Here is a 58,263-nt window from a genome sequence, read left to right as displayed (position 1 = left end):
TCTTTCCTCTGACCAAGGTCCGATAGTCATAGAGAGCAGATCCAGATAGTCTTTGCTTGTCTGTTTGCCACATATTAGCATAGAACTCCTGGACCATATTCCTTCCCACTTTCGTTTCAAGATTAGCTAGGATCTCCCAGTTCCTGATTCGAATTTGCTCCTGGATCTCCGGATATTCGTCTTCTTTCAGATCGAATCTAACTTCCGGGATCACTGATCTTAGACCCATTATTTTGTAATAATGGTCTGAATGTTCTTTAGTTAAGAACTTTCCTTGATTCCAAAGTGGTTTTGGAACACTCTCTTTCTTGCCTCTTGGAGTGGGTTGTTTTCCTTTAGGAGCCATGATCTTAGTGGGTATGGTTTAGTGATCACGGATAAACACACCAAACTTAGAGGTTTGCTTGTCCTCAAGCAAAAGAAAAGAAAGGAGAGGGATAGAAGGAGAGCTAGTGTAGGATGGTGGATGAGAGGAAGGAGGCCGAATGGGTTTTTAAAAGGGAGGGGGGTTTTCGAAAATAGGGAGAAAGATAAGATAGAAGATATGATTTAAAAAAAAAATAAGTATGATAAGAAAAGATATAATTTAAAATTGAAAAGATATGAAAGATATTTGAAAAAGATAAAATTGGATTTTTGAAAAAGATAATATGGAGATTTGAAAAAGATATTGATTAGTTGAAAAGATTTTTGAATGAAAAGAGATAGATTTGTTTTGAAAAGTTTGAAAGAGAGTTGAATTGGATTGAAAAAAAAAAGGATTTGTGCTTATGGATTAAGATACATTTAATATTTTTAAAAAAGGGTTTTTAGAAATTAGGGATTTTAGAAATCAGGGTTTGTAACATGTTTATGCAAGAAATCATGAATTGAAACATGAAAATTAAGATTAAAATGAAAAATATGAAGAAAAAACGAATTTACCTCCTCCCCACCATCTTGGCGTTTGAACGCCCAAACGCTGCATGTTTTGGGCGTTCAACGCCCAATTGTTGCTTCTCCTGGGCGTTCAATGCCCAGCTGTTGCTTCTTTCTGGCGTTGAACGCCAGGAACTCCTTTGTCACTGGGCGTTTTTCTGAACGCCCAGGACGCTGTAAATCTGGCGTTAAACGCCCAGATGGCTATCCTTACTGGCGTTCAACGCCCAGTGGATGCTTCTTTTGGGCGTTGAACGCCCAAAACAGACTTTTACTGGCGTTTTCTTGCCAGTGAGCTCTTTTTCTCTGTTTTGTGTGCAGAATCCTTTTGTAACCCTGTAAACTTATACAATTGACTCTTTACCTTAGTATCAATGAACTTTATATAAACAAATAAAATCAAGAATAGGGCAAAATGCTTAGAGGAAGTGATTTCCCATGGCTGGGTTGCCTCCCAGCAAGCGCTTCTTTATTGTCTTTAGCTGGACCTTGCTGAGCTTTTAATTTAGCTTCAGTCTTGAGCACTCTTGCTCAATATTGCCTTCAAGATAGTGCTTGATTCTCTGTCCATTAACAATGAACTTCTTATCAGAATCAATATCTTGAAGTTCCACATAACCATATGGTGATACACTTGTAATCACATATGGTCCCCTCCACCGGGATTTCAGTTTCCCGGGGAATAGCCTGAGTCTAGAGTTAAACAACAGGACCTTCTGTCCTGGTTCAAAGATTCTAGATGACAGCTTTCTGTCATGCCACTTTTTTTATTTCTCTTTATAAAGCTTGGCATTTTCGAAAGCAGTGAATCTGAATTCCTCTAGCTCATTTAGCTGAAGCAATCTTTTTTCTCCAGCTAATTTGGCATCAAAGTTCAGGAATCTGGTTGCCCAGTAGGCTTTATGTTCCAGTTCCACGGGCAGGTGACATGCCTTACCATATACAAGTTGGTATGGAGAGGTCCCTATAGGAGTCTTGAATGCTGTTCTGTATGCCCACAGAGCATCATCCAAGCTTCTTGCCCAATCCTTTCTACGGGTATTTACAGTCCGTTCTAGGATTCTTTTTAGCTCTCTGTTAGAGACTTCAGCTTGCCCATTAGTTTGTGGATGATATGGAGTTGCCACCTTGTGGCGAATCCCATACCGGACCATGGCAGAGTAAAGCTGTTTGTTGTAGAAGTGAGTGCCCCCATTACTGATTAGTACTCTAGGGACCCCAAACCTACTGAAGATATATTTCTGGAGGAACTTCAGCACTGTTTTAGTATCATTGGTGGGTGTGGCAATGGCCTCTACCCATTTTGATACGTAGTCAAATGCCACCAGAATATAAGTGTTTGAGTATGATGGTGGGAAAGGTCCCATGAAGTCAATTCCCCATACGTCAAACAACTCAATCTCCAAGATTCCTTGTTGAGGCATGGCGTAACCATGAGGCAGATTACCAGCTCTTTGGCAACTATCACAGTTACGTACAAACTCTCGGGAATCTCTATAGAGTGTGGGCCAATAGAAGCCACATTGGAGGACCTTGGTGGCTGTTCGCTCACCTCCGAAATGGCCTCCATATTGTGATCCATGGCAATGCCATAGGATCCTCTGTGCTTCTTCTCTAGGCACACACCTACGGATTATTCCGTCTGCATATTTCTTGAAGAGATAGGGTTCATCCCACAAGTAGTACTTTGCATCAGTGATTAATTTTTTCTTTTGTTGCCTGTTGTACTCTTTGGGTATGAACCTTGCAGCTTTATAGTTTGCAATGTCTGCAAACCATGGTGTTTCTTGAATGGCAAATAATTGCTCATCCGGAAAAGTCTCAAATATCTCAAGAGAGGGTTGGGATGTCCCTTCTGCTGGCTCTATCTGGGACAGATGATCAGCCACTTGGTTCTCTGTCCCTTTTCTGTCTCTTATTTCTATATCAAACTCTTGCAGAAGCAACACCCATCTGATGAGCCTGGGTTTTGAATTCTGCTTTGTGAGTAGATATTTAAGAGCAGCATGGTCAGTATACACAATCACTTTTGATCCTACTAAGTATGATCTGAACTTGTCAATGGCATAAACCACTGCAAGCAATTCTTTTTCTGTGGTTGTGTAATTTTTCTGGGCGTCATTTAAAATGCGGCTAGCATAATAAATGACATGCAGAAGCTTGTCATGCCTCTGTCCCAATACTGCACCAATGGCGTGATCACTAGCATTACACATTAGCTCAAATGGTAATGTCCAGTCTGGTGCAGAAATAACTGGTGCTGTGACCAGCTTGGCTTTCAGCATTTCAAACGCCTGCAGACACTCTGTGTCAAACACAAATGGCGTGTCAGCAACTAGCAGATTGCTCAGAGGTTTTGCGATTTTTGAAAAATCCTTTATAAACCTCCTATAGAATCCTGCATGCCCCAGAAAGCTTCTGATTGCCTTAACATTGGCAAGTGGTGGTAATTTTTCAATTACCGCTATTTTTGCTTGATCCACCTCTATTCCCTTGTTTGAAATTTTATGCCCAAGGACAATCCCTTCAGTCACCATAAAGTGACATTTTTCCCAGTTTAAAACCAGGTTGGTCTCTTGGCATCTTTTCAGAACTAGTTTCAGGTGATCAAGACAGGAGCTGAATGAGTCTCCATATACTGAGAAGTCATCCATGAAGACTTCCAGAAATTTTTCCACCATATCAGAGAAAATAGAGAGCATGCATCTCTGGAAGGTTGCAGGTGCATTACACAGCCCAAACGACATCCTTCTATAAGCAAACACTCTAAATGGACATGTGAATGCTGTTTTCTCTTGATCTTGGGATCTACTGCAATCTGGTTATAGCCTGAATAGCCATCCAAAAAGCATTAATAATCATGACCTGCCAGTCTTTCTAGCATCTGGTCTATGAATGGTAAAGGAAAATGATCCTTTCTGGTGGCTGTATTGAGCCTTCTGTAGTCAATACACATGCGCCACCCTGTAACTGTTCTTGTAGGAACCAGTTCATTCTTTTCATTATGAACTACTGTCATGCCTCCCTTTTTGGGACAAATTGAACAGGGCTCACCCAGGGGCTATCAGAAATAGGATAAATAATCCCAGCCTCCAGTAATTTGGTGACCTCTTTCTGCACCACTTCCTTCATGGCTGGATTTAGCCGCCTCTGTGGTTGAACCACTGGTTTAGCATTGTCCTCCAATAAGATTTTGTGCATGCATCTAGCTGGGCTTATGCCCTTAAGGTCACCTATGGACCACCCAAGAGCTGTCTTGTGTGTCCTTAGCACTTGAATCAGTGCTTCCTCTTCCTGTGGATTTAAAGCAGAGCTTATGATCACTGGAAAAGTGTCACCTTCTCCCAGAAATGCATATTTCAGGGATGGTGGTAATGGTTTGAGCTCGGGTTTAGGAGGTTTTTCCTCTTCCAGAGGAAATTTCAGAGGCTCTTTCATTTCCTCTGAATCCTCCAAATCAGGCTGAACATCTTTAAAGATGTCTTCCAACTCTGATTCGAGACTCTCAGCCATGTTGATCTCTTCTACCAAAGAGTCAATAAGATCAACTTTCATGCAGTCTTTTGATGTGTCTGGATGCTGCATGGCTTTGACAGCATTCAACTTAAACTCATCCTCATTGACTCTCAGGGTTATTTTCCCCTGTTGGACATCAATGAGAGTTCGTCCAGTTGCTAGGAAGGGTCTTCCTAGAATGAGAGTAGCACTCTTGTGCTCCTCTATTTCTAGCACTACAAAGTCAGTGGGAAAGGCGAATGGCCCAACTCTGACAATCATGTCTTCAATCACGCCTGATGGGTATTTAATGGAGCCATCTTCAAGTTGGAGACATATCCGGGTTGGTTTAACTTCTTCAGTTAAACCAAGCTTTCTGATAGTGGATGCAGGTATTAGGTTGATGCTTGCCCCAAGATCACATAAAGCTGTCTTGGTGTAATTACCTTCTAATGTGCATGGTATCAGAAAACTCCCAGGGTCTTTAAGCTTTTCAGGAAAGATTTTCAGAATGACTGCACTGCATTCTTCAGTGAGGAGAACTCTTTCAGTTTCTCTCCAATCCTTCTTATGACTCAAGATCTCTTTCATGAACTTGGCATAAGAAGGTATTTGCTCAAGTGCCTCTGCAAATGGAATCTTTATTTCAAGAGTCCTGAGATAATCTGCAAAGCGAGCAAATTGCTTATCCTGCTCCTCTTGGCGGAGTTTTTGAGGATAAGGTATCTTGGCTTTATATTCCTCAACCTTAGTTGCTGTAGGTTTATTTCCTACAGAAGTGGTTGAAGAAGCCTTTTTAGATGGGTTGTCATCAGCACTTGTGTGTGTCTGATCCCTCACTGGCAATTGAGTGCCAGAGTTAGAAGCTGGAGTGACGTTAGACGCCAGCTCCTCATCTGTTCCTGGCGTCTGAACGCCAGATTTTTGCTTGTTTCTGGCGTTGAACGCCAGTCCTGAGCATGGTCTGGGCATTCAGCGCCAGCCTTTCACCCAATTTCTGGCGTTTTAGCGCCAGAATTATTTTTCCCTGGGCTCTTACTGTCCTTAGGTGAATTTTGGGTGGTTTGCTCATTTCTTGGCTTCTTGCTGCCTTGAGGTGGGGTATTTAATGTCTTCCCACTTCTTAATTGAACTGCTTGGTATTCTTCTGTTATTTGTTTTGACAGCTGCTGCTTTGTTTGCTTCAATTGTTCTTCCATATTTATATTAGCCATCCTTGTCTCTTGTAGTCTATCCTTGAATTCGGCTAACTGCTTTGTTAGAAAGTCCAATTGCTGATTGAATTTAGCAGCTTGTTTTACAGGACTGAGTTCAGCAGTTACTGTTTTAACCTCTTCTTTCATGGAAGGGTCACTGCTTAGGTACAGATGCTGATTTCTGGCAACTGTATCAATGAGCTCTTGAGCTTCTTCAATTGTCTTTCTCATGTGGATAGATCCACCAGCTGAGTAATCTAGAGACATCTGAGCTCTTTCTGCAAGCCCATAGTAGAAGATGTCTAACTGAACCCACTCTGAAAACATTTCAGAGGGGCATTTTCGTAGCATCTCTCTGTATCTCTCCTAGGCATCATAAAGAGATTCATTATCTCCTTATTTAAAGCCTTGGATGTCCAGCCTTAGCTGTGTCATCCGTTTTGGAGGAAAGTATTGATTCAGGAATTTTTCTGTCAGCTGTTTCCATGTCCTTATACTGGCCTTAGGTTGGTTATTTAACCACCTCTTAGCTTGGTCTTTTACAGCAAATGGAAACAGTAATAATCTGTAGACATCCTGATTTACTTCCTTATCATGTACTGTGTCAGCAATCTGTAAAAACTGTGCCAGAAACTCTGTAGGTTCTTCCTGTGGAAGACCGAAATACTGGCAACTTTGCTGCACCATGATAATGAGCTGAGGATTCAACTCAAAGCTACTGACTCCAATGGAGGGTATGCAGATACTGCTCCCATATGAAGCAGTAGAGGGGTTAGCATATGACCCCAGAGTCCTCCTGGACTGTTCATTTCCGCTTAGGTCCATGATGGAGAAAGGGAGATGATGTAAAAATAGAAGAAAAATATTTTTATTTATTTAATTATTTATTTATTTCGAAAATAAAATAAATTAAAATAAATAAAAATGGGTGAAGATTTTCGAAAAAATTGAGGAGAGAGAGAGTGTGGTTAGGAAATTTTGAAAAGGATATGATGATTTTTGAAAAAGGTTTTAAATTTTGAAATAAAAATCTGAATTTTAAAGGTAAATTTCGAAAATTTGCTTTAAAATAGAGAGAGAAGATATTTTTGAATTTAAAGAGGAGAGAGAAAAACAATAAGATAGCACAAGATTTAAAATTTTTTTTAGATCTAATGCTCCTTGTTTTCGAAAATTTTGGAGGGAAAACACCAAGGAACACCAAACTTAAAAATTTTAAGATCAAGACACAAGGAAAACTCAAGAACACTTTGAAGACTCACAAGAGCACAAGAACATGAAGAAAGAACACCAAACTTAAAATTTTTAGAAAACCAAACTAAAATTTTCGAAAAACAAAGAAAAATCAACAAGAAAACACCAAACTTAAAGTTTGGTACAAGATTTATTCAAAGAAAAAATTATTTTTGAAAAAGATTTTAAAAATAGGATAGCCAATTACTAAGAACATAAGCACCACGCTCTAGCTAATTGAGCTATAAATTTAAAGTGTTTTAACAAGGTATAAATAATAAAAGACTCTAAACCAAAAAGAAAAATTTTTCCTAATCTAAGCAACAAAATAAACCGTCAGTTGTCCAAACTCAAACAATCCCCGGCACCGGTGCCAAAAACTTGGTGCACAAAATTGGAAATCACAGTTCTTCATAAATTCACACAACTAACCAGCAAGTGCACTGGGTCATCCAAGTAATACCTTACGTGAGTAAGAGTCGATCCCACGGAGATTGTTGGCTTGAAGCAATCTATGGTTATCTTGTAACTCTTAGTTAGGAAAACAATAAAATAATTCACTTATCAAATTTGATTGCAAGGAATAAAAAAGGCAGAACACAAATTATACTTGTATGCAATGATGGAGAATATGTTGGAGTTTTGGAGATGCTTTGTCTTCTGAAATTCTGCTTTCCTCTGTTTCTGATTCACGCACGCATGTCCTCCTATGGCAAGCTATGTGTTGGTGGATCACCGTTGTCAATGGCTACCATCCATCCTTCCAGTGAAAAGGGTCCAGGTGCGCTGTCACCGCACGGCTAATCATTTGCAGGTTCTCAATCATACTGGAATAGGATTTACTATCCTTTTGCGTCTGTCACTACGCCCAGCACTCGCGAGTTTGAAGCTCGTCACAGTCATTCAATCCCTGAATCCTACTCGGAATACCACAGACAAGGTTTAGACTTTCCGGATTCTCTTGAATGCTGCCATCAATCTAGCTTATGCCACGAAGATTTCAATTAAGAGATCTAAGAGATATTCATTCATTCTACGGTGGAACGTAAGTGGTTGTCAGGCACGCGTTCGTGGAGGAATGATGATGATTGTCACGTTCATCACATTCATATTGAAGTGCAAATGGATATCTTAGATAGGAACACACATGTTTGAATGGAAAACAGAAATACTTGCATTAATTCATCGAGACACAGCAGAGCTCCTCACCCCCAACAATGGAGTTTAGAGACTCATGCCGTCAAAAGGTACAAAGTTTAGATCTAAAATGTCATGAGATACAAAATAAATCTCTAAAAGTTGTTTAAATACTAAACTAGTAACCTAGGTTTACAGAAAATGAGTAAACTATGATAGATGGTGCAGAAATCCACTTCTGGGGCCCACTTGGTGTGTGCTGGGGCTGAGACTTAAGCTTCTCACGTGCATGGGCTGTTTTGGGCGTTCAACGCCAGGTTGTAACCTGTTTCTGGCGTTGAACTCCAACTTGTAACTTGTTTCTGGCGCTGGACGCCAGACTGCAACATGGAACTGGCGTTAAACGCCATTTTACGTCATCTATCCTTGAGCAAATTATAGACTATTATATATTGCTGGAAAGCCCTGGATGTCTACTTTCTAACGCAATTGGAAGCGCGCCAGTTGGACTCCTGTAGCTCCAGAAATTTCATTCCGAGTACAGAGAGGTCAGAATCCAACAGCATCAGCAGTCATTTTTCAGCCGAATCAGATTTTTGGCTCAGCTCCCTCAATTTCAGCCAGAAAATACCTGAAATTACAGAAAAATACACAAACTCATAGTAAAGTCCAGAAATATGAATTTTGCCTAGAAATTAATGAAAATAAACTAAAAACTAACTAAAACATACTAAAAACTATATGAAAATAACCCCAAAAAGCGTATAAAATATCCGCTTATCACTAGCCAGCCAAGCATTTAGTGAAAGCTTTGGTCCAAAATACTAGACACGGCCAATGGCCAGCCAAGCTTTAGCAGATCATTACTTTCAACAGCAAAGTTGATAGAAATCAATAAGCTCTTGTGATGATAAGTTGAAACCTCGGTCCAAAAGTTTAGACATGGTTTCACAACCAGCCAGACTTCAACAAATCATCATGAAACTCTAGAATTTATTTTTAAAAACTCTGAAGAACAGAATAGAGATTTTTTTGTATTTTTGAAAATTTTTTCGAAAATAAAAAGTAAAAAGCTTAAACATAAAATAAAATTACCTAATCTAAGCAATAAGATGAACCGTCAGTTGTCCAAACTCGAACAATCCCCGGCAATGGTGCCAAAAACTTGGTGCACGAAATTGTGATCATCAATGGAGCCAACAACTTAGTACGCACAATTGTAATCTCAACTCTTTGTCACAACTCTGCACAACTAACCAGCAAGTGCACTGGGTCGTCCAAGTAATAAACCTTACGTGAGTAAGGGTCGATCCCACGGAGACTATCGGCTTGAAGTAAGCTATGGTCACCTTGTAAATCTCAGTCAGGCAGATTCAAATGGTTATGGAGAATTGATAATTAAAAGATGAATAAAACATAAAATAAAGATAGAGATACTTATATAATTCATTGGTAGGAATTTCAGATAAGCGTATAGAGATGCTTTGTTCCTCCTAAACTTCTGCTTTCCTATTGCCTTCATCCAATCATTCATACTCCTTTCTATGGCAAGCTGTATGTTGGGCATCACCGTTGTCAATGGCTACTTCCTGTCCTCTCAGTGAAAATGGTCCAAATGTGCTGTCACCGCACGGCTAATCAGTTGTTGGTTCTCGATCATGTTGGAATAGGATCCATTGATCCTTTTGCGTCTGTCACTACGCCCAACACTCGCGAGTTTGAAGCTCGTCACAGTCATCCCTTCCCAGATCCTACTCGGAATACCACAGACAAGGTTTAGACTTTCTGGATCTCAAGAATGACCGCCAATGATTCTAGCCTATACCACGAAGGTTCTAATCTTAGATTAGAAACCCAAGAGATACACATTCAAGCTTGATTGCATGTAGAACGGAAGTGGTTGTCAGGCACACGTTCATAGGTGAGAATGATGATGAGTGTCACAGATCATCACATTCATCAAGTTGAAGGACGAGTGTATATCTTGGAGAAGAAGTAGGCGTGAATTGAATAGAAAAACAGTAGTACTTTGCATTAATTCATGAAGAACAGCAGAGCTCCACACCTTAATCTATGGTGTGTAGAAACTCCACCGTTGAAAATACATAAGAACAAGAAGTCTAGGCATGGCCGTGAGGCTAGGCTCAAATGTGAACAGGTCTATGAAAGTATGTAAAGGTATAAAAAAGTCTTAAAATATAATAGCAAAAGGTCCTATTTGTAGAAAACTAGTAACCTAGGGTTTACAGGAATGAGTAAATGATGCAGAATCCACTTTCGGGCCCACTTGGTGTGTGCTTGGACTGAGTATTGAAGCTTCCACATGTAGAGACTTTTCTTGGAGTTAAACGCCAGCTTTTGTGCCAGTTTGGGCGTTTAACTCCAACTTTTATGCCAGTTCTGGCGTTTTGACGCCAGAATTTCTATGCTGACTTGGAACGCCAATTTGGGCCATCAAATCTCGGGCAAAGTATGGACTATTATATATTGCTGGAAAGCCCAGAATGTCTACTTTCCAATACAATTAAGATCGCGCCAATTGGGCTTCTGTAGCTCCAGAAAATCTACTTCGAGTGTAGGGAGGTCAGAATCTAACAGCATCTGCAGTCCTTTTTCAGTCTCTGAATCAGATTTTTGCTCAGGTTCCTCAATTTCAGCCAGAAAATATCTGAAATCACAGAAAAACATACAAACTCATAGTGAAGTCTAGAAATGTGATTTTTATTTAAAAACTAATAAAAATATAATAAAACTAACTAAAATATAATAAAAACATACTAAAAACAATGACAAAAAGCGTATAAATTATCCGCTCATCAGCGTACAACCCTTCACATCTTGTTACTATATACATAATCAACACTTCGGACCTTGGTCCATATAGGAAACTCCTAAACTGACATCCGAAAGCTAGCCTAGTCATCTATAAATATCCTACTCTCTTAGTAGGGTCGGGGGTAATCAATTAAGTTAGGATTGTCACAGTTCAATTAATTCACAGTCAAATATACAAGAATCACAGAGAGTTTGTGCATAAAATAATGATAAATGTTGATATGTTGAAGGTTGATGGAGAGTTTGTGAAATTGAATTGAACGGATTAGTTGAGAAATGTGTTGTTTGATTTTGAAATAATTTGATATTGAATATTTGAATCCCCGAGAGGTGTTTAGTTTGGTGGTTGGGACCCTTGAGGGGTGGTAAAAGTCTAAGTTTTAGAGGAGATGCTGCCGAAATTTTTAGGAAAATAGGAGGTTTCGTTTGAAGTGGTTATTTAGAAAGATTTAGATTTTTAAGGATTTTATAATTTGATTTTGAATTATTAAGAAGAGGATTACATTTTGAGTTTGCTTTATTTAGAAAAGAATGACTTGTGTTTTGAGTATGAATTGTTGATGAACAAAATAGAAGGTGTGATAATAAGGTTTGAAGGGGAAGATTGTTGAGTTTGAAAAATTTAAATTAAAATTAATATGATGAACAAACATTATTAAAAATATTATTGAATGTTTATTTAATTATATCCAATTGATTGTTTGATAAATTTGGTGAGTGCGCAGGAAAACAACTCATTCTTTATAATGGGCCAAAAACAAAACAAGCCCAATTTGATCATTAAATTAATTAAGCCTTGTGTAAAATTAATATTGGCTGAATCTTGAAGTAAAGGAAGAAAAGTCAAGCCCAAATCACAAGCCCAAAAGCCAAGTATGAGGAACCAAAGAAAGAAACCAAGTCCAATTAGTATAGAACTAAAGTTTCATTCGGTTACCTACCCCTTGGTTAAAATGACACATTTCCCAAGTTCCAACTCACATTGTAAAGTCTTCATTTCTTGGTTACTGGGACTTGGAATTCAATTGAGTTTAATTTCCTTGATAGCTTCCACCGAAAGCTTTTCCTCTCTTCTCTCTCCTCTCTCATGCTTCGGTCAAATCATGAAATTATCCAAGAAGAAGAAAAAAGGAAATAGAAAGATCAGAGACTAGATTTTGAAGAAAGGAAAAAAAGGTTTTTGCCAAATCAAAGTGAAGAAAGGAAGGCTACAAACTGTAGCTACTCTCTTGGTCAAAATACAACAAAAGTTTATTTCCTCATTTGTGCTTCACCAAGGTTCAACAAAAAAGGTTCAAGCTCTCATGCATGGAAGAGGCAACCATGGAGAACGTGAAGACTTCAAGGGTCAGAATGACTTAGAACCGCATCAACGTTCAGAATCAATTCTTGAGGCCAAAATCAGGCTCAATGGCCAAGATTGAAGAAGATGGATGAAAAAGGATGAGAGAGATGCATGCAACAGATTCGGGCTCTCTCTCTCTCCTCTGTTATAGCCACTACTACTCTGATGTTGGAGAAGAAGTTGGTGGGTTGGTTGAACTGGTTTCAACTTTGGAAGCTTCATCCTTCTATATTAAGGGTGAACGGCCAAGGGCTAAAAGCAAGGAGAGTAAGTGAAAAAGCACAGAGTTCTCATAGCTACCCGAAAGCTGCCTGAGTTCTTCTCCTTCAATGATGTTCATTTAGTTTTATTTTTCTTAGTTTTGTCTGTCTGAGTCTCATGGTAAAAGGCAAACATGGTGAGGTTTGTAAGAAAAAGCCAATGAGAGGTAAAAGGCAGTAACCAAAATTAGAGAAATTGCCATAGATGTCTCAGAGTTTCTTTGTACATCTTTCTATTGTGAGTCATGATCCTATGGGGATTCTCTTGCAAGTTGGGTTAGCACTTTGCAGTTGAAAGCTTGGTTTGAGTCCAAGTCAGATTCGGATTGGGGATAGAATTTGAATTCATCCTTGATAGGATTGGGTAGATCCTAGAGAAGAATTAGTGTTTGTAATCTTGAAAAAGATAGTGAAATTCTATCATTATTGTTATGGAGACTGGATGTAAGCTACATTTTACTTAGTAACTGAACCAGGATATATCTAGTGTCATTTCTTCTTCTCTGCCCTGTTTCTGTTTCTGTTACTCAGGAGACAAAATGAAAAATGTCTCTCAACTTGTTACGAGACAAAATTAAAAATGTCTCTCAACTTGTTACGAGACAAAAGTGAAATTATCTTCTGAAGTTTGTTGAAAAGGTAAAAGTAATATTCTGTGAACAAGGAAGCTAAGATTCAACTCCCCATTCTCTTAGCTACTGATTACCATCAATTGGTATCAGAGCGTAGTCTCAAAGAGATCAAGCTTTGCAGCTTGGAGGAAAGATCTTGATGGCAAATAACAGTGGTTCAAATTTGCTGGCCTATACTCTGGTGGAAGGGCAATCAAGCAACAGACCCACATTCTTCAATGGGAAGAACTATAGCTACTGGAAGGAAAGAATGAAGATTTTTGTTCAGTCTGTAGATTACAGACTTTGGAAGATGATTTTGGAAGGCCCACAATTCCCAACTACAACAGGAGCTAATGGTGTGGTTGTTTCCAAAGCTGAGGCTGATTAGAATGACGATGACAGAAAAAAAATAGAGCTCAACGCCAAAGCTGCCAACCTGCTTAATTGTGCTGTCAGCTTTGAAGAATACCGGCTAGTATCAAGATGCACAATAGCAAAGAAAATCTGGGACAAACTTCAAGTTACTCATGAAGGCACAACCCAAATCAAAAGAACCAGAATAGACATGCTAAACAGAGAGTACAAAATGTTCTCAATGAAGGAAGGAGAAACAATTGATGAAATGTTTGAAAGATTCAACGTTATCATCACTGGCTTGGATGCTATGGGAACCAAACATTCAGAAGCTGTGCTTGTGAGAAAAATATTGAGATGTCTCACTAAAGAAGAGTGAGAAACCAAGGCTATAGTAATAACTAAGAGTAGTGACATTGATGAAATGGCCTATGATGATCTGAGGGAAAACTTACTTGCTTTTGAAAACACTTATTTGAAAAAAGATACAAAAAAGAAAGGAGTTGCTCTTAAATCTATCACTGAATCTCTGGATGATGAATCTAGCGATAATTTATCTGACGATGATTTTGTTTTATTTACTAAGAAATTCAGGAGAATGATGAAGCAAAAGGAACAAAACAAAGGAGGCAGTTCAAGAAAACCAAAACGGGATTTAAGCAAGGTCATTTGCCACAACTGCAAAGAAGCTGGAAAAGGGAAAAGAAGAAGGGATTCATGGCATCTTGGGAAGACTTGGAGAATGACTCTGAAGATGAGGATAAATCTGAGACTAAATCCCAAACCTGTCTCATGGCCGATCAAACTGATGAGGTACGTTTCATTGAACCTACTACTGAAGACCTTCATCTTATGATAGATCATCTCACTAAAAAACTTAGATACTTCTTAAATGAAAACTATGAACTTGAATATTAAAATACCATTCTAAAGGCAAAAAATAGTTTTCTTAAAGATAAATTAAGGGAAGCTAAAACCGCTGTTGATCTTGTTGAAGAAAACAAGCGGTTAAAGGCTGAAATTAAGGGCTGTGAGAAATAACACTCTGTGATTGCATATCTAAATTGTTTTGAGAAAAATGAAAGGTTGCATAAAGAGGTAAAAAGCCTAAATGAGGACCTGGCTAACTTTTCTCAAAGTTCTGAAAATTTGAATCAACTTTTGGCTAGTCAAAAACCTCTCTATGATAAAACTGGTTTGGATTTTCACAAGAAATCTGACAAGTTTATTGAAAAATCCCCTTTTTCCAATATGGCTTCCACCTCGGATGACATACGATTTCAAAACCCAACAAGTTTAAAAAATCAACTTAAAAAATTTTGTAGACTATGCAATCGGAATGGGCATTTTCCAATTCAATGTTTCATGAGTAAGAGAATGATTGGAGACAAAGTGTACAGGGTAGTAGGAAACTACAATAGTCTTGGCAAAAGAAGATAGTTTAATATTAAAGGATCTAAAAAGATTTAGATACCTAAGGTCACTTGAGCATTTTTTGTAGGTTTGCCTAGTATCCAAGAGAAAAGACAACATGTGGTATATAGATAGCGGATGCTCTAGGCATATGACCAGAAAGGCTACGTTCTTCATCAAGCTTGATGAGTATGATGGAGGCTTTGTAACTTTCGGTGATAACAATAAAGGAAAAATAGTGGCCATAGGTAAAGTTGGTAAGAACTTCTCTTCCTTCATAAATGATGTTTTACTTGTTGATGGATTGAAACATAACCTACTGAGCATTAGTCAATTATGTGATCCTGGATATTTTGTTATTTTTAGAAAATTGGATTGCTTGGTTGTTTGCGAGAAATCGGGTGATGTTTTATTTGAGGCAAAAAAATGCAACAATGTGTATAGACTTACTCTAGAGGACTTAAAAGATCAAAAAGTAACATGTTTTACCTCTATTGAACCAGAAAAATGGCTTTGGCATAAGAAATTGGGGGCATGCTAGCATGTACCAAATTTTTAAGCTTGTTAAGAAAAATATGGTTAGAGGAATTCTAAATATTAAATTTGACAAAGATATTACTTGTGAAGCTTGTCAATTAGGCAAACAAGTAAAATCTTCTTTTAAAACCAAAGATGGAATTTCTACTAAAAGACCATTAGAAATGTTGCATATTGATCTTTTTGGTCCCACTAGAACTCAAAGTTTGGGAGAAAAATGCTATGGTTTGGTAGTGGTTGATGATTATTCAAGATATGGATGGGTTCTTTTCTTGGCTCATAAAAATGATGCTTTCTATGCCTTTTCTTCTCTTTGTAAAAAGATTCAAAATGAAAAGGATTTAAAAATTGCCCACATTAGAAGTGATCATGGAAAAGAATTTGAAAATCAAGATTTTGTGATGAATTTGGAATTGTTCATAACTTTTCATGTCCTAGAATACCTCAACAAAACAGGGTTGTTGAAAGAAAAAATAGAAGTCTTCAAGAAATGACTAGGGCAATGCTTTGTGAAAATGATGTTCCAAAATTTTTGTGGGCCGAAGCTATAAATACAGCTTGTTACATTCTAAATAGAACCATCATTAGAAAAAGTTTGAAGAAAACCCCCTATGAGCTATAGAAAGGAACTCCCCGTAATCTTAAGTACTTTCATATTTTTTGATGCAAATGTTTTGTGCTTAACAACAAAGAAAACCTTGGAAAATTTGATCTAAAATCATATGAAGGTATGTTTGTTGGGTATTCAATCACTAGCAAAGCTTATAGAGTTTACCTTAAAGAACATAGAACAATTGAAGAGTCCATACATATATCTTTTTGTGATGCTAACTCCATACTCAGTGTAATTTTAGATGATGATGCAGGAAGTGAAGTAGAAGCAAGTCCTCAAGTAAATCAAGCAAATCCCAAAACTGTCTCAGTCGTGGAAAATGACAGTCTAGAAATGGCTCATCGGAATGGAGGAGACATTTTCATTTTTTCTCCTGATCGAACAGAAGAATACAGAATAGTGAACTCATCAGAAACTAGTTAAGACAAAGTCTCTTCTCAAAAGCCACGTGAATGGAAGTTTTTGAAGGATTACCCTCATAAATTCATCATTGGTGATCCTTCACAAGGAATAACCACTAGATCCTCAAGCAAGAAGCAAGTGAAAATAAGCAATGTAGCTTTCTTGTCCTAATTGGAACCTCTCAATATGAAGCAAGCTCTTGAAGATCCCTCATGGGTAAAAGCCATGGAAGAAGAGCTAACCCAATTTGAGAAAAATGAGGTTTGGACACTTGTATCATACACAAATGATAAAAAGGTAACTGATACTAAGTGAATTTTCAAAAATAAATTGGGTGAGGATGGTTGTGTTGTTTGTAACAAGGCTAAACTAGTAGCCCAAGGTTACGATCAAGAGGAAGGCATTGACTTTGATGAGTCATTTGCCCCAGTAGCAAGAATGGAAGCAATCTATTTGCTTCTTGCCTATGCTACCCATAAGGGCTTTAAAATATTCCAAATGGATGTTAAATATGCCTTTCTAAATGGTTTTATTGATAGAGAAGTATTTGTGGCTCAACCCCCCGATTTCAAAAACAAAGATTTCCCTAATCTTGTTTTCAAACTTTCAAAGGCTCTTTATGGCCTTAGGCAAGCTCTAAGAGCTTGGTATGAAAGGCTTAGTGCCTTCTTGTTGCAAAACAATTTTCAAAGGGGTACCACCGATACCACTCTATTTATAAAAGAATCTAATGATGACATGTTGCTTGTTCAAGTTTATGTGGAAGACATAGTGTTTGGTTCGGCAAATGAATCTTTGTGTGAAGAGTTTTGAAAACTAATGACTAGTGAGTTTGAAATAAGTTTGATGGGAGAATTAACTTTCTTTCTTGATCTTCAAATTAAACAAACTCCTTGTGGTATTTTTATTCACCAAGGGAAATATGCCAAAGAATTAATCAAGAAATTTGGTTTAGAAAATTCCAAACCAATGGAAACTCTCATGCATCCAAACACTAAACTTGACAAGGATGAAAATGAAAAAGATGTTGATGAAACAAGGTATAGAAAAATGATAGGATCTCTCATGTATCTTACATCCTCTAGGCCAGACATTGTTCAAAGTGTGGGTGTATGTTCTAGATTTCAATCTCACTCAAAAGAGTCACATCTTTCGGCCGTTAAAAGAATTATCAGATATATAAAAGGCACATGTGATCTTGGCTTATGGTATCCTAAATCTAATGAGTTTTGTGTAGTAGGGTATTTTAATGCAGATTATGCAGGAGATTGTGTGGATAGGAGAAGTACTTCGGGAATGTGTTGCTTCCTTGGGAATTCCCTAAATATGTGGTCAAGCAAAAAATAAGCCACTGTTGCTTTATCCACGGCTGAAGCTGAATATATCTCCACATCTGCTTGTTGCTCACAATTAATTTGGTTAAAAACTCAATTAGAGAATTACAAACTGAAAATTGATAGTATTCCCCTATTTTGTGACAATATGAGTGCAATAAACATTTTAAAAAATCTTGTGTTGCACTCTAGAACTAAGTACATTGAAATAAAATATCATTTTATTAGAGAACATGTGCAAAAGGGTACTATTAATATTCGATTTGTAAAATCTGAAGAGCAATTGGCTGATATCTTCACTAAACCATTATGTGAAGATAGCTTTTGTATGCTGAGAACAAATCTGGGAATGAGGGATTTCAATTCTGTTGAATAAATGGTGATTTTCTGGTCTCTGTGTGTTTTTGTCTCGTAGGCAGTAGGGAGACAAAACTAGGCAAGTGAAGAACTCTTAAAAAGGGAGAAGGCCTAATCAAGTCTAAGAAATCTGGTACTCTGGGCCCAAGTCTGTTATAGTCTCCTTTGGGCTTGTGTAAGACAAATTCTGTGACATGAGCTCATTATTTTAAAAATCATAATTTACTTATTTAATTTTTAAAATTTTTTCACGAATTTTCACATCATTCCTCTTCAAGGTCTTATCAAGGTCAACTTTTCATCACTTATCATGGCAAGTCTTTTCGGTTACCATAATTTAATTTTTAAATTCTATTTGTTTTGAAAACCGTTTTATTAATTGCGCTTGCTTTAAAAAAGAAACCCCCTCTATGCATTAATGGCGGTTGGCACCTCATCTCTCTCTACCATCCTTCCTCTTTGCCACATTCTATCTTCTCTTTCTCTATTTCTTTTCTTTCAAAATAAGAAAGAAAATATCCACAAAAAGGAGTAACCGAACTCAAATCCCCTCAAAAAATCCTCCTTCATCCAAATAACCCCTGATGCACACTCACATTCATATCCATTCACACTCTTATTCTTCTCGTTCATCTCATTCTTCTGAATTAATGGCTCGTAAGGTCATTCACCAAAAGGATTCATCTGTACGCAAGGAAGCAGTCTCCTCTCAAGAGAAAGGAACGAAAGGTAAAAAGCCCATGCATGAAGAGGATGAGCCTCCATCTCCTTCTCCACGGCGTTCCTCACCACCTCGTCGCTTTACTCCACACCCATCTAGACATTCTGCTCCTTCTCAATGTCCTTCTCGAGGAACTAGGTATTCTGTTCTTTAGAATACCCGTGAGCCCCCCAACCTAGACTCACTGGACTTCAAAAACAAATATGATAAATCTCACTCTCACTATGATCCCTATCGCTTCATATCCTGTGCAGCCTATGAGTTTCACACTCAAGTTTTGGCAAACCAGAAACTTGGTGCTTCATTTGTTGTTGATCTTGAAGCCCTTTCTGTTAAAGGAATTTATTTTCAATCCAACTTTCATGATTTAAAATGGACCCCCATTTTTAAAATTAGAAAACTGGTTTATCCAAACTTAGTTCGTGAATTCTATGCCAACTTGATTTTTCATGAAGGTGAACTTCATTCATTTGTCAAAAGCACTCATTTCACCTTGAGCAATGAAACCATAAGTGCTGCCCTAGGGTATGAGGACATAGGGGTCAGGGCATTCATGTCTGGAAAGTGGGACAACCATGTTGGAATCACCCATCAGGATGCCTGTCTCGAGTTTGGGAAAATTTTTCTTCAATGGACGGAATCACTCTCACACACAAAGCCCTTGGACCTGTTAGGGCTCTTTCACACCGTATTATTACTCACATTATCATGCCACAGAATGGATCTTATCAGAGGGTGACTGTTTGTGACACCCTAGTGCTCTATGCCCTTCTGAACTCTGTTCCAATCTCTTTTTCTTATTTGATGATTTGACATATGTGGGATTGTGTAAAAAGTGATAAAAAAGAGTAACTTGCCCTATGGTGTATTTCTGACTTGTGTGTTTGAGTAATTCAATGTTGATTTAAGTAATGAGCCTGTTGAGAATCGGATATCTACTATCAAAGGAGGTAGAGTACTGAAAAATGCTAAAGGTAAAAAGGTAAAAGGCATAAAGGCCTCTGTTTTATCTGAAAGTGAAGATGAAAGCCTTCCCTCCACTGCTGGAACCTCTGATTCTTACAAATATCTTTTCTCTAAACTGGTCAAAGATGTTCTTTTAGAATTTGCAGCCATGTCCGAGCAAATGGTGAAATCTTACAAAGAAGCTAGAAAACTTGCTTTGCAAAATGAGAAGGCTTGGCTGAAATCCCATGAAAGGGTGAGGTTGCTCATAAGACATATGGATTCAGTTGATCAGAATATGGCTCATTCCGAGAAAGAGGAGGATGTTCTGGAAAGTGATGAAGAAATTTCTGATGCCTAAGTTTGCTCCCTGTTGATGCTGCTGATAACTGCTTCTTTATTTTGCTCTCTTTGAATTTGAGATTGTTGGACTATTTTCATTTGACTTACACTTTCTTTGGATGACTGTAATTAACTAAATCTTGGTACTATTTTATTATGCATGATTTATTATGGACTGCACTATTTGATCTCTTGTGCTTACAGGTGTCCCTCCTTGATAACAAAAGGGGGAGAAAAACGAAAAAGGGAGAAAAATGGCTGAATTGAAACTGTTTGTATCATTGCCCTATTTTGATCTATTCTGAGCACTCAATTTCAAATTTCTGCTCTATTTCATGCTTTAATTTGCTCTATTTTTAGCACTCTATTTTAGTGGATAAATTTCAACCTGAGCTTTGATTGTTATTGATAAATGTATTTGCTCAAGTGCATATGTGATGTTTGAACTATGGAATTTTATTAAGGTGTTTGATAAGCTTTTTCTTGTGAAAATATGGCTCGGTCTTAAAGGTTCCAAATTCTTGAAATCTTTAATTTTTAGGAACCCTTTGAAGCTTGTACACAGTGTTTGCTTTCATGAAAATTTTGATAATCAGGCACACATTAAGGGGGAGCACATTGAACAAAAGAAAGGGGGAGAAACTTGCAAAACTTCAAAGGGAAGTTCTCTACCCTAACTCCTTCAATTCAGTTTTAATAATTTTTATCATCAAGGGGGAGATTGTTGAGTTTAGAAAAATTAAGTTAAAATTAATATGATGAACAAATATTATTAAAAATATTATTGAATGTTTATTTAATTATATCCAATTGGTTGTTTGATAAATTTGGTGAGTGTACAGGAAAACAACTCATTCTTCATAATGGGCCAAAAGCAAAACAAGCCCAATTTGATCATTAAATTAATTAAGCCTTGTGCAAAATTAATACTGGCTGAATCTTGAAGTAAAGGAAGAAAAGTCAAGCCCAAATCACAAGCCTAAAAGCCAAGTATGAGGAACCAAAGAGAGAAACCAAGTCCAATTAGTATAGAACTAAAGTTTCATTCGGTTACCTACCCCTTGGTTAAAGTGACACGTTTTCCAAGTTCCAACTCACATTGCAAAGTCTTCATTTCTTGGTTACTGGGAGTTGAAATTCAATTGAGTTTAATTTCCTTGATATCTTCCACCGAAAGCTTTTTCTCCATTCTCTCTCCTTTCTCATGCTTCGGTCAAATCATGAAATTATCTAAGAAGAAGAAAAAAGGAAATAGAAAGATCAGAGACTAGATTTTGAAGAAAGGAAAAAAAGGTTTTTGCCAAATCAAAGTGAAGAAAGGAAGGCTACAAACTGTAGCTACTCTCTTGGTCAAAATACAACAAAAGTTTATTTCCTCATTTGTGCTTCACCAAGGTTCAACAAAAAAGGTTCAAGCTCTCATGCATGGAAGAGGCAACCATGGAGAACGTGAAGACTTCAAGGGTCAGAACCACATCAACGTTCAGAATCAATTCTTGGGGCCAAAGTCAAGCTCAATGGCCAAGATTGAAGAAGATAGATGAAAAAGGATGAGAGAGATGCATGCAACAGATTCGGGCTCTCTCTCTCCTCTGTTGTAGCCGCTGCTACTCTGATGTTGGAGAAGAATTTGCTGGGTTGGTTGAACCGATTCAACCTTGGAAGCTTCATCCTTCTATATTAAGGGTGAATGGCCAAGGGTTAAAAGCAAGGAGAGTAAGTGAAAAAGCACAGAGTTCTCATAGCTAGTCGAAAGCTGCATGAGTTCTTCTCCTTCAACGATGTTCATTTAGTTTTCTTTTTCTTAGTTCTTCTCCTTCAACGATGTTCATTCAGAGTTTTTTTCTTACACCTTTCTGTTGTGAGTCGTGATCCTGTGGGAATTTTCTTTCAAGTTGTGTTAGCACTTTGTAGTTGAAAGCTTGGTTTGAGTCCAAGTCAGATTCGGATTGGGGATAGAATCTGAATTTGTCCTTGATAGGATTGGGTTGATCCTAGGGAAGAATTTGTGTTTGTAATCTTGAAAAAGACAGTGAAATTCCATCATTGTTGTGATGAAGACTGGATGTAAGCTACATTGCACCTAGTAGCTGAACCAGGATATATCTGGTGTCATTTCTTCTTCTCTGCCTCATTTCTATTTCTGTTACTCAGGAGACAAAATGAAAAAGTCTCTCAACTTGTTACGAGACAAAAGTGAAAATATCTCTTGAAGTTTGTTGAAATGGTAAAAGTAATATTCTGCGAAAAGGGAAGCTAAGATTCAATGTCCCCTTCTCTTAGCCACTGACTACCATAAAAAATGATGAAAACTGAGTTTGAATTATGAAATTGAATGAATATAATAAACAAGGCATGACTGTGATTCATTGATGATGAGTATGTTTGTGTTTTCTCTCTGGTTGTAAGGGTGATAGGGCACCTATTCCTTCTAATGGTGGCAGGGCACATAATTCCTCTAATGGTGACAGGGCACGTATTCCCTCTAATGGTGACAGGACATGTATTCCCTCTAATGGTATTAATGCGCAACAGAGAGACAGTGTCTGCGTTAGCTACCGAACATGTCGTGTTTGGCTACATAACTGACAAATGAGCTCATCAGCCATAGGACATGCATACATCATGTGCATTTGTATGTTTTGCTTGAGTGTGTATTGTTTTGGTTTCCTTAATTACTTAACTCTGCTTATCTGCTACTTGTTCTACTTGCTGTAATTGCACCTCTATCTATGATTTCCTTGCTTGAATTTCATGTGTATGTTTTCTGAGAGACCCCTCTTGGCGGAGGTGTGAGGGGGGTGTTGTTCCACCAGTGATTCAGAGGATTGGAGGAGACAGAAAGTGAAGTGTTAAGTTAAAGTTAGATTTAGAACTTGAATACTTTAAATAACTTACTTAATTTCTGGTTTAGCTGGGTCTTTAAGCTGAAATCTGAGTGTCAGAGTTTTAGAAATGCCTCTGGCTTTTTCGGGACCTTTTATATTAACAATGCGGGCACCTTTACCATGCTGAGAACCTCCAGTTCTCATTCCATATATATTCTGTTATTTTTCAGATACAGGTTGAGAGGCACCTCGTTGAGTGTTTGGAGACTCTCCTTTCATGCGAAGAACTGTCTTTTGGACTGTTATATTTTGTTTTAGGCTATGTATATATGTATGTAGAATCTTCGCATGTATATTTTGTATTTTGCCCTCTTAGAGGTTGCTTTTGGAGAAATAGGTGTTTTATTTATGTTTTGGGAAAAACTTTTGATTATATATATATGTATACTCTGGCTGGCCTTTGTTTCGCAGGTCGAGTCTAGAGCTTGATATCTGTGTTTTGGAATTCTGATCTGTATATTATGTTTTTAGCCTTCTTTTGATCTCACCTATCCATTTTATGATTAACCTTGCGAGTGTGACACGATTTTCTGTTTTTGCTTTTGTTTAGCTTATTCTTTAAGACTCCTAGATATGAATTCTTTCATCTATATTATGTACGTATTTTACTTTTAGAGGTCGTCATACCTTGCCACCTCTGCTTTACGATTTAAGCGTAAGGCTTTATGTGGTAGGGTGTTACACTTTTGATTATCAACATAAATAAATCAAATTATCTTCGCACTATTCCTTCATCTTTCACCAGATATCTTATGGAAAAAGAATCATAAGGTTCTTTAATTAAGTCGGTGTTCTCTAAAATTTTTATGATTACTCTGGTTACTACTTTCTGTTTTATTCTTCATAATACATATAATAATATTCTTATAAAATAATAGTTTTTATAAATAATAATTATAATAATAATTTACTCTAATGTAAATGAGTAATTTTAAACAAATATTTAAAACAATATTCATAATACTCTTAAAACTTATTTTATAAAACCTTATATTCAAACTTTTATTAATTACTTTCTAAACTACGAACTCCTTAATAATTTATTTTTAGCCTCAATATTTTATAGAATTACATTTAAACCTTCACTCTTTGTTTCATATTTATAAAATAACCCTGAACTTTTATAAATTACCTGTTTTATCCCTGAACTTTATTTATTACCGAAAATACCCAAAAATTTATATAATTATAATATTAAACTCAATCTTTTCATAAAAAAATATTTACATCCCCCAAAAATAGTTCTTCATTGCTGTTTTTTCTCTTCACAAAGAACCAAAATCCTTCTTATTTTCTTTTCAAAATATACATTTAAATCTTAATCCGTTTTTGCATTTTATGGTTACCGATTCGCCGTAACTTTTATATAATCACTTAGTCACTTAAACTTTATCAAATTTTACTTAATTTTCAACATTGTGACAGCTCAAATTTTGTTAATGCATCACGGTTTGGGATGCTCCTTGCTGGCCGAACCATCATCAATCACCAATTATCAAAGTTTCACAAAAGCTCAACATAATCTCAAGAAAATTCAATCAATGATCAATTCCAATATTAATTCACTTATTAAATATAAATTTAATTGGTGAAAATTTACCGAAATCCTACCTCTGTATGAAATCAAAACAATGAAAACTTCGGAGAAACTTTTTGATTGAGCTGCTGAAGAAAAAAACGTCAGAAATCGTCTGTGTCTCCTAGAACTTCAATTGGCCGAACTCAAGGAGAAGGGGAGCTACGTCACCGTCAACTTCTATCGAACAAAAGTGATGCCAACGTGTAGAAGAGAAAGATATGAATACTTTTATTAGATTAAATTTTTTATTAGAGTTACAGATCACAAGAAATTAAAGCTAGAAGTCATGGAGGTTTCACAGTTTTCTCTCTCTCACTCTCGGTCACTTCTCTTCTCATCGTGCATGAAAATGAAAACCAAATGAAGTTAGACGATGATAATTAGAGGCTAATGGGGTAAACGAAGAGTTTGTGGTGTTAAGGCATTACAGGTGTCATGGTTAATAAATGAAAAAAAGCATATGTCATTATTATATATAGGATTCCGCTAGGGAGACAATGGGCTATTTGTACAATGTGTACAATGGGCTATTGAATTACAAAATGAACATCCCCCATACTATTTAGAATAACCATCCGAGTACTAGCAATAATAAACATCTTTCTAAAACCTTAAACTAATTTTGGGGTTCACCAAGGATCGAACTCTTAACCTTTCGGATCTAAGGCTCTAATACCATGTCATGATACCACTCATTCCAAAAGCTTCAGCTGATGGAAAAAGGTAACACTAATGATTATATCTCTAATACTCCCTAAACCTCCATTGTACACATTGTCTAAATATTCCATTGGCTACTCATACTTTCCCTTATATATATGCATATATATGCTTACATGCCACGTTTCATTTCCTTTCTTTGTTCCCTTAATGGCTTCGGCCAATTGAATGCAACTAATGGCAATGATAATGATTAATGATAATATATTGGCTAGGTGTCAAATTCTGGAGTTGCTGAGTCAGCGATTCAAGTTATAAATATCTTAAACGAATAATAATTATGACAATCGAATATATTAAAACACAAGTAATATATATATATATTATATATATATGGGTTAATATATATGAGTTACTAATATAAATGATATTAGTAATTTAAGGATAAAAGATATTTGATGAAGCATTAGCAACTCTAAACTCATCAAGAAATACCGATAATTATTTATATCGACAAATATCGGACTTGATAATAATAATAATAATAATAATAATAATAATAATAATAATAATAATAATAATAATAATAATAATATCTAGGCTCTATTATAATTATAACATGTAAAATAAATTAATAACATAATAATAAGATTGTATTATCATTATTTTACTTCGAAACTCAGAATTAACTCATCAAAATAAAACTAATCACTGAAAATAACAATTTTTGAAAAACATCGCGCTGACATAAAAATTTGGGTTGTTGCAGAAAATGTCAATGATTTTTTTTAATTAATTTAAAAATATACAAAATGTCAATGATATTTTGTATTTTTTGAACAAAAATTTACAGCAGAGTAAAACTCACCTAAAGCCAAATAATCTTGTATAATACACATCTTTGACCAATATTAAAAAAAATTAGCCCATTTTTTAAACAAAGTTCCCAACTCATCATGCATTTGTGCTTCGTACGTGCGTGCGTTGCTTTTTCTTCTTCTTCATCTTCTTTCTCCTCTTTCGTTATTATCGTCATTGTCTTCTTCTTCTTTTATGCACTTATTTCTTTAATGTCGTTGTCATCATCGCTGCCACCACCATTGTTTCCTCTTCTTCATCCTCTCCTTCCTCTTCCTCCTCCTCTTCCTTGTTGTTGTTGTTGTTGTTGTTGTTGTTGTTGTTGTTGTTGTTTAATTTCTTCTTTTTTTTTCCTCATCATCCTCCTTTATTATTATCACAATCAGTGACGAATCCAGAAAATTTTATCCATAGGGCAAAATATATATAGTATAATAATAATTTATATAATTATACTATAGTATTATAAAATATAATTATTCCTAAAAAATTATTTAACTAACAAATTAAAATAATAAAATAATAATTTAAATAATAAATAATTTAAAATTCCATTCTTCTGGATTTCATATTTTGGAAAGATTGAATCTTTTCATTGTCAATACAATCAAATGTTTCTCTTTCTATGTATGTCACTAAACAATCATTTAAAAATTCATCTCCCATACGGTTGCGAAGCCGACTCTTTATGATGTTCATAGCAGAAAAGGTTCTTTCAACTGATGCAGTTGCTACAGGAAAAACTAAAGCTAACTTCAAAAGAAGAAACACTAATGGATAAACAATATTTTTTCGAGTCTCAACCAATTTCTGAGAAAGAGCACCAATCCCATTTAAGTTTGAGAATTGATCATCAGAACGCACATCTAGTATGAAGTTCTCAAGTTGACTATCAAGTGCCAAAAGTTGAGTAGAAGAAAATTCTAATGGATAGAATTGAGCTAACTGGATTAACTTCTCCTTATCAAATGCAAGAAATGAGTGTCTTGGATTCAGACAAGCTATACAAAGAAGTAATTCAGTATTCACCTCTATAAAACGGTTGTTGAGTTCTTGAAGTTGTCTATCAACTACTTGATAGAATATCTCAACTTGAAAATGATGCAAATTTGAGATCTTTTGAGCTTTGCGTCTTGATCTTCCTTGTGACACAAATATATCATCCATTTTTGGAACAGTAATATTATATTTGTCATAAAACAATGAGACTTCGTCAACTAAAAGAGACCAACCATCATCTCTTATAGTTTGCAACCGTTGCTTAGACACTTTAACCAATGCCATAGCATTTACAATGTTTTGATCATTCATTTGTAATGCTTGAGATAATTCATTAGTAACTCCCAAGATATTTTTCATCAAGTGCAAGTTGAAAATGAATTCAAAGGATTGAATGACATTCAATAAATGACATGCTTCAGCTCTTTGTTCTGAATTATTTCCATCTTCCTCAACATATTCAAGAACATTGACCACGGAAGGAAACAAAGAAATTAATCTAAGTATAGTTCCATAGTGTGAACCCCATCTAGTATCTCCAGCTCTTTTCAAAGCTATTTCTTAATTCAAACCACGTCCACTAGCAATTTCTCCACTTTTTAATGCTTCAATTGTCTTAGTCATCTGACTATCATGAAGCATATCTCTTCGTTTACACGAAGCTCCAACAACATTGCACAAATTGGTTAACAAATTAAAAAGCAAAGCAATTTCAACTTGTTTTTTTGCAACCGTTACAAGAGCTAACTGAAGTTGGTGAGCAAAGCAATGTACATAGAAAGCATAAGAATTTTCTTTCAATATCAAAGTTTTTAAACCATTAAATTCTCCTTGCATATTACTTGCACCATTATATCCTTGGCCACGTACTCTTGATAAACTTAAATTATATGTTTCTAATAATGACTCCAATGCTAATTTTAGAGATAAAGCATTAGTATTAGAAACATGAACAAGACCAAGAAAATGCTCCCTAACTTGCCCTTCTTTATTCACATACCTTAAACAAACTGACAGTTGCTCCTTAATAGAAATGTCGCGGGCTTCATCAACCAAAACAGCAAACAATTCATCCCCAAGATCATTAACAATAACTTTTGTCGTTTCACTTGCAGCAGCTTTTACAATATCTTTTTGAATTGAGGGAGCTCTTAGTTTAAGATTCCCACGAGCATTTTTGAAAGTACGACCAATCTCTTCATTATGTTCCGCAAGAAAGTTTAGAAGTTCCAAAAAATTTTCTTGATTAACAGAATCATCTGTCTCATCATTACCACGAAAGGCCAATCCTTGTCGCAAAAGAAATCTAATACAATCAATTGTGGCTGTCAAATGAATTTGATAATTCTTTTTAGCTTGCTCAGATTGTTTTTCAATAGCAGCACTAATATGTTGTTTTGGTTTCATAAGTGCTTCATATTTTCTCCAAGCTTGATTATGAGCACTATCATGAATCCTAACATGAGTTTGTAATCTCTCCTTTTTTTTCCAATTTGAAAAGCCATTGGTTACAAAAGCATCGCCACCTTCAGTCTCAGGTTTCATAAGATAACAACAAAGACAAAAAATAGCATCTTTTGATATACTATACTCTAACCAATTGCCATAATCATCAAACCAATTAGGATTAAATCTTCGAAAAGAAGAACCACAAGCAGTTTGTGAAAAATCATGATTCCTTAGTTGACAAGGACCTTTTTGCAAATATGCACATCTAACTTTGTCTCTGTCATTCGGATGATAACTTGAAATCTTTGGTTGTTGTCCTGGATCTGCTATGAGGCTCTCTACTTCGAATTCTAAAAATATCCTCTTGTTAGAAGAAGTCGATGAATTGTTTTGGGATCCAATCTCCAATGATGAAGTTCTTTTGAAATATTTCTCCATTACTAATAGAATAAAATTATAAACCTAAATTAATTCACAATTCTATACAAATTGAGAAGTTCAGTATAAAATTATAAATATAAAATTGATCAATTAATAAAATTAATGAAAGCTATATCGGTGACTCATTTCTCTGAACTCATTGAAACAATAATAGTGATCATATTTATCACATGTTATACTGATAATATATTGAGAGTTTATACTGATAATATATTCTTACATGATGAATTACTTAATATATTCATATAAAAGATCCATTAAAATAAGAATATAAGAGTATATAGCTTTAATTTATTAGAAACATTTGAAGCTAGCCCTTTTCCTCAGCATATTATAAATACATCATCAATTCATCATAATTGAATACCACAAAAGTACAATGAAGAAAGATATTCAAATGAGATATTACATATAACACAAGTTAAAGAAAATTAAAACGCAAGTCCATAATTTGAATTAATTATCTTAATAGAGATTTAAAGGTACAAATTTTAGTTTCTTTGCCAGTAGCCAATTGTAGATGGCAGAGCTTTGATGTACAGAGTTCATGCTTTGGAAGCTAGGAATGAATGATCAGAATGTACTTTAAAGTGCTTGCTATAAAAACTGAAAGCTATGTACTATAAGCTTCTAAATCATTATCCCTTCTAACATTCATATCATAATCCCCTGATTCCCGTCTCATTCTTATTCATATCATAAGTCCCTAGATCTGTGTTTCTTTATTTTCGAAATAATTCTTCTAATATAAGAAAATGTCAAGCCAATTACATCAAAACACAATTACATTATAACTCCATTAAAATTCCATCAGAACACAATTGTTAATTAACAAAGTAACCAACAATTATATTAGAACTCTATCAGTCTATTAGAACACAATTACATGATTTACATCAGAATAAATTCAATCACATAAAAACAAATTAATCAACTATATCAAATTGAATGAATTAATGAACTATATCAAATTAATAACAATGCAGCAAATGAGAATAAAAACTGAATGAAGCAGGGTACCCAACGGCAGAACCAGCGGCATGGCGGCACCCAGTGGCAGAACCAGCGACACCCCGCACACCCTGAACTGTTGAAGACAGAACCAGATCTACACGCCGAAGGAACGGGAAGACAGAACCAGACGAGAATTTAAGGCTTGCAGCTGTGAAGACCGAGGAAGAAGAACAAGAATACCTCACCATACACCAGACGCTGAAGAAACGCAGCACCAGAACCAGACGCGGGCACGCTGTGATGCAACGAGAAACCGACGGAGCTGACGCAGGAGAAAGACTGAACGGAGTGGGCGAGTGGCGGTAGACGACAGTAACTGAGGGCTGGAGTCTGGAAACGGAGGTTGGAGGCTGGAGCAGAAGAACAAAATTGAAAAAGAGAAGGAGAAGGGTTAGCTGATTAGGGTTGGGAAGGTGGGGAGTGGGGTCAAAATGAATTAGATGGTGGGAGAAAATTAGACAATTCACTAAGAATTACTAATTAATTTTTCCAAATTCACTGGGGGCAGTTGCCCCCACTGAGTGCTGAGTAAATCCGTCCCTGATCACGATCATCGTCATCCTCGTCGTCTTCATCTTTTTCTCCTATATATGTTCAAAAAACTTGGAAACAGAAATTTTGATGTACAACACAGATAATTTTAGTATACCAAACCATATGGCTAGAACATTTTCACCCAACTAACAAAATATGCACAATACAAAAATTTTGGTGCATAGTATAAAAATTTTTTGAATGACTACATGTCCTAAACATTCATACCCAACTAACAAAATATGTATAACACATAAATTTCAGTGTATAGGATAAAAATTTTGGTGCACAATACAAAAATTTTTAAAGGACCACATGCCTAGAACATTGACTCACTCAATCAACAAAATATATTCGCAGCAAAAAATTATGTGCTATGTGTAAAAATTTTTGTGTTATGTGCAAATATTTCTATACTATAGCAATAAATTGGTATTATGTGCAAAAATTTCAATGCTATATCAATAAGTTTCTGTGCTCTCTAACAAAAATTTTTATACTAAAAAAATGTGAAAATGGAGAAGTGGTGACTCATGTGCCAGAAAATGTGCGCATATGTCACCATATCCCCTTTTCTGTGATTCTGCAGCGCATAAATTTTTTAATAAAGAACACATAAATTTATTGATATAGCACAAATATTTTTGCACATAACACAAACTTATTGATATAGTATAGAAAATGATGCCCTCGTAGTCCTAGTAAGTCTTAATCCATCAAAGTAGCTAAGTATTTACAAAATTAATATCAACCATTTTGAACCAACACATATATATTATACAACAAACAGTAACACTAAATACAAACATCATTAAAAAATAAAAAAAATAATATCAATAACTCTAATTAATCAACAATAAAAACTATACAAAATTACTAGAAATACTTAAATAATTAATATCAACAACTCCAAATAATTAAAATAAAAAATACAAAAATTATAGCATATTGATAAATTTCTTGAGATGCGGCTTAGAGGAGGGTTAAGGAGTCTATCTGATCATTATCCGATGGTAGTGGAGGATAGCATGATGGGTGGGAGGCCAAGGCCGTTCCGAAGCTTAGATTCTTGATTCACACATGAGGGTTTTCTTCGATTGGTAAAGGAAGAATGAAGGGGTCTAGGAGATGCTCATTTTACAGATAAGTTGAAGGCATTGACTATACCTTGATGTATGAGTATCATTGGTGCCTTTTTTATGTGATTTATATGGTATTCCATTGATTTATTAGAAGATTTTAGTAGATTATGCCCTATTGGATGCTACTTTGAGTTTCTGTGGCTTTTGATTGATTTCAAGTAGCATCCGGATGAAGATTTGATGAAAGCGCATGAAGAAGCAAATGAGCCTCATGCGTACGCATGCATATCGACCAGCAAGGGTGGTCATGCGTACGCAGGTGCTGTGCGTACGCATGACTGCAAGAGCTTAAATGAGACAATTCTCCTATGGACAGGTGGCGCTAAATGCCACAACTCGGCGTTTAGCGTCAGGAGCTTCGTAATTTGTACCTGGCCTTCTGGACATTGGGTGCTAAACTCCCACTCACCAGCGTTTAGTGCCGAGGACCATATTGTGCGTGCAAGGTTCATTGGACGGCTGGCGCTAAACACCCAATTACCAGCGTTTAGTGCCGATAGTGTGAACAACAATGGGGACCACAAGTTTGCAAGGAATCAGCAGAATGCTTAAAGATTTGATTTCAAATCAAATTACTATTAGAAAAGATTTATTAGGGTTTGATTTAAGTTTCAAATAAATTTTAATTAGTACTATAAATAGGATAGAGATCCATCCACGCAAAAACTTCTCTTCTCCTAATTTTCAATTCCGCACTTTTACACTTTTCTTTGTTAGGGTTTTTTACACACCATGAGCAACTAAACCTCCAGTGTTAAGGTTAGGGGCTTTGTTTACTTTGATGGATTAATAATGATTTATTTTTCTACTCTTGATTAATACATTGATTATTATTTAAGAATTGGTTTCGTTCTTTATCCTACGGATTAGTAAGTATTGGAAAATAATTCTAATCTAACTTGAATTCTATTGAATCTTGAAAAAGCTATATCATTAGAATTACATCTTGAAACTACTTTCTCATAAATTCTCAATTGTCTGGGTTTAATGTGGTATGTGATGTAAAACTGCATCATTCTTGGGTTCTTGGGATTTGTGTGGCTTATGAATAAGAAACTAGACTTAACCCTCTAATACAATTGATTGATCAAGGAATTGACGGTTGGTTGAATTAGACGAGATTAGATTGCCTAGAAATAGAAATTTAATCACTTGGGCTTTGTAAACTAAATCATTGCATGATCAAGGTAGTTGACATTGAGTATTAATCCGGATATTGAAACACCTCCAAAGCCTTAACTTTATTCTCATATCGTTTTATCAGCCATTTATTATTTGCTTTTCTTACTTTACTATCTTTTATGTTGTTTGATAATCAACCCTCTCATTTCAACTTGCCTAACTAGAGCAACTAATCAATAATTACTTGCTTAGTCCATTAATCCTCGTGGGATCGATATTCACTCACCTAAGTTTATTACTTGGTATGACCCGATGCACTTGCTGGTAAGTTGTGGATTGTAAATTCTGCACTAAGTTTTTGGCGCCGTTGCTGGGGATTAACTATGACTAACAACTACCAGTTGATTAGTTTCCTAGATTAGACTTTTTCTTTGTTTCACTTTTATTTTAGTTGCTATCTTTTATTTTTATTTTTATTCCTCTTAGATTTTCGTTTCTTTTTTTTATTTTATTTTGCCTTAATTTTCGTCCTTTAGTCTTTATTTATTTTAATTCTTTTCTTTTATTTTTGTGAGATTCACTGGGTTTCTCTTCACTGTGACATTGAGAATCTCACTTTTCCTTGTTTCTATTTGTTTATGTAGAGAAACAGGGATAAAGAACTTCTTCTATACGATCCTGAGATTCAAAGACTCTTCGAAAGCAAAGGAAACAAGCTAGAGCTCAAAAGGTTCAAGAAATCTTTAGGGACAAGTCTGAAGAGGAAGTTGAATTCAGTATGGCTGATAATATTAAGAATCTTGTGGTCAATAACCCCAATAATGCCCCACCTATTAGAAGAACTCTGGGGTCATGTACTAACCCCAATCCCGGGAATTGTGTGGAAAGCATTGTACCCCCGGTTGTACATGCTAACAACTTTGAGTTAAAGCATCAACTCATCTCTTTGGCTTAGCAAAATTGTCAGTTCAGTGAAAGCCTGTAGGAGGACCCTAATCTATTTATATCTAATTTTATGAGGATATATGATACAGTCAAGACCAATGGGGTTCCCGCCAGCGTGTAGAAGTTGATGTTATTCCCTTTTGCTATGAGCGACCGAGCTAGTCAGTGGCTTGAGACACAACCTAAGGAAAGTATAGCAACCTGGGTGGGCTTGGTTAGTAAATTCTTAACCAAATTCTTTCCACCTCAGAGGTTGACTAAGATGAGATTTGACATTCAGATATTCAGACAACTTAACAGAGAGTCTCTCTATAAAGCTTGGGAGAGATACAAGTCTATGGTGAGAAAGTGTACTCTGGACATATTTGTGGATTGGGTACAATTATAGATTTTCTATGATGGTATCACTCTGGTTTTGAGACTTTCTTTGGATAATTCTAAAGGAGGTTCTTTGCATATGAAGACCAGTAATGAGGCCTTAGATTTGACAGAGATGGTGGCCAATAATCAGTACCTATATTCTTCAAAGAGAACCGTGAAGAAAGGTGTTCATACACCGGTCCGAGTTCTAAGGCCGAGTTTGAGGATGACAAAGGGACCGACCTCATGAAAGTTGGCCCATTGATGAGCGGATAATTTATACACTTTTTGGCATTATTTTTACATAGTTTTTAGTATGATTTAGTTAGTTTTTAGTATATTTTTATTAGTTTTTAATAAAAATTCACATTTCTGTACTTTACTATGAGTTTGTGTGTTTTTCTGTGATTTCAAGTATTTTCTGGCTGAAATTGAGAGACTTGAGCAAAAATCAGATTCAGAGGCTGAGGAAGGACTACAGATGCTGCTGGATTCTGACCTCCCTGCACTCAAAGTAGACATCCAGGGCTTTCCAGCAATATATAATAGTCCATACTTTGCCCGAGTTTAGACGACGCAAACTGGCGTTCAACGCCAGTTCCATGTTGCATTCTGGAGTTAAACGCCAGAAACAGGTTGCAAAGTGGAGTTAAACGCCAGAAACAGGTTACAAACTGGCGTTCAACTCCAAGAGAAGCCTCTACACGTGTAAAGCTCAATGCTCAGCCCAAGCACACACCAAGTGGGCCCCAGAAGTGGATTTCTGCATCATTTACTCATTTCTGTAAACCCTAGTAACTAGTCTGATATAAATAAGACCTTTTACTATTGTATTAGACATCTTTGATCAGTTTTATGCTATCTTAGACCTTAAGGAGGGCTGGCCACTCGGCCATGCCTGGACCTTGTTCTTATGTATTTTCAACGGTAGAGTTTCTACACACCATAGATTAAGGTGTGGAGCTCTGTTGTTCCTCATGAATTAATACAAAGTACTATTGTTTTTCTATTCAGTTCAAGCTTATTCCGATTCTAAGATATTCATTCGCACTTCAATATGAATATGATGATCGTGACAGTCATCATCATTCCCAACCTATGAACGCGTGCCTGACAACCACTTCCGTTCTACCTTAGATTGAATGAATATCTCTGGGATTCCTTAATCAGAGTCTTTGTGGTATAAGTTAGAATCCATGGATGGCCATTCTTGAGATCTGGAAAGTCTAAACCTTGTCTGTGGTATTCCGAGTAGGATCTGGGAAGGGATGGCTGCGACGAGCTTCAAACTCGCGAGTGCTGGGCGTAGTGACAGACGCAAAAGGATCAATGGATCCTATTCCAGTATGATCGAGAACTGACAGATGATTAGCCATGCAGTGATAGCGCATTGGACCATTTTTAATGAGAGGACAGGATGTAGCCATTGACAACGGTGACGCCTAACATACAGCTTGCCATAGAAAGGAGTATGAATGATTGGATGAAGACAATAGGAAAGCAGAGGTTTAGGAGGAACAAGCATCTTCATACGCTTATCTGAAACTCTCACCAATGAATTACATAAGTGTCTGTATCTTTAATTTACGTTTTATTTATATTTTAATTATCAAATATCCATAACCATATGAATCTGCCTGACTGAGATTTGCAAGATGACCATAGCTTGCTTCAAGCCGATAATCTCCGTGGGATCGACCCTTACTCACGTAAGGTTTATTACTTGGACGACCCAGTGCACTTGCTGGTTAGTTGTGCAAAGTTGTGACAAAGAACTAAGATTATGAACGTAAGTATTAAGTTTTTAGCGCCGTTACCAAGGAATGAACCGTCACGATTTCTGCGCACCAAGTTTTTGGCGCCGTTGCCGGGGATTGTTCGAGTTTGGACAACTGACGGTTCATCTTGTTGCTCAGATTAGGTAATTTTATTTTAATTTTAAGCTTTTTGTTTTTATTATTCTTATTTTCGAAAAAAAATAATAAAAATAAATATTTTCAAAAATATATGTTCTTCAGAATTTTTAAGAAAGAATTCTAGAGTTTCATGAAGCATGTTGAAGCCTGGCTGGCTGTAAAGCCATGTCTAATTCATTTGGACTGGGGCTTCCACCTATCAGCATAGAATGAAGTTGGATGAAGTATCAACTGTTGTATGCCTGATTTGTATGCTAAAGCTTGGCTGGCCATTGGCCATGTCTAGTATTTTGGACCGGAGCTTTCACTGAAAGCTTGGCTGGCTAGTAAGCCATGTCTAATTCCTGGACCGGAGCTTTAGACTAACATTGCAAGATTCCTGGAATTCCTATTAAAAATTTTGAAATCCTTATTTTCCTTTTCAAAAGAGTTTTCGACAAATCTAAAAAAAAAATTAATAAAACCAAAAATATTTTATGTTTCTTGTTTGAGTCTAGAGTCAAATTTTAAGTTTGGTGTCAATTGTATATTTTCTAATTTTTCCTTAAAAATTTTTTGAAAATTCATGCATGATGTTCTTCATGATCTTCAAGTTGTTCTTGATAAGTCTTCTTGTTTGATCTTTAAAATTTCTTGTTTTGTGTCTTTTCTTGTTTTTCATATGCATTCTTGAATTCTTAGTGTCTAAATATTAAAAATTTCTAAGTTTGGTGTCTTGCATGTTTTCTTCTATTGAAATTTTTTCAAAACTACATACTTGATGTTCATCATGATCTTCAAAGTGTTCTTGGTGTTCATCTTTACATTCAAAGTGTTCTTGCATGTTTTCTTTGTTTTGATCCAAAATTTTTATGTCTTGAGTCCTTTTGATGTTTTTCTCTTTCCTTATTAAAATTCAAAAATAAAAAATATATCTTTCCTTGTTTTACTCATAAATTTCAATTTCAAAATTCTATCTTTTCAAATCTTTTTCAAAAATAAAATCTTTTTCATTTATTTTTATATTTTTTGAAATTTTTTTTAAAAAAATATTGATTTTCAAAATCTTTTTCCTATTCTTACTTCATATTTACAAAAATCTCACTAACATTTAATTTTTAGATTCAAAAATTTCAAGTTGTTACTTGCCTATTAAGAAAGGTTCAATCTTTAAATTTTAAAATCATATCTTTTTGTTTCTTGTTAGTCAAGTAATCAACTTTAATTTTCAAAATCATATCTTTTTAATTTTCAATCATATCTTTTTGATTGCTAATTTCAAAATCTTTTTCAAAATCAAATCTTTTTAATTTCTTCTTCAATCATATCTTTTCAATCATATTTTTTTTAATAAATTGCAATCATATCTTCTCAATCAAATCTTTTTCAAAATAATTTCAATCATTTCAATCAAATCTTCTTCAAAATCAATTTCAAAATCTTTTCTAACTTCTTATCTTTTCAAAATTGATTTTCAAATCTTTTTCAATTAACTACTTAACTTTTTGTTTGATTCTTATCTTTTTCAAAACTACCTAACTAATTTCCTCTCTTCAATTTTCGAAAATCACCTTCCTCTTTTTCAAAATTCCTTTTTAATTAACTAATTGTTTTAACTTTTAATTTAATTTCATTTTTCTTTTTTTTTAATTTTCAAATTTTTAATTTTAATTTTAATTTAAAAAAATACTTTTATTTTATTTTATTTAATTTTCAAATTCTCTCATCTCTCATCTCTTTCTAATTATTTATTCATCTACTAACACCCCTCTTTCACCCAAGAATTCGAACTCATTCCTCTCCCTTGTGTTTGAATTCTTATCTTTTCCTTCCTCCATTATTCTCTTCTTATACTTACATAAGGAATCTCTATACTGTGACATAGAGGATTCCATATTTTCTTTTTTGTTTTCTTCTTTTTCATATGAGCAGGAACAAGGATAAGAACATTCTTGTTGAAGCTAACCCTGAACCTGAAAGGACTCTGAAGAGGAAGCTAAGGGAAGCTAAAGCACAACTCTCTAGAGAAAATCTGATAGAAATTTTCGAAAAAGAAGGAGATATGGCTGAAAATAATAACAATGCAAGGAAGATGCTTGGTGACTTTACTGCACCTAATTCCAATTTACATGGAAGAAGCATCTCAATCCTTGCCATTGGAGCAAACAATTTTGAGTTGAAACCTCAATTAGTTTCTCTGATGCAATAGAATTGCAAGTTTTATGGACTTCCATCCGAAGATCCCTTTCAGTTCTTAACTGAATTCTTGCAGATCTGTGATACTGTTAAGACCAATGGGGTTGATTCCGAGGTCTACAGGCTTATGCTTTTCCCATTTGCTGTAAGAGATAGAGCTAGAATATGGTTGGACTCTCAACCTAAAGACAGCCTGAACTCTTGGGATAAGCTAGTCACGGCTTTCTTAGCCAAGTTCTTTCCTCCTCAAAAGCTTAGCAAGCTTAGAGTGGATGTTCAAACCTTCAGACAGAAGGAAGGTGAATCCCTCTATGAAGCTTGGGAGAGATACAAGGAACTGACCAAAAAGTGTCCTTCTGACATGCTTTCAGAATGGACCATCCTGGATATATTCTATGATGGTCTGTCTGAATTATCAAAGATGTCATTGGACCATTCTGCAGGTGGATCCATTCACCTAAAGAAAACGCCTGCAGAAGCTCAAGAACTCATTGACATGGTTGCAAATAACCAGTTCATGTACACTTCTGAAAGGAATCCTGTGAGTAATGGGACGCCTCAGAGAAAGGGAGTTCTTGAAATTGATACTCTAAATGCCATATTGACTCAGAATAAAATATTGACTCAGCAAGTCAATATGATCTCTCAGAGTCTGAATGGATTGAAGGAATCATCCAACAGTACTAAAGAGGCATCTTCTGAAGAAGAAGCTTATGGTCCTGAGAACCCTGCAATAGCAGAGGTAAATTACATGGGTGAACCCTATGGAAACACCTATAATCCCTCATGGAGAAATCATCCAAATTTCTCATGGAAGGATCAACAAAAGCCTCAACAAGGCTTTAATAATGGTAGAAGAAACAGGTTTAGCAATAGCAAGCCTTTTCCATCATCCACTCAGCAACAGACAGAGAATTCTGAGCAGAATCCATCTATCTTAGCAAATATAGTCTCTGATCTATCTAAGGCCACTGTAAGTTTCATGAATGAAACAAGGTCCTCCATTAGAAATTTGGAGGCACAAGTGGGCCAGCTGAGTAAAAGAGTCATTGAAACTCCTCCTAGTACTCTCCCAAGCAATACAGAAGAAAATCCAAAGAGAGAGTGCAAGGCCGTTGATTTAACCATCATGGCTGAACCTACAAGGGAGGAGGAGGACGTGAATCCTAGTGAGGAAGACCTCCTGGGACGTCCAGTGACCAATAAGGAGTTTCCCTTCGAGGAACCAAAGGAATCGGAGGCTCAATTAGAGACCATAGAGATTCCATTGAACCTCCTTTTGCCCTTCATGAGCTCTGATGAGTATTCGTCCTCTGAAGAGGATGAAGAAATTACTGAAGAGCAAGTTGCTAAGTACCTTGGTGCAATCATGAAGCTGAATGCCAAATTATTTGGTAATGAGACTTGGAAAGATGAACCTCCCTTGCTCACCAATGAACTGAATGCATTGGATAGGCAGAAATTACCTTAAAAGAAACAGGATCCTGGAAAATTCTTAATACCCTGTACCATAGGCACCATGACCTTTAAGAAGGCTCTGTGTGACCTGGGGTCAGGAATAAACTTAATGCCACTCTCTGTAATGGAGAAACTTGGGATCTTTGAGGTGCAAGCTGCCAGAATCTCATTAGAGATGGCAGACAACTCAAGAAAACAGGCTTATGGACAAGTAGAGGACGTGTTAGTAAAGGTTGAAGGCCTTTACATCCCTGCTAATTTCATAATCCTAGACACTGGGAAGGAAGAGGATCAATCCATCATCCTTGGAAGACCCTTCCTAGCCACAGCAAGAGATGTGATTGATGTGGACAGAGGAGAATTAGTCCTTCAACTGAATGAGGATAACCTTGTGTTTAAAACTCAAGGATCTCCTTCTGTAACCATGGAGAGGAAGCATGAAAAGCTTTTCTCACTGCAGAGTCAACCAAAGCCCCCACAATCAAACTCTAAGTTTGGTGTTGGGAGGCCACAACCAAACTCTAAGTTTGGTGTTGAACCCCCACAGTCAAACTCTAAGTTTGGTGTTGGGAGGTCCCAACAATGCTCTGAACATCTGTGAGGCTCCATGAGAGCTCACTGTCAAGCTATTGACATTAAAGAAGCGCTTATTGGGAGGCAACCCAATGTTATTTAATTATATCTATTTTATTTTCCTTGTGTTATTAGGTTGATGATCATGTGGAGTCACAAAAACTACTGAAAAATCAAAAACAGCATGAAAAATAGCATTAAAAAATAGCACACCCTGGAGGAGAGCAGTCTGGTGTTTAAATGCCAGAAACAAGCATCTGTCTGGCGTTTAATGCCAGAAACAAGCATCTGTCTGGCGTTTAACGCCAGAAACAAGCACCAAGCTGGCGTTTAATGCCAGAAATAAGCATCTGCCTGGCGTTAAACGCCAAAAATAGGCTACATTTGGGCATTTAACGCCAGCAACAAGCAGCAATCTGGTGTTAAACGCCAGGATTGCACAGCAAGGGCGTTTTACACGCGTAATTGGAGCAGAGATGTTAAATCCTTGGCCCCACTGGATCTGTGGACCCCACAGGATCCCCACATTTTCTTCTCTCCTCTTCACACCTTTTCATAACTCTCTTCCCCAAATACCCTTCACCAATCACCTCAATCACTCTTTCCCATCACCTCTTCACCACTCACATCCATCCTCTCTTCCCCATAAACCCCACCTACCTCCAAAATTCAAACTATTTTCCCTCCCAAACCCAACCTTAATAGCTGAACCCTAAATCCCATCCCACCCCTATATAAACCCTTCTTTCCTTCTTCATTTTCACACAACACAACCCTCTCTTCTTACCCTTGGCCGATTACACCTTCTCCCTCCATATCCTCCATTCTCTTTCTTCTTCTCCTTCTTTCTTTCTTCTTTTGCTCGGGGATGAGCAAACATTTTAAGTTTGGTGTGGTAAAAGCATAGCTTTTTATTTTTCCATAACCATTTATGGCACCTAAGGCCAAAGAAACCTCTAGAAAGAGGAAAGGGAAGGCAATTGCTTCCACCTCTGAGTCATGGAAGATGGAGAGATTCATCTCAAAGGTCCATCAAGACCACTTCTATGAAGTTGTGGCTAAGAAGAAAGTGATCCCTGAGGTTCCTTTCAAGCCCAAAAAGAATGAGTATCCAGAGATCCGACATGAGATCCGAAGAAGAGGTTGGGAAGTTCTCACCAACCCCATTCAACAAGTCGGGATCTTAATGGTCCAAGAGTTCTATGCAAATGCATGGATCACTAGGAACCATGATCAAAGTGTGAACTCAAATCCAAAGCATTGGCTCACCATGGTTCGGGGAAATACTTAGATTTCAGTCCAGAAAATGTAAGGCTGGCGTTCAACTTGCCAATGATGGAAGAGAACGCACGCCCCTACACAAGAAGGGTCAACTTTAATCAAAGGTTGGACCAAGTCCTCATAGACATATGTGAGGAAGGAGCTCAATGGAAAATTGACTCAAGAGGCAAGCCAGTTCAATTAAGAAGGCATGACCTCAAACCAGTGGCTAGGGGATGGCTAGAGTTCATTCAACGCTCAATCATTCCTACTAGTAACCGGTCTGAAGTTACTATAGACCGGGCCATCATGATCCATAGTATCATGATTGGAGAGGAGGTGGAAGTTCATGAGATTATACCTCAAGAACTTTACAAGGTGGCTGACAAGTCCTCCACTTGGGCAAGGTTAGCCTTTCCTCACCTCATATGCCACCTCTGCAATTCGGCTGGCATTGACATAGAGGGAGACATCCTCATTAAAGAGGACAAGCCCATCACTAAGAAAATGATGGAGCAAATAAGAGATCATGGACCTCAACAAGAGCATGAGAAAATTCTCCACCATGAAATCCTTGAGATGCCTCAAGGGATGCACCTTCCTCCACAAAGCTATTGGGAGCAAATCAACACCTCCCTAGGAGAATTAAGTTCCAACATGAGACAACTAAGGGTGGAGCATCAAGAGCACTCCATCATCCTTCATGAGATTAGAGAAGATCAAAGAGCTATGAGGGAGGAGCAACAAAGGCAAGGAAGAGACATAGAGGAGCTCAAAAGCACCATTGGTTCTTCAAGAAGAGGAAGACGCCACCCTCACTAAGGTGGACTCATTCCTTAATCTCCTTGTCTATTTATTTTACTGTTTTTTGTTTACTATGCTTTATGTTTTATTTATGTTTATGTCTTCACTATATGATCATTAGTGTTTAAGTGTCTATGTCTTAAAGCTATGAATGTCCTATGAATCTATCACCTTTCTTAAATGAAAAATGCTTTAATTACAAAAGAACAAGAAGTACATGGTTTCGAATTCATCCTTGAAACTAGTTTAGTTATTTTGATGTGGTGACAATACTTTTTGTTTTCTGAATGAATGCTTGAACAGTGCATATGTCTTTTGAAATTGTTGTTTATGAATGTTAAATATGTTGGCTCTTGAAAGAATGATGAAAAAGGAGACATGTTATTTGATAATCTGAAAAATCATAAAAATGATTCTTGAAGCAAGAAAAAGCAGTGAATACAAAAGCTTGCAGAAAAAAAAAAGCAAGCAGAAAAAGCCAATAGCCCTTAAAACCAAAAGGCAAGGGTAAAAAGGATTCAAGGCTTTGAGCATCAGTGGATAGGAGGGCCTAAAGGAATAAAATCCTGGCCTAAGCGGCTAAACCAAGCTGTCCCTAACCATGTGCTTGTGGCGTGAAGGTGTCAAGTGAAAACTTGAGACTGAGCGGTTAAAGTCGAGGTCCAAAGCAAAAAGAAGAGTGTGCTTAAGAACCCTGGACACCTCTAATTGGGGACTCTAGCAAAGCTGAGTCACAATCTGAAAAGGTTCACCCAGTTATGTGTCTGTGGCATTTATGTATCCGGTGGTAATACTGGAAAACAAAGTGCTTAGAGCCACGGCCAAGACTCACAAAGTAGCTGTGTTCAAGAATCAACATACTGAACTAGGAGAATCAATAACACTATCTGAATTCTAAGTTCCTATAGATGCCAATCATTCTGAACTTCAATGGATAAAGTGAGATGCCAAAACTATTCAAGAGGCAAAAAGCTACTAGTCCCGCTCAACTGATTGGAGCTAAGTTTCATTGATATTTTGGAATTCATAGTATATTCTCTTCTTTTTTTCCTATTTGATTTTCAGTTGCTTGGGGACAAGAAACAATTTAAGTTTGGTGTTGTGATGAGCAGATAATTTATATGCTTTTTGGCATTATTTTTACATAGTTTTTAGTATGATTTAGTTAGTTTTTAGTATATTTTTATTTGTTTTTAATAAAAATTCACATTTTTGGACTTTACTATGAGTTTGTGTGTTTTTCTGTGATTTCAGGTATTTTCTGGCTGAAATTGAGAGACTTGAGCAAAAATTATATTCAGAGGCTGAGGAAGGACTGCAGATGCTGCTGGATTCTGACCTTCCTGCACTCAAAGTAGACATCCAGGGCTTTCCATCAATATATAATAGTCCATACTTTGCCCGAGTTTAGACGACGCAAACTGGCGTTCAACGCCAGTTCCATGTTGCATTCTGGAGTTAAACGCCAGAAATAGGTTGCAAAGTGGAGTTAAACGCCAGAAACAGGTTACAAACTGGCGTTCAACTCCAAGAGAAGCCTCTACACGTGTAAAGCTCAATGCTCAGCCCAAGCACACACCAAGTGGGCCCCAGAAGTGGATTTCTGCATCATTTACTCATTTCTGTAAACCCTAGTAACTAGTCTGATATAAATAAGACCTTTTACTATTGTATTAGACATCTTTGATGAGTTTTATGCTATCTTAGACCTTTAGGATGGCTGGCCACTCGGCCATGCCTGGACCTTGTTCTTATGTATTTTCAACGGTAGATTTCTACACACCATAGATTAAGGTGTGGAGCTCTACTGTTCCTCATGAATTAATACAAAGTACTATTATTTTTCTATTCAGTTCAAGCTTATTCCGATTCTAAGATATTCATTCGCACTTCAATATGAATATGATGATCGTGACAGTCATCATCATTCCCAACCTATGAACGCGTGCCTGACAACCACTTCCGTTCTACCTTAGATTGAATGAATATCTCTGGGATTCCTTAATCAGAGTCTTTGTGGTATAAGTTAGAATCCATGGATGGCCATTCTTGAGATCTGGAAAGTCTAAACCTTGTCTGTGGTATTCCGAGTAGGATCTGGGAAGGGATGGCTGCGACGAGCTTCAAACTCGCGAGTGCTGGGCGTAGTGACAGACGCAAAAGGATCAATGGATCCTATTCCAGTATGATCGAGAACTGACAGATGATTAGCCATGCAGTGATAGCGCATTGGACCATTTTTAATGAGAGGACAGGATGTAGCCATTGACAACGGTGACGCCTAACATACAGCTTGCCATAGAAAGGAGTATGAATGATTGGATGAAGACAATAGGAAAGCAGAGGTTTAGGAGGAACAAGCATCTTCATACGCTTATCTGAAACTCTCACCAATGAATTACATAAGTGTCTGTATCTTTAATTTACGTTTTATTTATATTTTAATTATCAAATATCCATAACCATATGAATCTGCCTGACTGAGATTTGCAAGATGACCATAGCTTGCTTCAAGCCGATAATCTCCGTGGGATCGACCCTTACTCACGTAAGGTTTATTACTTGGACGACCCAGTGCACTTGCTGGTTAGTTGTGCAAAGTTGTGACAAAGAACTAAGATTATGAACGTAAGTATTAAGTTTTTAGCGCCGTTACCAAGGAATGAACCGTCACGATTTTTGCGCACCACCCATCGCCGGCCTTTTTGCCAAAGAGCTCGGACAAATGCACTGAGGCCCAAGAAGGCCCAGAGACAAGGAACCACCGACCACTAGAAGGCGGTTGACCCAAAGATATGATCTCACCCCTAATAGATAAGATAAGATAATAACTTATCTCAAAGGAAGATCATCAAGTATTACTATAAATACATTGGAGCACCCAGGTATAACATATACTTCAATTCTACTAAAAACATGCCAAAAAGCCCGTACTGACTTAAGCATCGGAGTCTCTTGCAGGTACCACCCCCCTCCGGTGATCGAGGACCAGCCGCATCTCAAGCTCCAGCAAGTCGGGCACAACAGCCTTGACCGGATCAGGAGGTCTCATCCGAGATCAGCCTCCCTGTTTCAGGTAACCCTCGGAACTTTGGCGTCATTGCCGGGAACCTGAAAGTCATCCTATCACCATGGAAAGTAACCCTGCCAACGACTTCAACTCTAGATTAGAAGAAGGAACGCCATTCAAGGACACGAATACAATACCAAACTCCCCAAAGGATGCTCACCATTCTAAGGGAGACAAGCAGACTCAATGCTGAAATTTTTTATGCCATTCATGAACAGCAAGATCGCCTCAAACAGCTCGAACAAGAAGCCGAACGGCAGCGTGAAGCCGAGCGAGATCTCCGGAGAGAAACTAGACGGCGTCGAGAGCTGGAAGACAAACTCTTAAAGCTCGAAGCCGACCTCAAAACTAAAGCTCCTCAGTCCAACTGCGAAGATAGCCCCTGCAAGGACCAAGATCCATTCATAAAAGAAATCATGAAGGCTAAAGTCCCGAAGGACTTTAAAGCCCCTGACATGACCCCATATGATGGTACGTCCGACCTGAGTCATCACCTTAGCAACTTCAGAAGTCGTATGTACCTCACAGATGCCTCAGATGCAAGGTCAATCACAAGCTTGCCACCAAGGTTAATCACAAGCTTTGATGACCTCGCCAAGAAGTTCTTAGCCAGGTTCTCCATCCAGAAAGACAAAGACAAACACACTCCAAGCCTGTTAGGGATTAAGTAAGGAGATCGGGAAAGCCTCCGCAATTATATGGAAAGATTCAATAAAACATGTCTTGACATACATAATCTCCCTATAGAAGCAGCAATTATGGGACTCATCAACAGACTACGAGAAGGACTCTTTAGCCACTTCATATCCAAGAAACACCCAATATCTCTGAACGAGGTGCAAGAACGGGTGAAAAAGTATATCAATATGGAGGAGAACTCTCGATTAGGAGAAGCTTCAAAGATCGGATTCTCCTACCCACCACGGGACAAGGATAAAGAGTCCAGGAAAAAAGAAGACCAACCCACTGAGAAACCTAGAAAGTACCATAACTACTTCCCTCTTCAGGTGTCCCTTGTGGATGTCTATCGAGAAATATGCAACACTGAGAAGATCCCACCCCCTCGTCCGATCAAACACAAGAGAGGAGGAAGTCGGACAGAGTATTGCGAATACCACCGAATCTACGGGCACCCTACAAACGAGTGCTACGACCTGAAGAATGTCATAGAAAATTTGGCAAGAGAGGGGAGACTAGATCAGTTCTTAGCCAATAGAGCAGACGAACCAAAATAAAGAAGAAGGAACGAAGAGGGCGAACGAGCTGAACGTCCCCCTCACACCCCTGAGAGACATATTCACATGATAAACGGAGGATTCGCAGGAGGAGGGATCTCTAATTCATCCCGCAAAAGACACCTTAAAGAGGTATACCATGTCGAAGGAAGGGACAGGTCGGTCGACCTCCCACTATTACCTTCACTTAAGAAGATGCCACAGGCATCATCCCAGGGCATGATGACCCCGTGGTCGTTACCATCATACTCGTCAACGCTAATCTCCACCGAACACTAATCTGCATATATCCTATTCAAATCTATCTTCGACAAACTTGGCCTACAAGAAAAGGAACTCAAAGCATATCCTAATAGCCTATTCGGGCTCGGAGATGCCCCAATCCAACCATTTGGGTACATCCCATTGCGCACAACCTTTGGAAAAGGGACCCGATCTAGAACTCTAAATATAGACTACATCGTCGTCGACGTGAGCTCTGCATACAACGCCCTCATAGCTCGGACAACGCTGAACCAGCTCGCCGCGGTAGTCTCCACTCCACACCTGTGCATGAAGTTCCCAACACCAGAAGGGATCGCCACTGTAAAAGGAGACCAAAAACTCGTGCGACACTGTTACAACGAAAGTCTGAACCTCAAGGGTGACCCCAGAGGAAAAGAAGCTAACTCTATCGAACTCGGGGGAACTCGAGCTCGTGAAGAACTTCGACCCCAACCGGAAGGTGAGACCAAAGAAGTTTAGATAGGAGATACCCAAGACAAAACAACAAACATATAGGCGAACCTAAAAGATGACTTAAAGGAGCTGCTGAGAAAGTTCTTAAGGGAGAATTCTGACCTATTCGCCTGGAAGGCCGCCGACATGCCCAGTATTGATCCCGGACTAATGTGCCATAAATTGGCAATATACCCTGGATCTCGGCCAGTACAACAGAAACGCAGAAAGCTTGGCCCAAAAAGATCGCAAGCCGTGGAGGAACAGGTACAGGCCTTATTAGAAGCAGGGTTAATAAGGGAGGTCAAGTACCCATTATGGCTGGCCAACGTTGTACTGGTCAAAAAGTCAAATGGGAAGTGGCAGATGTGCATTGATTACACCGACTTCAATAAAGCCTACCCAAAAGATCCCTACCCACTCCCGAATATAGACGTCCTAGTCAACGCATCATCGGGATACAAATACCTCTCTTTCATGGACGCCTACTCAGGGTAAAACCAAATACCAATGTATCAACCCGACCAAGAGAAAACCTCGTTCATAACCCCAAAGGTAAACTACTGCTATGTAGTTATGCCGTTCGGACTTAAAAACGCAGGGGCTACATACCAAAGGTTGATGAACAAAATTTTTGCCAACCACATTGAAAAACTGATGGAGGTCTATGTCGACGACATGTTGATAAAGACACAAAGGGAAGAAGGGCTACTACTCGACCTCGTCGAAGTATTTGACATTATAAGAAAGCACGGGATGAGGCTAAATCCCGCAAAGTGTACTTTCGCAGTAGAGGCCGGAAAATTCTTGGGCTTCATGCTCACACAGAGAGGAATTAAAGCAAATCTAGATAAATGTTAGGCCATATCAGCATGAAAAGCCCGACCTGTGTCAAAGAGGTGCAGCAGCTAAATGGAAGATTAACGGCTCTGTCTAGATTCCTAGCTGGATCAGCCTTAAGATCTCCTCCTTTTTAGGCAACATTAAGGAAAGGAAAGAAGTTTGAATGGACCCCAGAATGTGAACAAGCCTTCCAGGACTTCAAGACATTTTTGGGACAACCACCCATCCTAACTCGACCCCGGCCAGGAGAGGAATTGATCCTTTACCTCGCCGTGGGAAATCGGGCAATAGCCTCGGCCCTCGTCAGGGAGGACGAAAACGGACAACAGCCCATCTACTTCATTAGTAAGGCTTTATAAGGGGATGAACTCAACTACCAAAAGATAGAGAAGTTCGCCTACGCTCTCATACTCTCCTCCTGACGGCTCCGACCATACTTTCAGGCCCATACCATCAGAATACGGACCAACCAACCCATGAAGGGTATCCTACAAAAAACTGACTTAGCTGGAAGAATATTGCAGTGGGCAGTGGAGTTGTTTGAATTTTACCTTAAGTATGAAGCTCGAACAGCCATCAAGTCGCAATACCTGGCCGATTTTGTCGCTGAGTACACTGACACCCCAGACACCCCCGCTAACTGGAACCTCTATGTCGACGGCTCATCAAACAAAGCTAGAAGTGGAGCAGGTGTCATCCTGGAAAGTGACCAAGAAATCCAACTCGGACTCTCTCTAAGGTTTAAGTTCCCTGCCTCAAACAACCAAGCCGAGTATGAGGCCCTACTAGCTGGTTTAAAACTGGCTAGGGAAATTAGAGCTCAAAAGCTTACAATATTCAGCGACTCGCAAGTAGTCACCTCACAAATAGAAGGGAGCTATCAGGCCAAGGATCCCACTATGAAGAAGTACCTAGACAAAACCAAAGAACAACTCACAAAATTTATGGAATACGAGATTCGACATATACCTCGGGAACAAAATACCCGAGCTGATGCACTTTCAAAGATAGCCAGCACCAAACCAGGGGAAAACAACAGAAGCCTCATCCAATAAACATTGCAAAATCCGTCAACCTCAGAAGAAGAGTAGGTCCTAACCATATCAGATCAAGACCAAGGATGGATGAATCCCATAATCAACTACCTCAAATCTGAGATACTTCCCCACAGACAAAAAGGAAGCGAAAAGGCTTATAAAGAAGGCACAGTACTACACCTTGATGGATAACATCCTATACAGAAGAGGGATCTCAACACCCCTCCTCAAGTGCATCCCGACCTCTGCCACAAAAGAGGTCCTAGAGGAAGTCCACAGTGGCATGTGCGGCAACCACCTTGGTGCACGAGCTCTTTCTAAGAAGGTTCTCCGAGCTGGTTTCTATTGGCGACCTTACAAAAAGAAGCAACAGAGTTCGTCAAGACATGTCTCCCATGTCAGAAGCACGCCAACTTCCATATAGCTCCACCTGAAGAACTCATCTGCGTCGCCTTACCCTGGCCGTTCGCAAAATGGGGGCTCGACCTCCTCGGACCATTCCCCCAAGGGTCAGGACAAGTCAAGTTCCTCATTGTAGGAATCAACTATTTCACAAATGGATTGAGGCAGAACCATTAGCCACTACCACCGCCCAAAGAAGTCGGAAGTTCCTGTATAGAAACATTGTCACAAGGTTTGGAATCCCATACTCCATCACCACTGACAATGGCACTCAATTCACAGATCCAGGCTTCAGGAACTTGGTAGCCGACCTAAAAATCAAGCACCAATTCACCTCGGTGGAACACCCACAAGCCAACAGACAGGCGGAGGCCGCTAACAAAGTTATATTGGCCGGGTTAAAATGGAGGCTACAAAATGCAAAGAGAGCTTGGGCTAAAGAGCTCCCGCAAGTCCTATGAGCATATCGGACAACATCACACTCTACAACCGAAGAATCACCTTTCCGACTTGCTTACAGAATGGAAGCAATGATTCCCATAGAAATAAAAGAAAGATCCCCTAGAGTGATCCTCTACAATGACAACACCAACTCCCAAGCACAAAGGGAGGAGCTCGACCTACTTCAAAAGTCCGAGAAGGAGTCCAGATTAGAGAGGAAGCGCTAAAGCGTCGAATGGCTTTAAGGTATAATCGGAAGGTAATCCGACAAAGCTTTACTACCAACGATCTCATTCTAATCTGAAATGATATCGGAGCAGGTCAGTCAGGGGAAGGAAAGCTAGCAGCCAACTGGAAAGGGCCATACCGAGTAACAGAAGTACTAGGTAAAGGTTATGGTGCACGAAATTGTGATCTCAGGCAACGGCGCCAAAAACTCTGTACGCACGTCTTAATAAATCGTTTTTCATTCACAACTTCGATACAACTAACCAGCAAGTTCACCGGGTCGTCAAAGTAATAAACCTTACGTGAGTAAGGGTCGATCTCACGGAGATTGTTGGTATGAAGCAAGCTATGGTCATCTTGTAGATCTCAGTCAGGCGGATATCAAATAGTTATGGAGTTTTCGAAAATAATAATAAATAAACAGAGAATAAAGATAGAAATACTTATGTATATCATTGGTGAGAATTTCAGATAAACATATAGAGATGCTTTCGTCCCTCTGAACTTCTGCTTTCCTGCTGTCTTCATCCAATCAGTCCTACTCCTTTCTATGGCTGGCTTTATGTAAGGACATCACCATTGTCAATGGCTACTTTTCATCCTCTCTATGAAAATGGTCCGATGCGCTGTCACTGCATGGCTAATCATCTGGAGGCATCACCGTGGTCAATGGCTGCATCCTATCCTCTTGTGAAAATGGTCCAAATGCTCTGTCACAGCACGGCTAATCATCTGAGGTTCTCGATGATACTGGAATAGGATTCACCCTCCTTTTGCGTCTGTCACTACGCCCAACACTCGCGAGTTTGAAGTTCGTCACAGTCATTCAATCCCGGAATCCTACTCGGAATACCACAGACAAGGTTTAGACTTTCTGGATTCTCATGAATGCCGCCATCAATCTAGCTTATACCACCAAGATTCTGATTAAGAGATCCAAGAAATAATCATTCAATCTAAGGTGGAACGGAAGTGGTTGTCAGGCACGCGTTCGTGGGGGAATGATGATGATTGTCACGTTCATCACATTCATGTTGAAGTGCGAATGAATATCTTAGAAGCGGAACAAGTTGAATTGAATAGAAAAATAGTAGTACTTTGTATTGATTCATGAGGAACAGCAGAGCTCCACACCTTAATCTATGGAGTGTAGAAACTCTACCGTTAAAAATACTTAGGTGATGAAGGTCCAGGCATGGCCGAATGGCCAGCCCCCAAACGTGATCACAGGATCAAAAATACAATCCAGGATGTCTAATACAATAGTAAAAAGTCCTATTTATACTAAACTAGTTACTAGGGTTTACAGAAATAAGTAATTGATGCATAAATCCACTTCTGGGGCCCACTTGGTGTGTGCTTGGAATGAGCTTGAAGTTTACACATGCAGAGGCTTCTTCTGGAGTTGAACGCCAGTTTGTAACGTGTTTCTGGCGTTCAACTCTGGCTTGTGATGTGTTTCTGGCGTTTAACTCCAGACTGCAGCGTAGAACTGGCGTTCAACGCCCTTTTGCGTCGTTTACACTCGGCCAAAGTATGGACTATTATATATTTCTGGAAAGCCCTGGATGTCTACTTTCCAACGCAATTGGAAGCGCGCCATTTTGAGTTCTGTAGCTCCAGAAAATCCACTTTGAGTACAGGGAGGTCAGAATCCAACAGCATCAGTAGTCCTTCTTCAACCTCTGAATCTGATTTTTGCACAAGTCCCTCAATTTCAGCCAGAAAATATCTGAAATCACAGAAAAACACACAAACTCATAGTAAAGTCCAGAAATGTGAATTTAACATAAAAACTAATAAAAACATCCCTAAAAGTAACTAGATCCTACTAAAAACATACTAAAAACAATGCCAAAAAGCGTATAAATTATCCGCTCATCAGGTTACTACAAGGTGGCCGACCTAGAAGGACGGGAGCTACCAAGGTCATGACACGCCTGTAACCTAAGAAGGTACTATAGCTAGAAAGATATCTCAGGCTAAGGTACACTCTTTTTCCTAAAAAGGTTTTTTAATGAGGCGCCGAGTCAAGATCTACAAGCTGCTCGAAATAGAAGGGTAAGAACTCACATGTACATACTCATTTATACTTTTATCTTATTACTTGAATAAAATCTTTTAGATTTCCTAAAAAATTTCCTATCAAGACGCATTAATTTACGCTCAAAAACGCGAAATTCATCGCCCGACCACAAGAGGTCGACAAGGTGAAGCGACAAAGCTCAAGATTAATGTAAGACGTTATAAAAAGTAACCCATAAAAAGTGACCTGACGAGGTCAGACTAGAAATGGGATTACTAAAAATAACTTGAGAAGGACCTACAGAGAAGTCGGACCAAGAGAAAGGATCACTAAAAAAGGGGAACAAACATCATACAAAGGCCAAAAGGGATGAAAAAACCAAGGCCGAAGTGCTTAGCCAAAAGGGGTGTTACCTAAAAGGCAAAAGCACGATCCCAACACTAGGCTACAAAGTCGTCACAAAAGCTAAAAAGGGTTCTATGCAAAGAACATTAAAAAGTTATTGGACATCGACTAAAAGCCTGGGCTGCAAAGACAGGTATAGCTGATTGAAGAAAGGATGTCAATGCAGTCAAAGAAAAGGCATAGTTAAAAAGGCCAAAAAGGGAAACCCATAAGGTAAACGCCACCTCAAAGGGTGTCGAACCAAGGAAACCCAAAGCACCTACATAAAGGTTGAAGAGTAACCTCCAAACAAAGGTTGAAAAATAACTTCCAAATACACGCATATTGACACAAGCAAAGTCAATGCATCACTCAACACAAATTAAAACATTAAAAACTTAAAGGCTACCTAAATGGCAGCCCAATATTTTAAAGTGTGTTTTAAGTTGCGGAACAGCAACCAAATGTCAAATAGTTATCCATCAGAAACATTACAAAACTAGAAGTTAAGATCCACAGACCGGATCACATCAAAATACAAATTGAAAGAGATATAAAAAGAGAATTATAAGGGCTCCAAGTCTGCCTGATGCGAGTGAATCCGTCGGTTAAGAATTCCTTCTTGGTAAAGGAGAAATAATCTCGTTGCAAGTATAGTTCTCAACCAACAAGTAACGCTTGATCAAAGTTTATAATTTCTAATCTAAACCGAGATCGAGAGAAATTCAAACCTCGGGTCGTTCTCCCTAGGAATGCAAATGAAATGTTACGCTTTCGGTTGTTAAGAGAACAAAAGGGGTTTTGTAATCAAAGAACAAAAGATTAAAAGAGCTAAGCAATAAAAGAACTAAGCAATGATCAAAATTAGAATTAATGCAAGTAAGAGGAAGACAAGATCAAAACTTAGTGAAAATGCTATAAATGCAATAAAGAGCCTTGACTTGGGAATGAGTATCTAAGGAATCCTATCATCGCCATAACCTCAACTATGGTAATTATGATGAGTCAATCTTGCCTAGTCAACCCCAACCATCGAGGAGTAAGTCAAGCAAGCATAATTGACCTTAATCCATAAGTCCTAACCAACTTACCAAACTAGTTGATAAAAGGCTAGCGTCAATGGAAGCAAGAGTAAACTAACTACCTAAGAATTACCACTAAATATCGGACATTATGACTCTAGTATCCTAGGAACTCAAACCACAAGCCAAGGTGGGAAAATCTATTCAAAATCTAGAGTTGGCATTTTCACAAACACCTTGTATGCATAAAAGTAAAACATGGAAATTTTCAAAGTAAAATGGAAAACTATAACCAACTATCAACAAAATCAAGCATAAACAAGCAATCAAACATAAAGGAAGCATGAAACATAAAATTCATTAATCAAAACTTCAAGAAACACAAAATTGCAATATGAACAAAGTAACTTAAACCAAAAGGAAGTGAAAGTAAAAGTGCTTTAATTAAAGAGGAAATTGAGAGTACTTACAACTGAAGAAGCAAATTCAAAATCAAAGCTTGCTATAAAATGCTACAATGGAAATTGATAAACCTTAAGAGAGCTCTCTACTCTACACTACTCCTACTCCTAATTCATTTTCTATCTAATCTACCCTAATGAAAGCTTGTGTTAATATGTGTTGAATCCCCTTATATAGCACTCCAAAATCAACATCCAAGCCTTCCAAAATGGGCCAAAAGCCCTCAGAAAATGCAGAGCACGCGTTTCATTAACAAAATCACGTGCAGAGACCTGTGCAGACGCACAGATGTGTGCATCCGCACACTTGCCTATTTTGGCTCCTGTGCGTACGCACGGGTACTTGTGTGCACGCACGCATAAAAATTTCCTCTTGTGCGTACGCACGCTGGCTTGTGTGCACGCACACTTGGCTGATGCGGTCTTGTGCGTACGCACGCTTGCTTGTGCGCACGCACACCTTGCTGTGGTTTTCCTTGTTTTCTTCATGTGTTCTCCCTTTCACATGCCTTCTTCCCCTTTTGCTTAGCCAATCTTGCCAAAATGACCTGAAATCACTCACAAAACATATCATGGCATCGAATGACATAAAAGTGGAATTAAATTACTCGATTTAAGCACAAAAATGCATGTTTTCACATTTAAGTCCAAATTAGGGATCAAACACAAAAGTATGCTATTTTGGTGCTTAAGTGTGAGTTCATGTGCTAGAATCCATCCAAATTGAGTCAAAATATATCATCAAATATGGACTCATCACCGCCCCAGTAGCTGCATCCTTGGAAGGAGGGGGAATCATTGATATCGGGGTGGCTCCAACAATTCCGTCTAGGCTATTAAGGATCTCCACATCAGGATCGGGCCTAGGAGGGATCACCTCGGCAGAAGAAGCGGCAGTAGCAGAAGCTGAGGAGGCCTTCATTGGTGGCACAAGAGGAGGACCTTCATCTTCATCATCTGGGGCAGGCACAATCTTGCCATCCTCCACCACGTTGTCCATACTAAATAAAGAAAGGTCGACGTCAGGAGCAAAAACTCGGACCTGGGCCTTCAGGTTTTCATACATGTTGGTCATACTGCTCACCATATGGCCCTGTAGCTCGGCATAATCATCCTGAGCAGATTGAAGTCTCTCTCTAGTCTCCAACAACTCGGCATAAGTCCGAGTATAGCTTTCCTTGTATTTTTTAGCTGTCTCCTCGGACAGGTTAGCAGCTGCCTCCGCCGTAATAGCTCGAGCCTTCTCCTTCTCTGCATCAATCTCCAACTTAACAACCTTGGCATCCAGCTCACCTTTCAGACTCTTCACCCTGTCATATTCAGCCTTGGCATCCTCCATAAAGGCCTTGGTAGCATGGACCGGGGTCTCCCGGACAACTCAAGATAAGGTCGCGCTAAGGTTGGCCATCCGAATACTGTTGCTTGATATAAAATCAAGATGGTTGAGGATTGACACGTCGTCCAGAGGAACCTTTCCATGAGGAGCAATCAACTCCGTGGCAAAAGCCACACCATCAAACTCTTTATCATTCAGATTATAAGCCCCAACAATTTTTAGTTTCTTAGGAGGGGGACTAGCAACAGTAGGGGAGGAAGCAGCACCCGAGGTCGACTGAGGCGGTTCAGAGGAGGCCGGCTGAACTCGCGGGGTCGGTATAATCTTCCTCGGCCCCTGAGATTCAATTACCGATTTCTTTAGAGACAGCTGCTCCGAAGAACCCTCCCCTGAAGTCCTCCTTGACAAATTCTGGGCAGCCACTGCTTTCTTTGCTTTGCGAAACATTTTTATTGAATCGGAAGAAGACACCAGCTCTGAAAAGAAGCCAGCAAAATACTCATACAGTAGAATGACAAGATCACAATCAATAAAAGAAAACTAATATGAAAAAGAAGGTCGGACACTACCTAGTTCGGACCGGAGAAGGGAAGGATCTCCTAGAAATCTCTTTGTGTCCAGATGAGGAGGTTCCCCCCAATGCTCCTCTAAAACACCCACCAAGGCCTGTTCTACTTTATCTAAACTCTCCCAAGGATACTTGAGGACTATAGGGTCTTTTTGCCACCATAAAGGAAAGGTTGGATCATCATTTTCATCCAGAAAAAAAAGGTTAGCACCCTCAACAGCTCGGACTTTGAAATAATAATTTTTAAAGTCCCGAAAGGAGTCATCAAACATGGAAAATACTTTTCTACTTTGGGTAGCTCGAAAAGAGATCTAAGAAGCTTTCTTCCTGGTCGCCCCAGGTTTAGTTAGCACAAACAAGAAGAGAAAAAGAGATAGGGTAGGTCGGACACCTAGCTCTTGGCATAATAGTTGAAAAATCTTCATAAAAGCCCAGGAGTTCGGGTGAAGCTGTGAAGGGGCCACATTACAATTCCACAAGAGTTCGGTCTCAAAATCAGTAAAATGAAGGGTAATACCTAACTGGGTAAAGAAGTAGTCATAGGCATAGAAAAAAGGATGCTCTGCCTGATCTAAGGGAGGGAAACTAACTCTCTACTAAGGATCGGGCGATACTAGTTCATAATTCTTCTCATCATCCCTACTACTACAAATCCTATGAAACCTCCTAAATTTCTCACAGTACTCAGGGTCGGCTACAGTAACACACATCAGGACTATGGAATCTAACCAATCGGTCATACTAGCAGGGACCTTTGTGGACATCTCGACAATATTCTTACGAGAAGACATATAGCAACTACACCTACAGCAAAAAAATATAAACGGTCTCTACCAAACAACTCAGACAGCAATAGAAAAGGAAGAAACAACCAACAAGCCACAAGTCTGGCAGTAAAAGGGCACCCTATGATTCACATAAAGCAAAGAAATCAACACCAAAAGCCCATGGGCACCCTTTGGAGGCAACGATACAGAACATAGAAAAAGAAATATTGCAGAAAAATAAAACCCTAAGTCCCGACACCAAAACCCAAAGAGAAAATACAAATGGTCCACCCAAGCATCGACATTTTCGCAAGAATAAAGCAACAAAGATAAAAATATTTCAGAGAAATAAAGCATGCAACAACCATCAGAAAGCAAAACAGAGCAGTAAGATAATACAAAGAGATAGCAAATAGAATAACCAACCTGGAAGGCAGGAGGACAAATACGCAAGCAGCGAGTCACGAACAACCACCACGGAGAGATGAAAACTCCGAAAGACTAAGAAAGAAACAAAATCTTGGGTGTTGGTGCAAACAGAGGATGAAGGAAAGGAAGCTTCTTTCGCTGAGCAAATAAAACGCATGAACGATCTAAAAGAAAAACTCCAGGAAAGAAGCAAGCTTGGGGCAAAATCAAAGGGGTCAGACGAACGAAGTTTTGCAAAGAAGCAAAGAAGCAGGGAAGCAGAAGAGAGAAGGAAACGGAAAAAGCAAAACCTCTTCTTTGATTTCAAACAAAGTTTAAAGAAGGAAAAGAAACGGCAAAACAAAATAAAAATCCCAATCAATAGGCATTAAAAGCGCATGCGTATTCCCAAGGAAGTAAAAACACAGCAATAAAAAAGCGAAAGCAAAACGCTTCGCATTAAAGAAAAAACAGCGCCAGACTCGCACAAGGAGGAGTAAATCAAAATCAACCAAGTCAAATGCTCGAGCACGACTTTCCTAAAAGATCAAAGCTGGGAAGCACGACCTCATGGGACGATCGAATCTTAAGCAGAGGCACTGTTTATATACCGGTCCAAGTTCTAAGGACGAGTTTAAGGATGACAAAGGGACCGACCTCATGAAAGGTTAGCCCATCGCCGACCTTTTCGCCAAAGAGCTCGGACAAACGCACTGAGGCCCAATAAGGCCCAGAGACAAGGAACCGCCGACCATTAGAAGGTGGTTGACCCAATGATATGATCTCACCCCTAATAGATAAGATAAGATAACAACTTATCTCAAAGGAAGATCATCAAGCATTACTATAAATACATTGGAGCACCCAGGTATAACATATACTCCAATTCTACTAAAAACCTGCCAAAAAGCCCGTACTGACTTAATCATCGGAGTCTCTTGCAGGTACCACCCCCTCCAGTGATCGAGGACCAGCCGCATCTCAAGCTCCAGCAAGTCGGGCACAGTAGCCTTGACCGGATCAGGAGGTGTCATGGAGTTGGATGCCTTGGTGCTATTTTGGCTCAGAACAAAGCTATGTCTCAGCAGAT

General features: G+C 38.2%; 2 protein-coding genes and 1 non-coding gene across 3 annotated transcripts; all 3 read right to left on the bottom strand.

Annotated features, from left to right (window-relative positions):
• Positions 1 to 26,579: 26,579 nt before the first annotated feature.
• On the bottom strand, positions 26,580 to 27,347 carry LOC107607593 (uncharacterized). Its single transcript, XM_016309525.3, has one exon. The coding sequence runs from the start codon at positions 27,345 to 27,347 to the stop codon at positions 26,580 to 26,582; it is 768 nt and encodes a 255-aa protein (XP_016165011.3).
• A 249-nt stretch (positions 27,348 to 27,596) lies between these two features.
• LOC148553983 (uncharacterized) lies at positions 27,597 to 28,922 on the bottom strand. The gene has a single exon (XM_088494936.1). The coding sequence runs from the start codon at positions 28,920 to 28,922 to the stop codon at positions 27,597 to 27,599; it is 1,326 nt and encodes a 441-aa protein (XP_088351062.1).
• A 9,470-nt stretch (positions 28,923 to 38,392) lies between these two features.
• Positions 38,393 to 38,500, bottom strand: LOC148553982 (small nucleolar RNA R71). The gene has a single exon (XR_015892612.1). It is a non-coding gene; the product is annotated as a small nucleolar RNA R71 (small nucleolar RNA).
• Positions 38,501 to 58,263: the final 19,763 nt, after the last annotated feature.

The sequence above is a fragment of the Arachis ipaensis genome, chromosome B7 (assembly GCF_059453495.1).
Source record: "Arachis ipaensis isolate K30076 ecotype BB chromosome B7, ASM5945349v1, whole genome shotgun sequence".
NCBI classification, from domain to species: domain Eukaryota; kingdom Viridiplantae; phylum Streptophyta; class Magnoliopsida; order Fabales; family Fabaceae; genus Arachis; species Arachis ipaensis.
Note: the sequence above shows the minus strand (reverse complement) of the source record. Positions and strands in the feature narration are given on the sequence as shown.

Bases quoted from the DNA above. Each gene is read 5' to 3' on its own strand.
- LOC148553983 (XM_088494936.1), bottom strand. From the start codon at position 28,922: ATGGAGAAATATTTCAAAAGAACTTCATCATTGGAGATTGGATCCCAA.
- LOC107607593 (XM_016309525.3), bottom strand. From the start codon at position 27,347: ATGAATGATCAAAACATTGTAAATGCTATGGCATTGGTTAAAGTGTCT.